This window comes from Bidens hawaiensis, unplaced genomic scaffold (assembly GCF_021521415.1).
Source record: "Bidens hawaiensis isolate Kalapana, Puna unplaced genomic scaffold, B.hawaiensis_p1.1 tig00000780_1, whole genome shotgun sequence".
Taxonomy (NCBI): domain Eukaryota; kingdom Viridiplantae; phylum Streptophyta; class Magnoliopsida; order Asterales; family Asteraceae; genus Bidens; species Bidens hawaiensis.
In genome coordinates, this window is record NW_027491045.1 from 5,494,972 (window position 1) to 5,566,566 (window position 71,595).

Below are 71,595 nucleotides of genomic sequence, written 5' to 3' on the forward strand. Positions count from 1 at the left end.
TGTTTTTTTTATTAAAACAAGGTTTTTTTTCTTTTTCGGATATTCGGATATCCAAAGTTTCGGATTCGGATTCAGATAGTGATTTTCACTATCCGAAAGGTTCGGATATCCGGTTTCGGATATCCGAAAGTCCGGATATCCGGTTTTGAACAGCCCTAATAGGAACCCACGTCTTTTAACACTTTGAATTCAAAACCACACTCTCATCTCACAAGCGCGAAAACATAGGTTCACTAATACTGAGGAAAACATAAATATAAGATCTGCAAGAGAAGATTGTACATTGAGCTTGTAAATATATATCATAGAGAAATAAATAATAAAATAAAAAATTGACAATATATATTTCATGTGAAAAGTCACTTTATTGTGAGAAATACGAGAAATCTTTTCAACCAATCATAACTTTTCTTTTAGTTTTCTAATTAATTTAATAAGGAGGGCATATTAGTCAAATGTTATAGTTTAAATTTGAAAACTTACATTAACTAATGCAAGTTATAAATCAGTTCTTTTTTTGTTATAATTGTTTTTAATTGAACATTTCATTCAAAATTCTTCTTAATCATAATAATTTGGATTTAATTCCAAAAGCTATTCATTTAACATCAAGATCATATTTGTTTATAATTTCTATCACACGTACTTTCACACTACCAAGACGTGTAACACGTTACCTACACAGCTTATAGTGTGACCTACATAAAATATTTGTATACTCATACACGCCAATTATAGAACATATCATTACACAACCAACATATACCTACACAAATTTTAACAACCTACATAATTTATATGTTTTTGGAGAACCATATTAACATATACCTACATAAACTTTTAACAACCTACACAACCAATATGTATTTCGATAATTATATTTAGATATACCTACACAAACTTTTAATAGGCTACACAGCCAAAAATTTTGTCTTCTTAGTTTGGTTGTTGAAACCAAATATATTTATTAACTTTTTTTTTGTAATAACTAAGTAGGATTATAAAATATGTGTATGACTGCTAATTGTGTAGGAAAAAATGTTTCTTTGTATTCTTATAAACTATAATAATGGTTGGTTGCGTACGAGTTTTAAGTTTATGAGTAAATGGTTTACAGTTTTGTGTATATGACATTTCCTTTTGTGTAGGTGAATAAAATCATTTAAGATATACAAATTACATGTTTGTATTAAGTCGGACGTTTCTTTGATATATCATTAACATTGGCAATACGTGTCTTAAATCCTACACACATGTTTATGAGTTTACCCACACACATATTTATCAATTAAGTCTATGAATTTATCCAGTTTGTGTAGGATAATATCCATATACTAGTTTTTAGCCCGCGTGTCACGCGGGTTATTTAGTTTTTGTTTTATTCATTTTGCAATTATATTTTTCTAAATAATTGTAACTAATTATTTTAATTTAATTTAATAAAAGAAAGTTTGTTATATTCATCCAAAATTTATATACTTGGACCTATTTGATCCATTTATATTTGTTTATGTTCGTTCATTATGTTCGTTAATGTTTATTTTTCTAATGAAACATTCGAATGAATCGTCTACTTAATGTTTTATATTTGTTTGTTTGTGTTCATTTATTTTCATTTTTGTTTATTTGTGTCCGTATACATTTGTTTATATATGTTCATTTACCTTTGTTCAATTATGTTTGTTTATGTTCACAAACTGTTCATTTATATTTTAAATTAACGAACATGTACATGTTCATGTTTTAAACAAACTATCATGCTTACATTTGTTTATATATATATATATATATATATATATATATATATATATATATATTCATTTATGTCTGTGTACCTTTGTTTAATTATGTTCGTTTATATTTGTTTATGTTCGTGTAGATTTTATATGAACGGAAGCAAACATGGTCATGTTTTAAACGATCCAACTGTTCTTTTTCCAGTTTGAACGAACACGAACATTTTCATGTTTTAAACGGACTAACTGTTTCTTTTACCTATTTGACGGATAATGAACACGCTTTTAACATCCTTGTCTAGAATATAATTTACAAACAAACTTCTCTATTTTCACATGAATACATAAAGATTATGCAGACTAAGGTGCTGTTTGTTTTTTCAGATGTAAAATGTCTGCAGTCTGCGGACCACGTCTGCAGGCATCTGAAGCAGAAGAGGTGGACCAAACATCTGCAGTCTGCAATAAGAAAACTGTTTGTTTTTTAACGTCTGCAAACTGCTAAAGTAAACTAAAATTTTTAATAAGCTAAAATTTTAATAAAAAAGTCTTTCAAAGCACAAATCAAACCTAAACATAAACAATTTTACAAGACACAAATCAAACCTAAAAAAGTCTTTCAAAAAGTTTCGTTTTTGCAATTAGAACCTTGAGGTTTCTCGATCGTTGCCAATATCATCCAAATCATTAACTTCGGGTTATTTACGTCTTTTCATTTATTATTATTATTATTAAACCCATTTGTTTGTATTCATCTTCTACAACAAAACAAAGATTTGGCAAGGAACTTGAACCACCACCATCATCACACATTCACACCATGGAACCATCACCGCAATTGGCACACCACCACCATCACACCATGGAACCACCACCACCATTACACCATGGAATCACCATCGTGACTGTCACACAACCAATTCCGGCCACCATCGACCCATATCTACTTACATCACTACCGTCGCCGAGCAAGATCTGGCTGGAAACACAATTGTGACCGACGTTCTTGTAACAATTTACTCTATTTCTCTCTCTTCTTGTTTCTGGCCGCCGCCCCTCTATAAAACGAGATCAAGACTGGACATTGGAGATGATGGTTCAGGTCACCGAACATTAGACTTGTAACGTTGGAGATGATGGCCGGCGATGGAGGGTGGAGGAGGCCGGTGGAGGAGTGGAGGGTGGAGGGTGGAGCTAGGGTTTGAGAGGAGAAGGAAGGTGGTGTCTGATGAAAAAATAAGAAAAAGAGGAAGAATGAGGTGGGAAGTGGTTTGAACAATGATTCTAGGAGAAGAGGACGCGCAGACGTTTTTTAATGAAATGTCTTCGGAAAAACAAACACACTGCAGAGCCCAACGTCTGCATGTCCTCTTCTCAGTGCAGACAAAAAAGGTGGAGAAGTGCTTTTGAGGAAAAACAAACAGCACCTAAATCATATAAACTCTCTTTTTACACTTCCGTTCCATGTGATACCTTTATGAAAATACATGATTATATGATCTTTTTATGCATCATTTATAATAATTCATATATACCAAAAAATCATTGATGTTTTCTATACATTTGATGCATTCTTTTACGGTTTTGGTCACTGGAGCAGGTGTTGAAATGTTTGGTGCTAGTGTGCTGGTATGATATGACCGCATCCTGTTGTTGGTTGTGTTAGATGAAGATGAAGATGAACATGAACAACTGTGACATTTTTATCTATTATAGTTGAGTTAATGTTGCCTAAACGAAATAAAAAAAATAAGTACATCATTTACATAGTGAATAAAAATACCCTTTTAAAAACCATGAAACCTAACGTTAAATGCATTAGATGTATTATCAACAAAAATCAAGTTTTAATCCGACCCAGACAAAGACAATCCGTATTCTCTACATCTTTAACGAAATTAGAAAAAAAGTTAACGCCCAGAAAATTTGAAAAAGTTAACGCCCAGAAAATTTGAAACTTTATTTAGCAAACTAAACCGTATAGATGATATATAGTAGACAATTATATATAGTACTAGCTTTTAGCCCGCATATTACGCAGCTTTTATAAGGTTTTTGTTTTTAATAGTTTTGTTATTTTAGTTTCTCTAATGATATTTTTTTACTTTTCACCCGAGTTTTGTTTAGATTTAATACCCATGCATTAGTTTGTTACGATCATTATATTTTTTAACGTTTGGCTCATCAATTGAGATGGATATGTTTAAATTTAGAGATGATAAGACATTAAAAAATATAAACCTACCCATCTCTAACCTATTAAACATGATAAGACATGATAAGACATTGTTTGAAAGTTTGAATATCATAGTGAAAATGATGAACCAATCGTTTATATTAAAGAATGGTTTTATATTGAGGATATTGACAGGGCGCGGGTTGAGAGGGAAAATGGTTAGTCCAAGGCTTTTACTCGATATGAGGTAGTGTTTTTAGGGGCTTGGATAGTTTGAAGATAGCGAATACATGTAAGCTAAGAGTCCAATTAGAGTTAATGAAAATATACCATTTATTCGAGTAAAAAAATTATAACTGAAATTACATACTACATACAATAATAATATGTTTAATAAATATATTTCTTATAACTGAATAAAATTTGAACTTTCACTACGTCTTATTATAATTATAAGGAAGACACAATAAGTTTTCATAAAATCAACCCTCAAAACACACTATTCAAATAGAAACTTTAACTCATGAGTATAATACTTTTCAAAGGCTTGAGTCAAAATATGTTTATGAAACTCCCTAAAAACATCAAAATGATCATTAAAAATTATAAAATCAACAAAAGAGCATAGAAATTCACATCATAAGTGTTTCCATGATAACTTAGATAAGGCATAAAAATTCTAAAATTACAAATATTTCCAAGATTATATTTTCACTTTAATTAGGTATATATTATGGATAATTAATGATCAAATGCACATCTCTCACCAATAAAAACAAACATAATATAAAAACATGTAAAACATAAAAAAAAAAATATTCCCAAGACCAACAACAGTGCCATAATGGTTGTCCATAAAGCAAAAATAAATAATAAAATTGAAAATATGACAAAACAAATAGCCTAAATAAAGTTTGTTTCCTTACCTTTCCTACCTTAGAAATGAACTCTTAAACGTTCAGTTGCCTTCCATGGCATCTACACGACCAAGTTGCACGGATATATTAATAATTAGTATTAATAATAAATATTAAAGTAAAGCAAAACATTAAAAAGTATAACAACCTACAAAGAAGCCTATCTTGTGATTTGTCGTCGTCATCGTCGTCGTCATCATCATCATCATCAGTTAATCCCACCAATAGCAAAGCTATGGTAGGGTTTGATATCTTGTGATTTGTGCAAACTGATTATTTATTTTGCTAATTTTCTGCATATTTTAGAAATGTTTGGTTTGTTTGCTCTAGACATGTTTTCCATCGTTTTGTTTTTTGTTAGGCAATTTAACTTTGACTAAAAAAAAGCTAACAATGGTAAAAAACCATTACACAAGTTTATCAATGAGTAAAAAAATAAAGGCATGCAATGAAGTCAAAAACAAACAGTAACAACACATTACAGTTAAAATGTCTCAGAGAAGTTGATATTTGGTAGGGGTATTCGAGCTCGTAAAACTGTCCAAATGGCTCATTGGGTTGGTTCTGCGGAAGGTTTTTTTATTTTGTTTAGGTTAGTCGATGTTTTAAACTTCTATCTGTATCAAACGGTTTGGTTTATGGTTTAGACTCGAACCCGACAGGAAAATAACCGACCAGACCATAACATTAAGTAATTACTTAGATTTACACAATTAATCCAAAACATTGTTAAGTCAACTCTATAGCAATGGTTTAAAACTGTCCAAATGGCTCATTGGTTTGGTTATGTGAACGACTTTTTAAATTTGTTTAGGTTGATCAATGTATTAAAATTCTAACCATACGTTTGGTTTATGGTTTAGATAACATTAAACTCAATTAATTTAAAACATTATTAAGTCAACTCTATAACAGTATGCATATCAATAGAAAATGAAATATAATATAATGCATTTACAACTATACAGAACTTGATGCCATTGAAAAATAATGGCATTTCAGTTTATGTAAAAGAATTAATAATGAACTACACAATAGAAAACTTCTACCAGTGGCAACTCATTTTATACATTTTGCACAACTTTTAAATTTTATATGCATTTTCTATAAAAGCCCAATAAGCCGAAAGCGTGAACCCAAACTGTTAGTAACGGTTCAATTTGGTTCGGTTTTAATTTTTAATGGTTCGGATTCGGTTTTCAATAACAAAGAACCGTTACTAACGATTAAACCTAAAAACCGGACCATGAACACCCCTAATATATATACGCTAATTATTATAAACAATGGAGCCTGAGAAGCAATTAAATTGCCGGAAAAGAAAATAAAACTTACCGTAACATTACTTATAAGTAGAAATTGAGGGCGGTAGCAAAAATAGTTATATTCGCGGCCTGTTACCTAGGAGGAACATGCACCATGTTTCTCTGCAAAATTAAGTGAGGACAGTGACGCATTAAAAATATCTAACTATCTATATGATTGTCAACCATAAAATCCTACGTGTCGCTAGTGTTTTATGGAAACCCGAAAGTAGTGGGTTGGCTTTGGTTATCAACAATTCCATAACCGACATAACCAACCCGGACCATGTTTTAGTAAATTCACGGTTAACCGAACCGACCCGATATGTATAACCGAATGATGCAAATGTCAAATGGCAAACTCAAATTATTCAAGCCCACACGTATAATACTGATTTATTTTCTGGTTAAAAATGTAGAGCACAAACTTGTAGACCCAATTACATTTTTTTGGGCTATTTTAGTTAAGTCGAGACATTTCAAGACCAAATCTAGTTAGCATTTAACGACCCATAGCTGACCGAACCAATATGTAAAACCGATTAACCATAACCGACCGAAATTTCGGTTATGGTTACAAGATGCATAAAGTAGTTAGGTTAGGTACCTTAGAAAACACCCATGCTCTGCTGCAAGCCCGGATTTTTCACAAAAAGCAAATGGCTTCTCATGAATGGAGCATTATGAAGGAATATCTTCCATAAGCCCCAATATATTCAGGTGTAGTGTGTTCCTAGCCATGTAGGCTTGCCATGCATTTTACTCCTGTGCAACATTCATGTTTAACTGTTGCATGCTCTTAGCCATCTGTTTCTACATAAATTGCACGCTCGCTCTGATTTAATATCATTATGTTTAATTATACAGGTGTATTGGTATTCATATAAGGATAATTTACTTGTATCTTTGAATGTAAGAAAGCGTTGAGATTTTCCAACTCGACATTCTGTTATAACCAATAAATCAAGAAACAAAGATGAAATATATAGAAAACACATAATTCATGAAAGGATAACAGTGAATACAAATATAGGATTATGTGCTTTCTCACATGATCAATGCAAGTTGTTTTCAAATCTTGCATAAAGCTATGGGCCGATACCCGACATCATGTGTACTCACATACCTATAATGTTTATCATGTCTTATTCAGTCATTTGCTTCTTGGGCTCGCTTTATCCCCAATACACAATCCATTGTATCTGCAACTGAGTCACTATCCAACAGGTTGACCCGAATCGCCCCACTCAAAGACGTCGAGCGCCTGACAAACTCAAATACAACCAACATGCTTTTTCTTTGACACCGAGCGCTCCAAGCCTAAAACCTTATCAAGCTTGATATTCCCCTTCGCGACTAATAATATACTCGTACGGTATAAGATTCATCCCATCCCTAACCATGCTTACCGAACAAAACTTTGCAACAACATAATAACCGACCCGCTCGTAAACTTATTAGCAGTCAAAACTATCACTTTTACATCTCTTGCAAATTTATCCTTCAATAAGGCAAGAACCTAACGCAACTAAACTAATAATAATCACTAACATGAGATTGTAGTGTAATAATAATAATAATAATAATAAAAAAGAGTATGGAGCAAATTCCAAACTCGAGAGATCCAATTGGGGCAAAATAATAATAATAATAATAATAATAATAATCAACAAAATCCCAGGTGGGTCAAGTGGATTAGCATTGATTTCAAGATATTTCAAAAACTAATGCGCAGCTTGTTGCCCGTTTGCCTGCCACTTTATTGTAATCGTTTTATAGTAAATTATATAAAACTTCGATTGTGATGGGAAAAAAAAAATTAGCTTACTTGAATCGTCATCCATGCCGACACTATGTCCAAATCAAAGGCACGACCGGCGACGCTTAGAGTGTTTCCTTCTTCACTGCAGTACGAATCAGTCAAGGCGCTGGTGATGATGAAACGTCTAGTAAAAATATGGATTTCTATTTAGTGAACACGAAATAGAAATAGAATTCAAAACTGTTGAGGCTTTTGATTGATCGTTGTGCAAGCCAGTGTTTGCTTCATATGGTTTGGGTGAGGCTTCAGTATAAAAAATACGGTTTACAAATCTATGGAACGGGTAGAGAGGGGGTTGAATCGTCAGAGTGATCGGCTGAGAGAGAGATGAATAAAGATAGGTTAAGGGGAGTTGTTATGACCCGTTGTCGGGCTAAATTAATGAGAGCTCTCTGTTTACAAATAAATTATATAAATTTTATGGTATAATTATATGGATAGTTAGATATATTAGAAAAACATAACAATCTAATAAAGGAAAATAAATTAAAATGAACTAAAAGATAATTTTTTTTAATCTTAGATCAATAAGATCGCGTACCATATACCTCACTCGTAGTGCCAGCTGTTGATTTGTCGATAACTCCTTGATCCGTTTAAAATAAAGATCATTAATCCATTTCGATTTAGACCTTCATCAAGTAGTTTTCCAATCGTGATGAAATACTGCAAATCACCTTGACATTTTCCTTCTCAGATTAAACCTTATTGTCGATTCCCAAAAGTTCCTATATAAATTAACATAATTTTAGTTGGTTACATTATTATTATTATTATTATTATTAACCAAACAATCATAAATCAAACTTGAACTATGTGATGAACGGTTTTTTAAGGAACCATTTTCTGTTTAAATAGTTCACCGATTAACCGAATGTTTCCGAGAGTGCGTAGTTTAGTTTTCTTTCTTTATCTCTACGTTCAAATTCTTGTTCAGGGGTAGCCATATGTCTTATTTCTGCTCTTAGGTAGGCGACACCTTCAAACGCCTATTGACGGTTATTTAATAATACATGCTTGAAAGTAATCTTCTTTCCATCGGGTTCATCAGACGGGAACGGATGAAGCTTTGTGTTGAGATCGGAACAAAGTTGTGCATCCATCGGGCAAAATGTAGGCTCAAGAACCACTTTGTCAAATATTAAGTAAATAACACCCTGAATTTCGAATAAACATATTATTGGTTAACTTTCACTAAAAATAACATTTTGATGACCAAAGATTAATATAGTATAACCTTGAGAATATCAGCCAAGGTGATCCTAGAGTCAATAAGTTGACCCTTGAGCAGGTCAGACTCTTCTAGAGTCTACTTCTACTTGTTCAAAATACTGAAAATCAAAAAGACACATTGGTGCTTACAATAATTCAATAATAGCTATTATGTAACTATTTTAATAAATTACTATTTTACCCTTTTACGGTCTTCAAAACACCGATATTTATCAGAAAGAGTGCCTCTTCAAACGAACCATGGCACCTTGGCTTTGATCGGTGCAGGAGTAGGGCCACCCGTCTGTCCAAAATATGAAAATAATTCATACATTAATTTGAACATAAAATAGGTTTTGTTAGCATTGTAAAATAAAGATAAGTTGTTAAAAAAATTACCCCTTGCTTAGGATAGGCTTGTGGCCTACCAAACTGTGAATTTGCTTCCGGTTTAGTTTGCTAAATAAAGTTTCAAATTTCCTGGGCGTTAACTTTTTTTTCCAATTCGCCTTTCATGTTTAACCCTAAACATAAGAGAATTAGATCACATTAATACAATTTTAACCTTTTGTTTAAACCCTAGGTGAGTAATTCACTTGTTCATCATAATTAGAAGATAAGCAAACAAACTTACAAACAAATCACATAGCAAAAACTTCAAAAACTATGAAATTAAACTTAAGAAATACACAATATATCACAATTTTATTCTTAAAAATTGCTTAATATTAAAAAAAGAAAGACATAAGATAAAATTAATTGATTCAATGTGTTGATATCAGAGGGGTTACATACCAATATAATATACAAAATACAGAAACTCAATAAACAGATACCTAGCTTTGAAACTTTGAAAGTTGCAGTAAATTTTTTCTGAGTTTCGTTCAACCTACAACCTACATATTCTTTCAATTGTTTCGTTCATTAATTGGTTCGAGTAATAAGAATTGGATGTTCTTGCAATCGGCGGTCAGATTTTGAGCATCGATCTAGATTTCGGGTAAACTTGTGTAGACGGTTCATCAATCGGCTTTTCATACCAGCAATATGTTTAGTCTATATTGATTAGGAATAACAGTGGTGAAATCGACGGTGATTTAACGGTTGAAGGTTCGGGTTTGAAGTCGATGAATTGTGAACGGTGAAAAGAAACCCTAGGTCTGATGCTCCTGCCGCCGCGAATCTTTGTTGTAGAGAGAAATTTGATGGATAATTAACTCAATAGAAGATTCTTAGTGATCGATTTATGAAGCAGGATGGTAGAAAGTGGAGTTTAAGTTTGGATGCATGTGATATAACCCGTTTAGAGAAATTTGGATTCAAAAACCCATTGATACCCACGAAATAGAATGAATGAGAAGCATCCATTTAAAAATCAAGCAATTTGGTGGCTTTAGAGAGTGGAGGAGTAATATGAGGACGACACATAGGATTTTATGGTAGTCAATTATATAGATAGTTAGATAATAGAACCCCTAGACATATTTCCTTATCTGTGTAGGGTTTTATTAAACTATGTAGGCAAAATAAACTAAAATACTTATGAATAGATAGTAATAAGAAAAGGGTTTTAAAAACACAAAAGAAAACAATATTATATATTCTACAAACAAAAAACATAATATAGTAATTATTAAAGTCAATTATAAAGAATAGCTAAAATTTGGGGCTCGTTTCCTAAATTAATTATTATACGAAAATACAACAATGCCCTCTAATAAAGTCAACTAAAACAATGAGTTAAAATTTACAATATTGTCATCTTTATTAAAGACCATAGATCAAACATGATCAATGGTTTAAATTCATTTCTCGAATTTCTCGCAATAAAGTAACTTCTCTCATGAACCATCTCCTGTGTGTGTATATATATATATATATATAGGATTGAGATCATGTGATAATCATTTTAAAATTGAGAACTTTGAAAACCATTTTGATCCATAAAAAAACGTTTTTAAAAAAATTGTGAAAAAAGGTAAAAAAACCAAAAAAAATTTATATTTCGTCCTAGTTCATAAAAAAATCAGCTTAGAAAAATTATACATATATATATAATACTTATTTTTTAATTTTATTAATGTTATTCTTTATGCTCATATGTACAATTAAGACAAACGATAATGTACATATGTGTACATTATATATGTAAATCAAGAGTAAATAAAAATTTACATATATCTGCAATAAGGTTTTTTTTTATGAAATCGGGATGAAAAAGAATTTTTTTTTTGATTTTTTCACACTTTTAAATATTTTTAAGAGATTTTTTTGTGGTTTAAAAGGGTTTTAAAGTTCTCAATTTTAAAATATTATCTTATGATACTCATCCTATATGTGTGTGTGTGTGCACGCGCACGTGTAATTAAATTACACTATTTATTTCTCATAATTAGCACGTTAATTTAATTTATACGTTAACTTTCTCATATATATATATATATATATATTAAACAATCAAATATCAACCTTGCCCACTAAGCACCAATCAAAAACTAGAAAATTGAATAGTAGTTTTGAAATGCTAAATTAGACATTTACGAACATCATTTACCATAGGAAATTGTGATGCCGTAACAAATCAAATCGATACTGACCAATTTTCCATGAATTTCCACCACAACGCACTTGTTTGAAGCAACTAGTTAACTATTATAAAAATAAGCAATGTATTTACATGAATCGTGGGGCTCAAATCTTAAGTTTGTACATTTAAGATGAACATAATATATACACTTCTCGCACATATAAACCCAAAGATTCTCACTATCAGAAAAAGAGTTCTCGCATACCCTGCATGTAGGATCAAATTTTGCCTTTTGATACTCTCTTGGAAATAAGTACGCAAGGATGAGTTGATGAGTATGAAAGAAATGACCACTTGTGACACTTTGAATTAGCAACCTTTTTGGCTTAAAAACACAATCAATGTGCATAAGGGAACTAAAACATGTGAAACATTCATAAAAGATCCCTTTATGTTCTTCCATACAAGCATCACATTAGTTTGTCTCTGCCTACAAGTGGGATTTAAAGGGTGTTGGTGGCTAGGGTGATAAATAATAAGGTATTGTACCTCACCCATAGCACAACCTACACATATATTAACATGTGAAACATTCATAAAAGACCCCTTTATGTTCTTCCCCACAAGCATCACATTCGACTAAAGTTTGTCTCTGCCTACAAGTGGGATTTAAAGGGTATTGGTGGCTAGGGTGATAAATAATAAGGTATTGTACCTCACCCATAGCACAACCTACACATATATTAAACATACATCTAGAAAAATGATATCGAAGTTGTTTATATTGAAAAGTACTTCTACAAATATGACAAGGTCCCCGTGACTTGTCTAGAAAGAGGGTAAGACTATGTGCAGTATGTGACGCATGTTGCAAGTTTATTGGAATCTCTCCACATAATTTGTGAAGTGAGCAGTCACATCGATCACATGTATAGTAATACCTATGATAATAGGTGATTTCTTGATGACAACGATCACATGAACTTTGAAAGGCTTGTTTGATTATCAAATCTTCGTCGTCATCGTATATTGCTTCGTCATAAGGATATTTTGGATTCAAATCTATAAGAGACAATGAATGTTCATGTTGTAATATCTTATAATTATAGTGATATGTATCTTTTGGATATGATTTAGGACATAACAATGTAAGGAGAAAGAGGAAATGAATTCAAAATGAACGGAAATTATTAGCAAATAGAAAAGATGAATGATAAGCTAAAATTAATTAAGGTATAAACCATCATTTAAAAGAGAAAAATTATAATTTTATATGCATGGGATCCTTTTCTTTTATGGTCCGAAAAGTAAAGGTATAACCACATTTTGAGTTATACTAAATGACATGCTTATCATATTTAAATGACTAGATAATTACTTTTGTATATACAAAATAGAAAGCTTGGTTCTGGTATTTAAAAGGGTAAAATATATATATTTAGCATGACTAAATTTACAGGAAAATAGCCAAATAAAAACAACTTCATGTAGATTTTAACTAATAGAAAAACTAGTAATTTGTTGATTTCACAATAAATACTTGTAATTTATTGAAAACATACTTGTATTAAAAAAAAAACATTTTTTTGGGTATCATACGTAATATATACGAGTGTCGGTATCATGACAAACCGAATGAATTCTGACTAAACAACATCGAAACAAGCATCTTATTTTCATTAGACCTAAAAATCTTGACCCACCATCTCAGAAAACGGGCTGATATTTTTTTAAAAAAAGTTTGGGTTAATACGAGTGCTTGTTTCTCATAGAACATGCCATAATGGGTTATTGTTATTTTTCAAACAGGTCAAAATAATTTGGTTTTATTTTTCAAACAGTCAGAATGAGTTGATATAGAACACGCCGCCAGGCACCAGACAAGCAATCCAACATTGGTACACGTGTAACGCTTCACTGGAGGGACGCTGGTACGTGCGTAACACAAAATCGTCCACATAAAACCAAAGCAAAGCTAGTAAAAAAAACGTTTTTTTAAACTATCCGACCCCACCCTTTTCGGCCCAACCCCGTCTCGACCTGAACCAACATAACCCTTTTTTGAAACGTTGGACCTGACCCCGTTTCAACCAGTGACCCGAACCCGCCCACCCGATTGTTTGCCAATCCTAGTTTTACTGATATTTGATTGATGTCGGTATTGTAACAAACCTAACTAATTACGACCAAGTTTTCTCCGTGTCCCGACAAATTTAGAAATTACACATACAATGAGTATACTTTATATAATTAGAACCATACATACATACATACATACATCCATACAACTTATTTGAATAGAATCATATATAAAAACACTAGTTGAGGGGTTAAATGGTGTTACATGACAAAACAACAGGACATACATAGGAACCCACGTCCTTTAACACTTAGAATTCAAAACCACACTCTCATCTCACAAGCGCGAAAACATAGGTTCACTTTCAAATTTCAACATTATTATTATAATAATAAATAACAATAACAATAACAATAACAATAACAATAACAATAACAATAACAATAACAATAACAATAACAATAACAATAATAATAATATTATCATCTCTCTCTACTTCAGTTTCTCTAACACCCAGATGTGTTCTTCACTTCTTCCATTCTACAAGCATATTATTATTATTATAAGGTACATTTCATCTAATACTGATTATTGCTTCTTAGTTTCATCTGGGTTCTTGTTTTTCTTTCAAATCTAGGGTTTTACTGCATGTTATTTAATGGGTTTAGTTAAAGTTACCATTTTTATAGCGCTATTATTTGCAAGCTGTTAAATTATTTCTGTTTTAAGGGAAAAAGATTACAAAAAGTGTTTTTGTTGGTTTCTTGATTTGGGTTTGTAAGTTGTAGTGTTGTAGAACTGGCTAGACGCTAGTCGGGCGGTGGGGTACTGACTAGTGATTAATCTGGATTAATCAGATTGATATTTTATATATAATTTTTTAGATATATATAGGGGTGGGATCCTGTACAGATGAAATTAACATTAACATTATTTATTATTACTCTATATTTTGGATCTAGAGTAATTACACTACAAAAATTGAAGCAGGGTAATAATGATTACTCTAGTTATTTGTATAGGTTAAATCTATATGTATTCAATCCTAACACTACATATATATACACAAATATAGTATGTAAATTATGCACAAATTTTCAATTTTGACTAAAATTTGACTAATTTTAACCTATTTGACCGATTTCTAGTTAACGTTTCGATTAGCTGAAATTTAATCTATAACCCACCAATTAGCGATTCATCAGTTACAACCGTGATAAGTTGCAAGTGAATCTTGTTTACAATCGAAAGTTTTAGCTCCTGTAATGATTAGGAGGTTGGGTATTGACTAAGGATTAATCGGGTTGGTATATTAATTATGTATACATTTTTGAAGTATGAGCACATTACTAGGTTAGAAATCTATGTATTACACAGGTTAAATGAATGTTTTATAAAAACTATTTATTTTAAAATTTAAATAACGTTTCATGTATTTAACAAAGACGTTTTATAAAAAGATAAAGAATAATACTTATGGTGTATTCATATTATGTACCATTATTTAAAAATAGGAGAAAGAAGTGAAAAATAAGATCTAAACTTCACCATAAGTCAACACGTGACGTCCGATATTTAATAGGAGAGAGAGAGACACAGGAAAACCAACTTTTATTATCGCCTACATAGCTGACACGTGTCCCCTTTTTTTATTTGTTATATATAAAATGTATACAAAAAAATGTATAAATTTACAGTTTTTATCCATTTTGACCGAAATTTGACCAATTTTCGAATTGGTACCTTAATCGGCGCCTAAGTGCGATTTTTACAACTATGATAAGTTGCAGGTGAATCTTGTTTATTATGGAAAATTTAATATCTTGTAATGATTTGTTTTATTACATATTTGCAGCTTGATGGAATATAAGAACAACTAGTGTTATAACAAGGTAAACTCAAGATGAAGTTACATGCTCCTTTGAAATCCAAAGGAGTTACCACTAGAGCTAACAATCAACACGCAATATTCGAGCTAAAACAACGCGTCGTCCTCGCGTTAAACAAGGTTTCCGATAGAGACACATACGAAATAGGCGTTGATGAGCTCGGAAGAATAATAGAAACCTTAACACCAGATGGGATTTCACCGTTTTTATCGTGCATATTAGACACTGACTCGGAGCAAAAGATAGCGGTTCGTAAGGAGTGTATAAAACTCATGGGTACACTCGCAACTTTCCATCATGATCTTGTTATGCCGCATATTAGCAAAATGGTTGCTAGCATTGTTAAACGGCTTAAAGATTCGGATTCTGTTGTGAGAAACGCTTGCGTTGAAACGATGGGTGTGTTGGCTGCTAAATGTAGCGTTGGTAGTGAGTCCGAGGGTAGTTTTGTAGTATTAGTGAGGCCGCTTTTTGAAGCACTTGGTGAGCAGAATAAACATGTGCAGTTTGGTTCGGCTTTGTGTTTGTCTCGGGTGATAGATCATACGCGGGACCCACCGTTGCCTATATTACAACGTATGTTGATACTGACAACGAAGATGCTGAAGAATCCGCATTTTATGGCAAAGCCGGCTATAATCGAGTTGAATAGAAGTATTATTCAGGTTAGTTTTGTAATTTAACTCGTTTGAAAGTCGTATTTAATCTAACCGTTTAGGCTTGTAAACGAACACAAACATTTAAATGAACCGACGTTCACGAACATAAATGAACGAACAAGACATGCATTCATGTCTGTTCGTTTATTAAATAAATAAAACTAGATTATGCAATATTAATAATATAATATTTTAGTTTATGCAAATACTAATAATATGTTATCTTACATTAGGGAGGGGGGGCTTCAACACAAAACATGTTAACTGCTGCAATGACAAGCATTCAAGAAGCTTTAAAGAATAGTGACTGGAGAACACGAAAAGCTGCTTCGGAAGCATTAGCAGAAATCACATCAAGCAACGGATCATATTCGCATGATGTGAAGTCATCGTGCATTCGTGCACTTGAAATGTGTCGGTTTGATAAGGTTAGTATTATTATGCAATACATTGTGAAAATCATACGTTCTCGGCTTTTTGAATGCATTTTGTTTAATATAGGTAAAACCAGTTAGAGATTCGGTTCTTCAAGCGTTACAACTCTGGAAAGTTCTTCTAAAAACCGATGCATCTGAAATTTCAGAAACTGGATCTTCTATCAAAGGTCTTGTAATAAATGATTAAGCATATATTAAATTCATTTTTATAACATTTTGCTATAATTTCAGGTGATTACAGTGACATTCCAAGTAATACCGAATCGACATCAGTTAGAAAAAGAGTTCCTTTATCGGTTAGAAAAAGTGGTCATAATTATGCTGAAAGTCCTCAAAATAAAGCAAATGACTGGCATGTAGAAGTCAGTGTTCCAAAAAAATGTAACCTTTCTTTAGGTTACACTCATGATGAAGAATCCGAGGGTAGTTCCGTCACAAAAACATTTGAACGGACCAGATCGGATATCGCATCGACTCAAGATATTGTGTATGAGTATGTGCCATTGGATGACAAACAGGAATGCTCTTCTGCAACCGGTGTAAGTTTGGATGCGCGTGTGAAGGGCAAAATGGTAAAATCACATGGAGTGAATTTGCATCAAGTGGATGAAGAAGTTAGTACTGGAGAGCAAAGGTATTTTTCAAAGAATCCAGATCGTAGAAGCCTTGATTCGACGGTTACGGACTCGAGTTGCCAGATTATTCATGGGCAAAGTGGTTGTTGTCTGCAGACTGCAAAAGATATGGTTTGTATTAAAGAGAAGCTTCTTGAAATAGAAACCAAACAGTCAAATCTGTTGGATTTGTTGCAGGTAACTTTGACATGTTTACTTATAAATAAGTTGATTTCGGTTGCATTTATCTTCAAAGTCTGTTTTTAATGCATATAACCTCCTAAATTGTTTTATAAAAAGATTTAAGAAAAAGTTATATGCCAAATTAACCAATTATAGTTCTGAAAATAAGTACATAGACATGATATTCTTCCAAGCTAGCAAGTTGTGCCAAAATAGAGATAAAAATATTAAAACAATGAAATAATAATCAAGTTTCGATAAAGTCACTCAGTTTTCTAACTGTAAAAAATTAAAAAATCACTCAAATTATATTTTTGTTCCATTGTTGTGTAATTTTTCATAATTCTTTAATTTGAATGACTTAAATGGAATATATATTAAAGTTTGTTATTATTTAAATGTCTTCTTAAATAAGATAATCACTAAATTGTAACCAAGTTTCATATATTTTCCACTTAGCTCACTTAATTTTTTTTTTTAAACTAGCATTTATGAAAAATTTCACAATGATGTAACAATATTAAAACTTGAGTAGTTTTTGTAGAAAAACAATTGAGTGACTTTATTGGAACACTGCTGAACAAACCCTGCAAAAATACGACATTTACTAATTTAGTCTTTATTCGACTTTATAATGTTTATTAATGTAATTTATGCAAGCTTATGAGTTCTAAATGCTTGATCACTAAACGAATTTTAGGTGTTTGCTACAAAAACAATGGATAGCTTATCAATGATCCAACAAAAAGTATCAACATTAGAAGATGTGGTGGACCAAATATCCGAAAACATCAACCATGGCGCAAAACATTACGAATCCGCCACCCGATTTTTAAAAAAAGGTTCAACAACCGCATCTCCAAGGCTCTCAACATGCACACCAAGATCATCAGTCGAAATACACACTAGAAAGTCACCACTGCAGCCCATTAAAAAAACGGAATCTTGGGAAGATTCCACGTTTCCTAGGACCAAATCCAGCGTGGTGGACCCGATGGTAAGAATAAACAAGAATCAAGTAAAGGGTCTGCAAAAAAGCGGGCCCGCTTCGTTTGCGAGTTTTAGGCAAGTGGAGAATAGTGTTTGCAGGGTTATAAAGGGATATTTGTCACAAGGGGATTTGGACTCTGCATATGTTGAGGCGATGAATTCGGGTGATGAAACGGTTTTGGTTGATCTTCTTGATAAAACAGGGCCTGTTTTGGAGTGTTTGTCGAATAGGACTGCAAATGATGTTCTTACCACTTTGGCTGGATTTTTGTCTGAACAACAGTTTATGGGTTCGATAATACCTTGGCTGCAGCAGGTACTTTGGTTATGTTTACTGTTTACGGGTCAAACTATAAAATTAACGGCTTAAATGGGTCAAATGGGCTGGAATCACTTAAAGGTTATGTTTGATGACACAATATTTTAAATTGTTTTTTTTTAATTTTTATTTTTTTTTGTAAAGATTCAAAATATCAATATGTTAATATTGTTTTTCTTATCGTAATTGACTAGTTATTAGTAGTTTTTCTTAGAAAGAAAAAGGTTCTATCCTAACAATATTTCTACATTTTGGGCCTTTTGAATACTGCCTTGATCATATGGGCTGGTTTGGGTTCAAACCGAACCTTCGGTTTTCGGGTTTTTGAAAACTGTCAGTTTTTTGTTTTAACAACGGGATCAGTTTCAGTTTTTTCTTGTTATTGTAATTTGGGTTCGAAAATTTTGGGCCCATAAAAAATTATAATTCATAAATTTAATAACAAAAGTCTGCATTTTCGGGTTCGGTTATAAAGTCAGTTCGTTTTACTCTTCGGTTCGGTTTCAAATAGAAACCGAACAGGAATTTTGGTTTTGAAATACATAAAATTAAACGTCAGTTTTGGGTTGGTTTCGATTATGTCTTATTTCGGTTAAAGGACATATAACATGTTTTCAGTTTCATAGGATTGAGTGTAGCATTTGTATTTCTTACGTTAATTTTTGGTTTAATAAACCAAGACTTATGATAAATGATGTTTTTACAGGCGGTTGACTTGAGCAGCAGCCATGGACCGAACACCCTTGTACTAACCGCAAAAGCAAGGCGACAGTTTTTAGGTGCGATTCAGGAAGCCGTACAGATGGAGTTCCCAAATGTCACAGAGAGAAGATCTATAACACAGTTGGTATCAAGACTGCACCAAGCTTGGGGTAATTATTACTAATTATATTAGCATTTAATTTTTTTTAAATGACATAATATCTTGCAATTTTTTATACATTTTTCACATTGTGTTTTTCGATGCAGGAAAATGATCGTTCGATGGATGTGGTCAACGAAAGTCAAAGTTTGAGTTGTTTTTTTTTTATCTTCTAGTTAGTTTTTATTGTAAGTTTAAAGCCTAAATTGCTGCATGGCATGTAATGTTTTGGTTTGGTTTGCGTGAACCACTTGAAGTGAACACTAGGCAATGTTTGACTTTTTAACTGACCGGGCCAATATGTTGACCAAGAATCAGTCAAATTTAAAAAAAAAACAGTTCCACTATGTTGGTTATTTAATCTGCTTGGTGTTTTTATTTGGATGATATGAGAATTATAAATGTACTTGCAAGTTGTGGTAAAGCTAAAATACAAGGGGATAAAAAAATTGAGAAGCGTGAAAAGGATTTGTGATCGCACAAAAAAAACTTCTTAAAAATAAATTAAAAAAAAAAAGTCATAACTCAAAATATAAAAAAAACCAAAAAAATTAAAAAATTAAAATGTTTCCGCCATCATTTCATTCCTGTTCAAAAATAAAAATAAAAAAAATACGAAAAATTACAAAAAAAATGACGAAAAGACACAATGACGAGATCAAAGACACAATGATGAATATGAACAAAATACACAATTATAACTAAAAAAAGACACAATAGATCGCAAAATATAACACAATGTCGAACAAAATATAGCGCAATGTTGAGTAATATAGCACCATATAAAGAAAAAGACACAATGTCAAGAGAAAAAAATACAATCAATGACGAAAATAAACACAAAACACGATAATAACAAAAATAGACGACTTTTTCACTTATCATGGTGTTTTTATATGAGAACAAGAAAGACGGTGGAAATATCGTTGTGTTTTTACTTTTTTCGTTTTTTTGAATTTTGTTATATGATTTATTTTTTTTAATATTTTTTTTGTGTGTGGCTATAAATTCTTCTCATCATTCTCATTTTTGTTCCAGTTGTATATGTTTTATCTCAAAAAACATAACCCTTAAGGCTTAAAACTCAAAAATTATATAGAATTCAAAATCCAAGACTGATATTATAAGCGTAAATAATTAATAAAAGTCAATATGAAAATTTTCATATTTCTAACAAATAACCCAAAACAAGCTATCAATTAGATCTTGTACAACAAACTCTCAAACAAAACATGTTTCAATCATGCTTCATTTTCCTTCTTTTTAACATCCGCGGCTTCAAAAAGTGTTACGCTCCCGGACCCACTTTGAAAAAGCACCTCTTCATGAAGAATGTCACGGGACTGAACCGATTCAAGCGTCTCAACCACTTGAGTCATAACCGGTCTACCTTTAGGATTTTGACTGAGACATTGGTAAGCCAAGTTGGCAACTTTTATGGCGGTTTTATTTGAATATTGACCTTCCATTCTCGGGTCAAGTATTCTAAGAAGTTTCTTGTTGTGGACCAGAAGCGGTCGGGCCCACTCGACCAGGTTGTGCTCACGGCTAGGTCGGCTCTTGTCCATGGCTCGTCGACCTATTAACATCTCGAGAAGTACCACACCGAACCCGTATATGTCACTTCTGGCTGTCAAGTGTCCTGCCAATGCAATTAAATTCAAAAGTATTTATTACATAGTTGACTTCAAAAAGTCAAGCTTCATACAAATATCATTCTCTAAAATTCCAAATATGCGGTTTTAGTCCAATAGTTTCAAATTTGCGATTTTTGTCCCTGTGGTTTCATTTACTTGCAATTAAACCCGAATTTATTAACTCCGTTAAGTATGGTCGTTAAAATCATCAGCGTTCCCCTCACGTGAGGGGAATTTTTTGTCCTTTTCCCCCCAAATAAACCCCAGCCGTAATTCGTAAGCCCCGTGTATTTGGGGAAAGAAAGGGCAAAACTGCCCCTCACGTGAAGGGTACGCTGATGGGTTTAACGACCAGACTTAACAAAGTTAATGAATTCGGGTTTAATTGTAGGTGAAATGAAACCACAGGGACTAAAATCACAAATTTGAAACTATTGGACTAAAACCGCAGATTTGGACAAACCATAAGGACGAAAACCGCAGTTTACTCTAAAATTATTATCTTGAGAGTAAACATGATTTAATAATATAATAATCTGGAGTTGAATGGTTTGAGGATACATTTAATTTATTAACCTAAAATAAGATAATATATTATACATATTATATACGCGTATAATACCCTTTTAGGATGTATACATATTATACTAGACGGGTGCCCGCACGATGCAGCGGGTGTTTGAACCTGTTAATCACGTACAAATATAAGTGTTTATGGTTCGGTTAAAACCTTGAAACCTTTTAAATTAGTCATTGGTTTGACTTCTTTTTTCTTTTTCTTTTTTTACTTTCGGTTTGTTGGTCGGTTTCAAAATTTTCAAAACATAGTGAACGGTTGGTTCGCAGTTTATATCGACAACCGACCATATGAAACCAGAAAAGACTGTAAATATTGGATGCAATTTAATCTTTTTTATTCTTAATTATTAGATATGTTTTGTAACATATATTATATATAGTTAAAATTTTATTTGAACATAATCTTTTTATTACAAATAACTTGGCTATACAACTTTAAATTAACCTAATTGCAATATGATTCCTTTTTTAATATTTGTTGTTTCACGATCTAGATTTTCCATTAATATTTACCATTTATGTGGCTAAAATTATCATTTTTTATTTATAATCATCTCAAGTATCATATTATGTTGGTTTTTAGTTAAAATTAATGGTACATTTAAATTATTAATTATTTTAAACTAAATTTATTATTAAAGTTTAAACTGTGAAACCAAACTGGAACCAGGCCGTTAGTAACGATTCAGTTTCAACTTTCAATGGTGAAGTTTGGTTTTGGACGACAAAAAATCAGTATTAACGGTTGGACTCATAAGTTTAACTTAAAAACCATCAAAACTGACACTGAACACCTTACGTAACTTGTTAATTTATTTAAAATGAAAAAAAATTACAACAATATCATATCCAAATTAAAGAGAATAAAATGCTCGTTTTTATGGTGCAATTTGGTGCAATTTGTTTATAAAAATATTAACGTATGAAAAGGCTATAGTTGTTTAAAAATCATGGGTGGGAAGTTAGTTTACAAGTTAAATTAAAAACATAATATGGTTAAAGATGAAGGACCAAACTTGTAAGTTGAATGACTTGTGTTTAAAAGACATGTTTACCCTTACTAACACATGTACTTCATGCTTTAAGTGTTGTAAATTACTTAAAAATGGGTGTCTTAATTTGCCCTTGTTTGGTGAATAATATATAGTATAGATATAGATACGCTTATGAAAAATATATGATACATATAAACACGACTCACCAGTCATGACATATTCAGGTGCTGCATAACCATATGTACCCATAACTCGTGTTGACACATGGGTTTGATCTCCCATAGGACCATCCTTCGCAAGCCCAAAATCAGAAAGCTTTGCATTAAAGTCCTGCAAAGTTATTTTCATATTAAAAGAAAAATTATTTGACATTTTTCAAATTAAGTAACAGAAGTTAGTGACTAACCGCATCCAACAAAATATTTGATGTCTTAAAATCCCGATAAATAATCGGCCTTTCGGCATCATGGAGAAAAGCAAGCCCTTTTGCAGCATCCAAAGCAATCTTCATTCTTCTTGACCAAGTCAATGTAGCGCATACTCCTTTTCACATATTAATACAATTTTCAATATTTTTGTACATGTGAAATTAGAAAGCAAGCAGATTTAATACATTAAAACATGTTTCTTAAAAGTTTTTACAATATATTTTTTAAAATAATAAAAAATTGTATAAAATTTTCTATACATTAAAGTTTTTACTATGAGTAGTACTAAGATATTAAAAAGCTTTAAAATAGTTTAGCTACTCACTGCGAAATAGGTGTTTCTCTAAGCTTCCGGAAGCCATATATTCATACACCAGAAGGCGGTGATCTTCTTCACAACAGTATCCAATAAGCTTCACAAGATTCGGGTGTTGCAGTTGACCTAAATAGTTGACTTCAGCCTGTAAATTAGATAACAATTTCAGACAGCCAAATTGTTCCATTTACATTTTAGTTATAAATCTTATTATTGTAGTGAATTAGTTAACTACTTAACCTTTTAAAAAAAGTTTACATATCATAAGTCATAATAAAAAAAATAAAAAATAAATAAATAAATAAAAAATAAATAAATATACAAATCCTAGAACTACCACAATTTTATTTTTTTTCAGTTTATTATAAAATATATAGATTAGCGCTTTCTATACTTTATTTCAATTAAGTCTATATTCTATAACGTAGTTATTTTGACTGACTGGTCAACTTGTATGTAGTGGTGAAGCTTGGACAAGTTCGTCGAGGGGGGCGGACTCAAAATGTATTACAAAAAAAACATAAACAGGGGGGGGGGGGTCAAATTTTCAGTCGAAAACGGTTAAATTTACACTATTACGCAAAAAAACAGGAGGGGGGGGGGGGGCGGGCCCTAACTAACAAACAAAAATGGATGGAAATACATACCAGCCATTCCCTGTCACCTTGTATTCCTTCGGGATCAAGCTCCTTAACCGCAACTTCGGTTTTAGCATAACCGGATCTCACATTCTCATCTATAACTCCTTTATAAACAACTCCAAATCCACCCTCACCTAATACTTGATCCGGTCTAAATAATTTGGTGGCCATTCGCATCTCGTCATACGTGAAAATATCAAGATTGCTATATCCGGGATTCTGTCTAAGATCCTTAACGTCTTTAGTGATCACCACTAAACTACTAGGACTTCTTGTGTTAGGTGAATCCAAAATACTCTGTTTTGGTGGAATCTTTAATGAATCTTTAGTTGAAGATTGTTGGATATTACCTGCAGTTTCAAATAAACACAAATATGATTCTAACTTCCAGATATATAATCTGCATCTAAGGCAAGTAGATAATAACCAAAATGCAATATAACGGAAGTTTGAAATACCAACCGAAACATACTTTAGCCCCCCCACCCCTTTTTTTGTTTAGTAGTGTAAATTTACCCATTTCCGTCCAAAAATTTTTATACGCAGTGTAAATTTATCGTTTTCGGACGAAAATTTAAGCCCCCCCCCCGGGGTGTCTTAGTCCAAGCTTTGCCACTGGTCGTATGGTCATACATGCCATATGACATGGGGAATATAGCCATATGGTTCGTATGAGCGGCATATATACATCCCTTATAATGTTTTGGACTGACAAAGAAATAACTGATGTGACCACTAACATAATCATACCAAAGTACAACCACTTTTTGCCCTATCATACGCCACATATAATGTCACAGGCTCTAGCGTGCAGAGTTGATTCGACATCCTATGACACGTATGACATCATCATACAACCCGTGTAATGTGACAGGCTCTAGTGTGCAAAGTTGATCTGACATCATACGACCCGCATATATGATGTGACATACGTTAGTGTACACTATTGGAGGCGGTGCTCGTATAGCACTATAACAGGACCCAAGGACCCATAGCTATATATATCTCATGAAGTTAATATCAATGTATCATAAACTTGAAGGAACCCTCTACAAATTAAAATATCAATATATAATCTTTATGCAGAAATTAAAGTAGTGAATAACTTAATAATAACCAAAAAATAAAAAAATTATTTAACCAAAAAAGATGGTTTTTTTGTAATTAAAATGACTGAATCTATCAATCTTTAACCCATCGTAGAGCTAATCTACTAAACAATCCACAAAAAAAATAATAATAATAAAAAATTGTATAAAGTACCTGGCTTTGTCTGCAAAGAATGCTGTTCATCATACTCTGAGCTAAAACAAGTACCCATTAATCAAATCAAACCCACCACAAGATTCAAATCAAACACAACCCCAGATTCAAATTCCAATCATCAACACATTACCATCTGGGTTTTGTAAAATCTCAACAAAATGATCATAAATTATCCGATCTGGGTTTCACTGCAATAAGCTCAAACATACCTTTTTTTCAAGATTTTTGATAAAAGATTGGATTTTTATTAATGGGTTTTGTTAATTGAAGGTTAAGATTTGTGGGTTTGTGAGAAAGATGAAAAAGTAAGCCAATTTGACAAAATAATCGGTATATGGTGTAGACGGTGTTATTATATTATCACCTGTTACAAGATCAAGAATGTGGCTTTTATTACTAGGGAATAATATTATTGTGTACAGGACATGTGTAATAGTATATCAGTTTTATTAATTGTATCAACGACTTTTTTATTTTAAAGTTTTGTTATTTAGTTATTACAGTTCTTGTTTGACTTGTGATATGTATGTGTCAAGTTTTGTCACAACTCACATGGTTGTGTCACGTTTGTGATAAAATAATAAATTTAAGTTAAATGTTAGTCACCTTTTAGTACGTGGTTGTGTGACTTGTGTCGCGTTTTTTTTAAAATTTTCTTTTTGTGGAAGTAAGACACGCTTATGATAAGAGGGAAACGTAGGGAAAGCTAAAGAACACGAGTTAGTCATGGTTCTTGTCACATAGTTTATATATATTTTGTAAATTATAAAGGTTTTTTTTTTTGTTTTTCTTTTAAGAAATTTAATACCAGATTATGTTACAGTTCTTACATAAACGTGTGATTTAAAAGTACAATTGATAGTAGAACAACACGATTATATGTAGTTAAGTCACATATAAACTTTTAAATAATATTTTGGGTTGAATTTTATTTATCTTGACAAAACCAAGTAAAAGTATTTAATTAAAAATTGATTTTAAGACTTTGGAGGTTTTATACTCTTGTTGTATTGATTTAACTTTCCACTAAAGTGTTTTTGTGTGGTTCATGTAACAACCCCACATTGGATTATGATAAGATGCTTTGTAGAGGACTTATAGACTATGTTTTGCTTGTTATGGTTTATTTGCACTATAACAATATGTTCAATGTTGTAAATAAACTTGTATTATCTTAAATATATTATCATACACTTAAACTTTAAATTGTTGATCGAGTCGGGGGTCTCACTGGAAGCAACCTCTCTATCCCTATGGGGTAGAGGTAAGGCTGTCTATATCTTACCCTCCTCAGACTATACCATAGCTTTGCTATTACTGGGATATACTGAGTACGATAATGATGATGAAACTTTAAATTGTTGATTTGTAAACATGGGACATAGATAACAAGACCCTGAACTAAATCATCCCACCACAATTGAATCATTTTATAAGTACGTCAAAGTGGCATTTAAACGTACATTCATAACACCACCGGTTGTAAAAGTACACTACTCTCACAAAGTTTGGGTATCTACATGTTCTCTCTTCAACCAACATGAACATACGTCTCTAAAAGTGTTAGTGAGTTGAGCTGAAACGACAAAATAGAACTTCTCTTAGACAAAAATTAAACTTTTGAACCAAAGTGACAATTTATGTCAAACCAAAGGAATTAAGACATAACTTTAACTCATTAAATAGTGATTATTTTTATGGCTTGCACAATTTGGTTTGATTGATTATGGGCGAAAACTGAACCAAAAATCAAAACTTTTGGTTTTTGAATTTTTGAAAACTGTTCTGTTTTGGTTTTTAGTTTGAGTTATGTTCAGTTTTGCATTTGAGCTCAAAAAGTTTTAGGCTAAAAAAAAAATAAAATTTAACCCAAAATAATGAATATGAGACTAAATCATCTTGTTAATTAGTAACTATAATTAAATAATACACATATGAGCTAAAATATTCAAGTTATATATTTATTAAATTTTATAAATTACTTAAAACAAAAAAATTTAAAATACGAAAGTAAATAAATTCTGCTCCGTTCGGTTTTTTCAGTTTTTATTAAATGCAAAACCAAAACCAAACCACAAGTTCGGTTTTACATAAAAGCATAAAACCAAAACTTGATTCCAATTCGGTTATTTCAGTTTCGGATCGGTTTTTCCCGTTTCATGCCCAGAAACAAGTCGGCGACCGAGGATGCATTTTGCAAGTTGGTCTAAACTACAAGGTTCTTTCTATAACTCTCCCAAATTATTAATATTAACCCAAATCAAATCAAGCACACATCTTTCTTCATTAGGGTTTATCAAATTCAACACAAATGGCTGATGAAACCAACAAAGCAGTAATTGAATCCTTCAATACTCAACACACTCATTCTTTTCAACGTTTAATTACTAATCGCCGTTTATTATTATTATTATTTTGTGTTTTTAGGCGTTCGTTGAGATTCAAGGCCGCATGATTGAAACAACTGCTAAATTGAAACAAGTAAGCTTTCAATTCATCGGTTTTAAACCCAGAAATGAAATTAATTTAATTTAATACACCGGTAGTTAGTTACAGTTAGTTTGTTAAGTAGTTAATTGATTTGATTAGTTAGTTAGTTAGTTAGTTAGTTAGTTAATCGGTTCGGTTTATTCGGTTTTCAGTTTGGTTCGGTTAATGTTGGCTAGTAACTAAATATAAAATTTGGACTTAAATAAATATGAGATGGATGCAAAGATACATGAAATGTAGAGGTATAAAAGCTAGAAATTTGTGAATCGTTCGGCTTGGTTAATGTCGGTTGACAAAGGGTACGGATAATAACAGATAACCAGTTTTTGGTTAATTCGGTTATTGGTTAATTTCGGTTACAATTCGGTTATTGCTCACCTCTGGTATCAAGTATTAATCACTATAAATATATAGTTAGGTTAGGTTCAATGAGGGGTGTAAACTAGCCAAGCTCAAGCTCAAGCTTGGATCATTTTGACTTACGAGAGCTTGTTACGAGTTTTTATCTGAAGATGGAACCCGGGTCGTGAGTTTATTTTCAAGCTGGGGATCCGCTCGTTTATTATTTATTGATTAATTTATGTTAGTTTGTGATTATTTTTATATATTTTGAGAAAAACTTTATTTTGTAAGCTCGGATCATTTTAACTTACGAGAGCTCGTTGCGAGCTCTTTTTTCGAAAGATGGAACCCGGGTCATGAGTTGTTTTTTCAGGCTGGGGCTCGGCTCGTTTATTATTTATTAATTAATTTATGTTTGTGATTATTTTTATATATTTTGAGAAAAATCTTATTTTGTAAGCTTGGCTCAAGCTCGGCTGTGCAGTATGAAATCAATACTTAGAAGTTCAAAAGAGGGAAAATTTAAAAGTGCATGAGACTCGACGAGTCTAAATGAGCTTATCATACAAGGCTCAAGCTCGGGCTCGATAACTAAACGGGCTTTATTTGAGGGTCGGGCTCGTAAAGGCTCGGCTCGGCTCGTTTCGAGCTTTTTATTGATCCGATCTTGAGTAGCTCACGAGCAGCTCGGATTGTTAGCACCCCTAGGTTCATTGTATCGAATTGTAAATTATAATCCCAATTTTCTCATTTCATATTTTCTATTTGTTCTTAGATTTAGGTTACGTTAGATTTATAATACTTCGATCTCAGAGGTTTACCGGAAGATGATTTGCAGGGTTAGGGCCATTATAAAAAAAATGTGTTCTTTATTAATTTACTTATTATAGCATATGACTTCAGACAATAAGATTTAATCCGAAGAGTACAACTTGTTAAATTGCAAGTTTTTGAAGATTGAGATGATGAATGATGATAGGGTTAATGATTGACGATCGGATGAATAAGATTTAATTCTTTTCTTCCAGGTTCAAAACCAGATGCGGAGCAAGGAAAGTGAAAAGAAACGTGCTTATTTAACTTTGGAGGAACTGCGACAGTTATCTGATGACACAAACACATACAAATCTATAGGTATATAGCTTTAAAGCTATAACATCCAATAATTTACTCCTTTAATTGTTATGAATATTCATTCAAGTATTCTTTTTTGTTTTGCAGGAAGAACGTGAGTACCACATTATATATTCACACTTACTGCTATAGTGTTCTTATGTCAGCAATAACCGATGTTTCAGTAGACTTTTCTGTTGACTTTTTTTTTCACTATCGTATATATTATCTTATGTATCTTCATTATGATCAGATTCGTCTATGAGCCGAAACCATTTCTAATGAGTGAACAAGAAAAGAAACTCAGTGACAGTGAAACCGCACTCGCCTCTTTACAGGTTTGCTTTCTTATTTGTTAAAGATTTCATTTTTTTTGGGAAAAAAGTATAATATTATAAAGAACCGACTATATGTGATTTGGGTGGTTGTATATATATTTTATTATTTAATTAAAAATTGATGTTAGTTTTATTGAAATCTTAACAGACTTCAAAGGAGTACCTCGAGAAACAGTTGGCAGAAGTGGAGACTAACTTGAGGGAGCTATTGCAACAAGATCCAGGTCTTGCTCGTCAAATAATGTCAATGGCTGTCGTGTAAGCATGTTAATGGTTATTATATAATCATGAAGTCTTTATGTTGCATTGCTTGTGATTGTGCTAGAACCAAATTCATCAAACATTTGAGTTTGAACCACTTTTTGTAATCTGAAATCTGCAGTTAAATTTTGTTTTGCAAACAAGTTTTATGAGTTTGATCATGAGTGATTGATGGTTTCACATATTTGGTTATTACACTCGTACTCGTACTAGCATTTGATGAACTCTTTAGACGGGTTATAACCTATTTGCATTCTTATGCTACAGTAGGTGAAAATTCTTCGCGTTTATCTAAGATGGGTCGATTTTGTTTATGTTTCTGTTAATTGGGTCAAACTGAAATTTAGTTAAAATGACACTGAAGTCTATTTTGTAATGCATACTGTTATCAATTGTTTTGATACATTTGTAATAATATTGTTTTTTGAATCGTAATTAACTCGTTATATATTATAGCAATTGGAGAAAATGTTATGGGTTAATAAGATTTTTTGTTTCGACTTATTTTTGTTTTTAAATCAGCAGCAGAGAGTTGCTCGACCCATCACCCACCGGCATATGCTTGTAAGACAGAGAGCCAATATGGCTGGTAGGACATACTGAGCCAATACGAATGGTAGGACATACTGAGCCAATGCGGCTGGTAGGACATACTGAGCCAATGCGGCTGATAGGACATATAGGCCTGACCCGTCCATCTTCCCACCTTCACTATCTGGTCTGGTGTTGCGATTCTTTTTGTTGAGTCACAACATCCATTATCTTTTGGTACCGTTTTCATGACCCATTCTGCAAAGAATGCTCATTGAGTTGATTTGGTAATAAATTTGTATATGGGTTCATTTGTGCAATCTGAAATAAGTCAACGGTTTATTTGGGTCATTTTAAATAAGTCAACGGGTCAATTGCATTCCGAAGCTCATTCACTTGGTCATCTAATAAGTAAGTAAGATGATTTGCCTAAGTAAGATGATTTGCCGATATTGTCAAGTGCGGCATTCAACATTATTTTTAAACTTTATAAAAATTTTAAGAACTTAATCTTTGTGTTCATAGTCTTCGATTTTCATACTTATTTTATCGATGTCTACTATGCGTATTGTTATCTATTCAGAGCATAATTCTTTACCAGCTCATGAAGTAGTATTTTTGGTTAATTCTCATAAAGTAGTGATGATTAAAACCAACTTTCATACAATTCCACTTTGTCTCAAATTGGGTCAAAAATCATTAAGAAAAGATATATTAACCATTATTTTTCTGTTAAGGCTATATATGTTCATGACATTCCAACATGTTTTGAACACCACATGTGATGCTTCTACACTTATGAATGTCATAATCACACTATTAAATTCCATTAACTAGGTTTTAAGTTGAGTGCAATTGGTCCCCCAACTCTAAATTTAATAAGAATTAGAATAGACATACCGATCACAAATGCATATTTATTATAATATAAATTAAAATATTACAATTATATTATACCAAATTTGGGATGTTATATATGCACGTATAATTATAATCGAACCATAAAATTAAGTTATAAAAAGTTAACATCGAAGCATCAGTTTCTTAATTGGTTCAATCTCTTTGATCATAGTATGATTATTCATTTACAATTATGATTTCGAGTTTGATCTGCAAATACACTCCCTTTTCTTTATTACATATTTCCCCTTTTTCGACGTCACAACCTCCCTCCCTCTGGAAATTACTGTAACATGTCTTTATCGGACCTACTTTCCTACGAGCCAACTTACGATACATGTTAGGATCGGATAATCTACTAATTCAGTAAACTAAAATTATACCCTAATTGATTTGTGAGATTGCTACTTAATATTTAGTGAGCACACAAGAGCATAGTTTCCGCCTTTCCGAAATCAAATGTTTCAATCGATAATCACAATAATCGTAATGCTAAGTTACAAATTAAATAAGTAATATTGATTAAAAAAAATGAAAATAGAAAGTTAAGCTTTAATGAATGAAAAGACAATGTCACTTGATGACGAATAAGCAACGAAAGTGGTCTATTATACAAAAGACCCCGCTAATTTTATTTTGTAAAAAGTTATAGCAAAATTAATGTCCTAGATGACATGAAACATGTTACAAAAAGAATAAACGTGACTCCATACACACTTATCTTCTATTCCAATTTAACCAGTTTTAAACAACTTCTACGTGTTTAGAGTACATAAACACCTAACCAACGACGTAACTTTCGTCACCATTAATACAACCAACCCTAAAGACTATAATTTATTCCAACAATAACAGGAACTACAAATGCTATGTAACTATACAAGTATTGGCTACATAATGTATCATAAAGTCATCAAAAGTACATGCCCAACATAGACAATACACCAAGTATACCCAATACATGTTATAACATGTCAAAAACATGTAATGACAAGCATTCTAATTATACTCATAATTAATTATGGGAGTTTGCTATGGACCATGGTTGATAGATACTATTTGCCATATTTGGATATATGTACGAATGTATGTCTTGGGGTGGTCCAAAATTTTAATGTGGACAAGCTACTTAAACGGTAACTTTATAACGCACCTATCATTCATACGTGACAAACCAATTTGTAATTTGTCGCACGTGGAACGTAGGATGTCAAAATCTGTTTGTCGAAGTTAGGAGTATCGTTTATATTATATATGATTTAGATTTAGTTATAACACTAATAATAATATAACATGAACATATACTATAAACTATCCCAAAATAAATGTTATGTTAAGCCATAAAAAAATTAATTTTAAATTCGAATATGATTTATGAGTTTTGAGTTATTATTAATATCAAACTATTGGTAAGAATATAATAAAACAGATCCTAGATTTGTTAATATTGAAACTAAACGTATCTTTTTTCTTTTTCCTATCATATCATATCAGATGGGAAATTTAGTTTTTCTTTTGAACTACTTAAGTTATATTAAAAACGACGGTCTAGCAAAACACTCACCGGAAAAGTTACATATTCAAAAAAAGATATCAACTGCAATCCGTATTAGATATACTAATATCTTATCTCTGAAAATCATGGTTTAGGCTTTATTACTTAAATTTTTTCTAAGATGACTCATAGATCATCTTGCCTACATTTCATGAGAAATTCCTAATTCTTACACAAATGAGACCGCCTGAAAAGTGATTAATTTTGACACTCATCATTTCATACAAAATTTACAAAATACAAGAAATGTTAAAAGATGACACGTTACAAATTTAGCTTTTAAGTTCAATTTTAACAAAACAAGTTCAATTATATTTATGTGTAATATCTCCTCTATTAATAAATGTTAAACGGTGTATCAACTATAATTATATTATTGAACACAAATTGAAATATTATATATAAAATTACAAATGTATATTATGTATTAAACTGAAATAAAGTAATGACATATATGAAATAATTTCCAATTACTTAATAAAACTATTTCATTGTTTTAACTAAACAAACTGTATTAAGTTTTTCATTGATTGTCTAATGAAATCCTTCAGTCTATAAATAAACCACTCTTGGCTTGCATTTCAAAGCACATACTTAACAGTAGAATGGATATCTTCAATATTGCTTCTCTTCTCTTTCTTTTTGTTATTGTTGTGTCTTTCTCTGTTCACCTTTTCCTCTACCATACCAAACTAAGTGAACATCATAAATCACTTCCACCGGGTAGAACGGGGTGGCCTGTCATCGGAGAAAGCTTCGAGTTTCTTGTAACCGGATGGAAAGGCCACCCCGAAAAGTTCATATTCGACCGCATGTCAAAGTTTTCCTCAACCACATTTAGGACATCTCTCATGCTAGAGGATGTTGCAGTGTTAAGTGGTGCTCAAGGTAACAAGTTTTTATTTTCTAATGAGAATACACTTGTACAAGTATGGTGGCCGGCTTCGGTAGACAAGATCTTTCCTTCAACCAATAAAACCTACAAGACCGAAACGAGTAAAATGAGAAAGATGCTTCCGAATTTCATCAAACCCGAAGCTTTGCAACGATATGTCCCGATTATGGATGTTGTGACACAACAACATTTTGCTAATGAATGGGATGGGAAGGAAGAAGTTGTGAAATGAACTCACTAGGAATTTTGCATTTTCGCTTGCGTGCAAGATCTTTGTTAGCATTGATGATCTCGAACTGGCCAGATACTTATCTGTCCTGTTCGAGAACATTGTTGCTGGGATCATTTCGATCCCCATTGATCTTCCTGGGACGCCGTTTAGAAGAGGTATCAATGCTGCTAATTTTCTAAGGAAGGAATTAGTAGCTATTGTGAAGAAAAGAAAGATTGATTTGGATGAAGGGAAAGCAACTCCAACACAAGACATACTGTCACATATGATTCTATTTAGAGACGAAAATGGCAAGTTCTTGGAAGAACATGATATTGCGGACAAGATACTAGCGTTGCTAATTGGTGGTCATGATACCGCGAGCTCAACTGCTGCTTTTATTGTCAAGTATCTTGCCGAGTTGCCTGAGATATACAAAGGAGTTTATGAAGGTATATAAGCTTATGTTCCAACTTTTAGAATGTTTGCTCAAAACACATACACACAAATAAACATTAACGAATCAATCCGTCAAGGCCAAGAACGAATTGATATAACTCACTAAAACGAAAACACACATGAAACGAATATTGAATAACTCTAAATATTATAGAGGAAATAAAACTCAAAAACCCTATTATACATAACTCGTGTCTTTCTTGACAAACTCTAACTCGGTTGTTATTGAATGTCTAACTACAACTCAATAGACTAACCTAACTTGGTACCCAAAAGATTGTCACCTTTAATTACAATGCAATTAAGAAACAATATGTAATTATGAAACATAATCAACTATGACTTACCTATCAATATTGGTTACTCAAATTCACCTGACTTGTGACGTGGAGTCCGAAATTGTCAACAAGAGTGATACATTAATATAAGCACTTGAATTCATCTAGTAGATGTTTCAGATTCAAATACAACTTTTACTAGTTTTCTGTCTTTTAACACTCGCTCTCACATTAGCACACATATATATTATGCATGTAATGAATCATATTTGTCTATGATATTTGACAAATTAAGCACATATATATTGTAGAACAAATGGAAATTACAAACTCTAAAGCACCAGGAGAGCTATTGAAGTGGGAGGATCTATCAAAGATGAAATACTCATGGAAAGTTGCATGTGAAGTTCTCAGATTAGTTCCACCAGTTCAAGTGCTTTTAGGGAAGCCATTTCTAATTTCATGTACAATGGCTACTCTATCCCCAAGGGCTGGAAGGTAAATTACTCACCCATAGTTAAAACCAAGAATATTACATTTTATGTGTAAAATTCAAAAACCATGTTAAGCTACAACGTGTCAGGCTGGTGAATTGATATAAACGTATTTGAGTAAAAAGATTAATCATGGACCGCGACTTGTGAGATGAAATATTACCCAAAATGGTTGGTCTTAAATAAGTTACTCTAAAAATAAGATGCATCTAAACTCAACATGGATTCACTTTAAATTCCTAATACTTTTTTTATTTCCCTAATATAGTTATATTGGAGTGCAAACTCAACCCACAAAAACCATGAGTTCTTCCCAGAACCCGAAAAGTTTGACCCGTCAAGATTTGAAGGAAACGGACCCGCACCTTATACGTTTGTGCCATTCGGAGGAGGACCACATTTGTGTAAAGGAAAAGAGTATGCTCGACTAGAAATACTCGTGTTCATGCATCATCTTGTAAGAAGGTTCAAATGGGAGAAAGTTATTCCTGACGAGCATATCGTTTTCAACCCAATGCCTAGCCCGGCCAAGGGTCTCCCTATTCGTATTTACCCGCATAAAGCTTGAAGTTGGTCGTATCGAGTTAAACATTAAACATTGTGGTTGTGCTTCAAATATGTAATAACATACACTTTGTTTAGCACTTTGTTTCATAGTTGAGATCATATGGGTTTCCTATAGTTTTTTTTGTACTTGTGTTTTAATAATATTGCATTTGATCTTGATCTTATCTTAATCACCAAATGAAGGATGCGTGTGAGTCTGTTTGGGTCGGTTTTGGACTCTGACCGAACTATATACCCGACTACTTCAGTTCTAGTCACATTGAGGTTTAGTTATGATTTGACACTCTTCCATTATATGTGCCAAGGTATAGAATCCATTTAACTTCTAATGGAATAAAAAACATAAGTTTTGTTTAAGGTAAAACATGGAATATATAAGGATATACGTCACAAATTATAGAATTTAAATTAAATCAAATTGGAATCTATTATATATATGCTATGAATGAAGAGGAGGAAGATAGACCATGAATCTTGTTTAAGAGGATGAAGATGTTTCTTAAACACGTGCATTTTACCAATTGAATAAACGTCGTTTTAAATATGTTTTTTTGTATCATAAGCTACATGAGTGCCACTACTATTTTAGACGTTTATTAACTTATATTTTGTGTTAAGTACCGATACCATATCGGACCTAACACAACAGGTGCCATCACTATTTTGGACTTTTAAAGATTTTATATTATCAATTCTCACCCCATATCATGCATTTATCATATGGTAGTCTACTTTGGATTGTTTATATTGTTTTTATTAACCGCGAGAGACCACTGAAAGTATTCAAGAAAAAAAAGAAGTCATGATTTGTGAATTGTGATGATGGATGGGTCAAAGTTCAAACAACTTTTAAGGATCAGTATTTTGTCTCTCTCTGAGGACCTTGTTCAAGATAGGAGTTCGTGGAGGCGTAAAATTAAGGTTAAAGACTTTTAGAGGAAGTGTACATTTGTGTATTTAGCTTTGTATAGGGACTTAGTTTTTCCATTAGTTTAGGCTACTGTGTGTGTAACTGTTTACCTCACGCTTTTATTACCTAATTACCTTTTATTTGGTTTCTATGGCTTCATATCTTTTATATGTCTAGTTTTGTATGTTTTGTTTGGCGATGAGCCGAGAGTCTCTCTAGAAGCAGTTTCTCTGGAAGCAGACTCTTTATCCTCAAGGATATATAGAGGTAATTTATGTCTACGAGATGACCCAATAGTAAAACGCCACTGCCAGCTGGGCCAACCCAACCGTACAGAGCCTTAAGCGAAGGCCCACTTGTGTAAAACTCGGACGCCCTCGTAATCGAATTGGAGATCACAAAGATCCTAGTCTTGTTTCATTGAGCCACACATGCCCCCAGTGTGTTGTCTGTGAGGATTGGACCTGAATCTTCATCGAAAAACTCAGTCTTCCTACCGCTACACCACATTGAAGAGGACAAAACCTGGAGGTATCACTTCTTCTCACAACTACTTATAACTTTCTAAAGTAATCTATTAACTTAGGTCTGAAACAACTCTCAAACAACTAATTATCCTTTCTGGCAAATTTCATAATTACTAAAGAAGCAATTAACCATCAACATTTTCCAAAGTACTACCCGTGGTTCGATACCCGACTTACCCTATCTAATAAGCTATTAGGGATTAAGTATTACGCGTACTTTTTACTGACACTTCGACATTAGTCATCCATAGGGTGCACAACGACATTAATTACTTCAATTCGGTTCTTGATTCCTTGGGAATATATTACTTCTCTCTTTTTCAGTTACCCGTTGGTGTTAGAAAAAGAATAGATTCTTTGCATGCGAGGTTTTTTTTTTGGCGGGGATGAGGTGAATCGAAAGATGCATGGGATAAAGTGGGAGACGGAGATCGTTAACAACCCGTTTTTTTAGCGATTAACTAACCTAATTCTAAAATGATGGTAATGATCCATTTAAATGTCTTGTCCATTGTATTCCCTCGTCCATCCCATTACCTTCTACCAAACAAACCCTAATTACTTTTCAATTAAAATATAAGTAAAAAAAAATGTTTCATTGTCAAAAAAGAAAATTGATAAATTCTTCATCTGTCAGTCTTTCGTTTGAATTAAATCTTATTATTTACTTATGATTCTTCATCTGTGGTTCTTTGGTTTGAATTTTATCTTATGGTTTATATATGTATATATAGTATTTATTTTCATTGTACAACTCACAATACAATCCTAAAGAGTTTGGCAATACTCTAGAAATGGATATCTTTTATGCATCTCTTGTTTCTCTTTTTCTAATTATGGTTTCTTTCTCCATTCATATTTTCCTCAACAAGTTCAAACCAACTCAAGGTGGGCAATCACTCCCACCCGGTAGAACCGGGTGGCCCTTGATCGGAGAAAGCTACAAGTTTCTTGCCACTGGATGGAAAGGTCACCCGGAAACATTCATATTCGACCGCATGTCAAAGTTTTCGCCTATAGTGTTTCGTACATCTTTAATGCTAGAGTATGCTGCAGTGTTATGTGGTGCTCAAGGTAACAAGTTTTTATTCTCAAATGAGAATAAACTGGTACAAGTATGGTGGCCGGCTTCGGTTGACAAGATCTTTCCTTCATCTAACAAAAGTACTAAGATAGAAGCCATTAACTTTCGAAAGATGTTTCTGAATTTCTTCAAACCCGAAGCCCTACACCGTTATGTCCCAGTTATGGACTTCATGACACAACAACACTTTGGGACCGGGTGGGATGGGAAGGCTGAAATCGTGACGTATGAGCTCACCAAGAACTTTACTTTCTTGCTTGCATGCAAGATCTTTTTAAGTATTGATGAACCTGAACGAGTCAGATGTTTATATGACTCGTTTGAGAACATCGCTTTGGGGATCCTTGCGATCCCCATCGATCTCCCTGGGACACCTTTTCGAAGAGGGATCAATGCTGCTAAGTTTATAAGAAAAGAACTTGTAACTATTGTGAAGCAAAGGAAAGTTGATTTGGCTAAAGGGAAAGCAACACCAACCCAAGATATATTATCTCAAATGGTTTTATATAGTGATGAAGATGGCAAGTTTACGGAAGAATATGATATTGCTGACAGGATCTTAGCGCTGCTTATTGGTGGTCATGATACCACGAGCTCGGCTTGCACTTCTATCGTTAAATATCTTGCCGAATTACCAGAGATCTATAATGGAGTCTACAAAGGTATATGTAGAAGGTTTTACATTTTAATAAAGGGTATAAATGTGTAGAATTGATCCTCAAAGACATAAATATTAATATAGATCAATGTTTTATGAACACATTGTTTGAAGTAATTTCGGACTCCAAGTCACAAGTCGGTGAACTTAAGGGACCAATATTGACAAGTCGGTCATAATTGGTTATATTTCCTAATTACAATATGTTTCCTAATTGTATTATAATTATAATTGGTAATATCTTGGCTAGCAAGTTTGGTTAGTCTATATAAACCAAGTCACGGTTAGACATTCTAGATGGTGGTGTGAGGTGTAACCGAGTTAGGGTTCATCTAGAGACACACACACGAGATGTAACCGGGTTATAGGGTTCATCTAGATGTAACCGAGTTAGGGTTTATCAAAAGTCAAACCGAGTTAGGGTATGAGATATTGTAACAAGAGTTTAGAGTTATATTTTCTAATTAATATAAACGAGAGTTATTCGTTTTAGTTGGTGTTTGATTATCGATCCGGGACTTGACACATGCATGATAAACACATGCAGAACAAATGGAAATTGCAAGGTCTAAAGCATCTGGAGAACTCTTAAACTGGGAGGATTTGTCAAAAATGAAGTACTCATGGAGTGTTGCATGTGAAGTTCTTAGATTAGAGCCACCATTGCAAGGTACTTTTTGGGAAGCCATTACTGATTTCATGTACAATGGCTATTCTATCCCCAAAGGCTGGAAGGTAATTTACTTGTGCATAAGAAAAATAATTAAGATATGGGGTTAACTATACACACTGATTGACATCTAATCCCATGTCGTTTAAAACAGTCGTCCAGATAGAGGTCAGCCGAACCGTTTTGACCAATTTATTTTAAAATTTGACCGTCTACGTTCATAACAGTTGTCTGGATATTGGCCAAACGACGTTTTCGAAGATTGACTCTTTTTCTTTTGTCAAAACCCCCGTCTGAGTAATTTGTAGATGATCGTTTGATGGTGTGAAATCAGATATGTGGTTGCATGACCTTTATACGTCTTGATATTCAAAAATAAGATACCTTTAAAGTTTAAACTTAACAAAGTCTGAACCATTGTTCCCAACAAGCATTTCATTTTCCATGTTTAGTTATATTGGAGCGTACACTCGACACATAAAAACCCTGAGTTCTTCCGGAGCCCCAGATATTCGACCCGTCAAGATTTGAAGGCAAAGGACCGGCACCATACACGTTTGTGCCATTTGGAGGAGGACCACGGATGTGTCCAGGAAAAGAGTATGCACGGCTAGAAATACTTGTGTTCATGCATCATCTTGTAACAAAGTTCAAACGGGAGAAAGTTATTCCTGATGAGCAGGTAATCGTTAACCCAATGCCTCGCCCGGCCAAGGGACTTCCTATTCGACTTTACCCACATATGTGTTGAAGATGTTATCATAAGAAACAAATTATGATTTGTGCTTGATGTACAATAACTTGAAGATAGAAGATATTATTAGATATAAAATGAGATCTTGGTCTTCAAACATGCCATTGTGTTATTTAGTTTGTGTTTGTTTAACTAGTATATGTCCATTTGATTCGGTAATAATGTTTTCCTTATAAATTAATCACATAGACACAATCATTTGATGCCGGCCTCTTAACACAATATAGAAGTATTGTATGATAAAATAGACGTGACGCGTTAATTCATTAGCGTGCTGCTTTGTTTCTTTCGTTTATGCTTTTGTTATTGGGACTTTAGTACATTCTAAACTTTAGTTCTTGCTTAGCATTTAGCTAACCTATTATGTATTATGTTGTCGTACATCTTATGTGAAGGTTCATCTCACATGCTTAAATGATTCAATAAGAGTGTAATATTGGACCTTTACGAACGTTTTTCTAATAAAGTCTTAATTATTGAGGTTGTCGGAACCTAAAACCAACGTCAGAGTCGGTGGCGGTAGTGACAACTCTGTGATGGTGATGGGTAGCAGATTAAGGCAAATCCAACGAGCACCCAACCACTTTGACACCGAACCAGGCCTCCGACGATGAGGACGAACAACTATTCACTGGTACGATCGGTTGAGAATAAGACAAATCTCTAACACGCAGAAGGTTTCCTGCACAGTGGTGATGGTGGATGTTAGCGATGATGGTGTTCACGTTGAGTTTTTTTAGGCAAAGAAGTTCTCCCAGCAACTGGAGACTAACGGAGTTAAGCTTCCGTTAATTACAACTCGTTAATAATAAGTTTGTTAAAAGATAAAAACGTCAACAGCCACCCGTCATTTTAGACTATTATTTACAGACACTCCATAATCAGGACTATCTAAAATCCATTTTTTTAAAAATATACTTTTTAGTGATGTAAGAATGCAAGAAAGAAAAAATAATATAATAATAATAATAATAATAATAATAATAAAAGGAAAAGAAGTAGTAGTTTCATATACACACAAGTACGTGTACATGTGTCACATATATATATATAAACTCTATCTATATAACCTAAAACCCTTTCGATTATTAATCTCTTTGATCCCAAACAATCATTCAATCTCTACTCATAATAACGATATGATTTATTCCAATTCAAACCCAATTATTCAATTCTAATTCATCCGATCTTCAATTATTAAAATCACCGATTGGTCAAAATTATGGAAGATAAAGGTCAACCGGTTCAAGATCGAGTCTCACCTGCTTCAATTTCACCTTTACCGTTACATGCTGGTACGTGTTAATCTCCTGATTGAATTTATTTGGGTCAATTTGGGTGAAATGGGTATTGATTCAATTGGTTCCAAGATTTTTTTTTTTGGGTGTTAATTGGGTTATTGATTGTTGTTGTGACATGGGTTTTACGCGATCTCTAGGTTTAATTTGGGAAATTGAAAGAGTTTGTGGATTTTAATGTTGTCAATTTTGTCGGTGGTGATTTGGGTGAAATGGGTATTGATTGAATTGGTTTTAATTGGTCGTTGCAAGATTGTTTTTTTGGGTTAATTGGGTTATTGATTGTTGTTTTGATATGCGTTTTACGCGATCGCGAGGTTTGATTTTGGAATTTTGAAGAATTTGTGAGTTTTAATGTTGTCGGTGGTGATTTGGGGGAAATGGGTATTGATTGAATTGTTTTTCAAGATTGTTTTTTGGGTTAACTGGGTTATTGATTGCTGTTTTGATATGGGTTTTACGCGATGGACAAGTTTAATTTGTTAATTTTAAAGAAATTGGGAGTTCTAATGTTGTCGGTGGTGATTTGGGTGAAATGGGTATTTTGATTGAATTGGTTTAATTGTTGGTTTAAAGATTGTTTTTTTGGGTTAATTGGGTTATTGATTGTTGTTGTGATACGGGTTTTACGCGATCACGTGGTTTGATTTGTAAATTAAAGAATTTGTGAGTTTTAATGTTGTGAATTTTGTCGGTGGTGATTTGGGTGAAATGGGTGTTGATTCAATTGGTTTAACTGTTTGTTGGAAAATTGATTGTTGTTTTGATATGGGTTTACGCGATCGCGAGGTTTGATTTGGGAAATTTGTAGAATTTGGGAATCTAGAGTTTCTTTGAATTAGGGCTTTTTTTATGAATTGATGCTGATAGAGTTGGGTTAAAGGTATCGGGATCGTAAGAGTTATTTGATATGTATTGTTGTTGTTTTGCACTGATTGAGTGATAGTTTATGGTTTTCGTTTTAAATTACGGAACTTGATGACTCTGACTTTGATTTAAGTAGCTATTTGGTTGATGTGAATGTTCAATGTACTACAGTAACATGAAAGAATATTCAGGTCTATGCTCAAGATGGTAACGCTTCATTTAGGGTTGTTCATAAGCTGTTAGAAACGGGCTGAACGGTTAAAAAAAAAACCAAGTTGAGCTAGTTTAACCGGTTTTGGTTCACGGTTCTGTTTTGGTGGTTTGCAGTTTAATTGTTAAGTTTTGCGATCATGAATTTTATAGGATTTAGGACTTTTTATTTGACGAATTGATGCTGATATAGTTAGGTTCAATCTGGATCGGAAGAGATAGTTGTTTTGGATCTTGTTTCGAGTTTAGTTTTGACCTAGAAATTAAGCTTCTTGTATTGGTGTTGTTTTACATTTGATCGAGTGATTTCATTGTTTTGCCTGCAAATTACTGGAAATTTGATGGCTTTGAACTAAGTAGCTATTTGGTTGATGTGATTGTTCAATGCGCTACAGTAACAAGAAAGGATATTTAGGTTATGTTCGAGATGGTAACACTTCATGTAGGAGTGTTTATAAACCGTTAGAAACCGACCTAACCGATCAAATCGAAGCAATTTGGGCTAGTTTGACCAGTTTGAGATCAAACAGTTTGGTTCACGGTTCTGTTGTGGTGGTTTGCAAGTTTAGTGGTTCGGTTCTATTTTTGCAGTTTGCGGATTTAACGGTTTTACCGACACCTTGGTCAATTATTATTTATATATTTTTTTTATTACTTTTGATTTATGTAGTTATTTATATGTGTAAAATTGTGTGCTTTATTAATCAGTAGAGGATCACTAACTCAATAATTACCACACTTGTAGCAGGTGACGGGCTCGTGTCTGATAACTACATGGATAAGGTACTTTTCACTCGATTAATTCCATATCTCGACTTTTATCAATTTCTCTTTTTCATATTTTATTCGTATTATCAGCCGCTTTCTCCAAAAAACGAAAGGATTGTTCCTCCAAATCCGTCTCCGGGTGCATCCATCATAGGAAACATTCCCAACCAATCAGAAGCGTTAAACGCAAGCGGACCTCAGAACCCTGTAAATCAATCCAATATCTTTACTCCTCAAGAACAAACCTACTTTTATGGAGGTTAGTGTCTTTCATCTTCTTTATTTAACAACGAAATTTATAAAATATTTAATTTATCATCAATTTATGTTTTTACTTCAGCGTCAGGTTATGATGATGGTTCGGCTACATGGGGAGACTATTCAAACTATGTCCATGCTAATAACTTGCAAGTCGTACCTTCGGTGAGAATGCATACTAATTTTTATATATTATAAAAAAGGGATTACTCTATAGAATAGTAACCAGGTTTTGAAACTGTTCCAATCAGGTCACTAAAGTTTATTTTTTGTTCTAATCCTAGATATTTTACCTGGATAGCAGGTTTTGTAGGTTTTTTTATTACTAAATAGTTTGATATTGCAAAATAAAATAAAAAGCTGGAGAAAAGAAAACTGAAATATTGCAAAAAAAAATATGAACTTTTTTTGCAATTTTTCAGATTTTATTTTTTTACTTTCTTTTGTAATTTTTTGCAATTATTTTTTTTTTCATTTTTACTAATTTTGTAAATTTTTTCTGAATACCTTATAAATTGAGAAAAATAATTTTTAAATTGCAAAAAAAAAAAAAAACTGGAGAAAAGAAAACTGAAATATTGCAAAAAAGAAAATCTGATTTTTTTTTGCAATTTTTCACATTTTATAAATATAAATAAATATTAATATAATATTTGTTTTTCAGGGTATGTACAATGACAATGCATCATTATTATTTCACCCCGCATACGGGTTCGATGCACAGGTGGCGTACGGTCAATATTCACCGGTTGCTAGTCCGTTATCTCCAATAATGATCGATGGTCAACTGTTTTCACCTCATCAAGTTCCGATGTCTCCAAATTACTTTTCACAGCTCGTTTCTCCTCAAGTTACATCCGGTCTTCCGAACGATCTTGCCACGTCAGCAACCAGTGGCCAGGAGGCTTTCTCTGAAAACGTCTTTATGGGTCCCGGATCCGGTTACTATATGCAGTATGGTGGAGGTAACAACCTTGGGTATTACAAATATCCTGGCGACCTCGGGTCTTCTGACTCAGCACCTAATCGATCCATGTCATCAGATACGGGTGGTTATGCATCTTCGCTGACGTCAGCAGCCTTGTACCCTGCACCCGTTGGTGCACTTGGCTCATATGAGCACATATTCAGTCAGGTTTGATTATATATATATATATAGGATTAGGATCATGTGAACCATTTTGGACCGAAAAAAATTCTTTTAAGAAAAATAAAAAAATATATATAAAACAAAAAAAAGTAAAAAAAAAACAAAAAAAAAATATTTTTCATTCTGGTTTCATAAAAAAACAAAAAATATTTTAAAAAATTGGTTTAGCAAAATTATACATATATGTATAATACGTATTTTTTAATTTTATACAAATTATTCTTTGTACACATGTACAATTAAGATAAATGAAAATGTACATATGTGTACATTATGTAAATCGAGATTAAATAAAAATATACATATGTGTATAACTAAGGCTCTTTTTTTTTCTTTTATGAAACCGGGATGAAAAGTAAAAGTTTTTGGTTTTTTTACTTTTTAAAAATTTTCGCTTTTTTTTGTTTTATAAATTTTTTAAAGGGTTTTGTTTTGTGACTCAAAATGGTTCTCAAAGTTCTCAGCTTTCAAAGGGTTCTCTTAGGATCTTCACCCTATATATATATATATAGTTATTCACTTTTTACTTATTCACTATACATATATAATGTGTACTAATCTGTTGTTCTCGATATATAGATTCCGCAACAACAGACATATGGCTACGGGTCGGTATCCGGATCCTCCACAAGACGTTACCCGCAAAGCGGATCTTACACACAAAGCGGATCTTACCGAGGGTATACCAGTAATTCTCTTTTCCAAGGGGAAGCTAGTCGGTTAAACCGTTTTATGCCCGAAAAAGTCGGGAGAAACCGTGAACGCGATCCCGTAAGCATGATTAGCGAACCACATGACCGTAACAGAGGACCAAGAGCATCAAAACCAAAAGGAACCGATAATAATATTAATATTAATAGTTCGTCCGAGGGTGTAACCGAGGTTGCTTCTAGGCTTGGTATCGAGCCGTACAACCAACCCGATTTCGTGACAACTTATGATAATGCTAAGTTTTTCGTGATAAAGTCGTTTGGTGAAGACAATGTTCATAAAAGTATTAAATACGGTGTGTGGGCCAGTACCCCACTTGGAAACCGAAAGTTAGACGCTGCTTATCAAGAAGCGAAGGAGTCCGGTGCCACCTGTCCTGTCTTCCTCTTCTTTTCAGTAAGACTCGTTGACTCTTAAAACAAAAAATACAGTTTACTGTTAAGCTATTATCTTATCTCAATGGATAAAAACTGTTTGTAGGTGAATGCTAGTGGGCAGTTTTGTGGGGTGGCGGAAATGGTGGGACCCGTTGATTTTGTGAACGATGCGGATTATTGGCAGCAGGACAGGTGGAGTGGCCAGTTTAATGTCAAGTGGCATATTATTAAGGATGTCCCAAATAGTCGGTTCCGACATATACTTCTTGAAAATAATGACAATAAGCCCGTCACGCATAGCAGAGATTCACAGGAGGTATTTATTTACACTTTCCATTTCTAGCGTGTTTAACTTACGAGAGCTTGAGCTATATTCTAAAACTCTCGGACTCGGCTCGTTTTTTTGTTTATTAATTAGTTTATTTGCAATTATATTTATTTTTTATATATAACATATATATGTTATTTAGTTATATTTATTATAAATATATATATATGATAATAAGGATCGGGATCGTTTCAAAACTTTTAAGTAAACTGCAGTTTTGGTCCCTGTAGTTTGTCTAAATCTGCGGTTTTAGTCCAATAGTTTCAAATTTGTGATTTTCGTCCCTGTGGTTTTATTTCACTTGCAATTAAACCCGACCCCACTAACCCGTTAAGTCTGGTCGTTAAACCCATCATCGTGCCCCCACACGTTAGGGGAAGTTTTGTCCTTTTTTTCCAATACACCCCAACCGCAGATTTAGACAAACCACAAGGACGAAAACCGCAGTTTACTCTTTGGTTGTTAGGAGTTTTTAAATTATTATAAATATATATATATATATATATATATTTCACATAATAAATAGAAGTTATATAAATAATAGGTTTGCGAGCCAACTCTCAATAATTAAAAATCGGGCTCATCTTTGAACAAGCTTATTTCTTAGGCTTGTGCTCGTTTAAGCTTGTCTCAAACGGGTCAAACAACAGTCTATCGTTGAGTTATAATATTAACGACGAGACGCGATCTTTCTTGTATAGGTGAAACTCGAAGCCGGTAATGCAATGTTGAAAATATTCAAAGAATATGATGCGGACACATCAATCATAGACGATTTCAGTTATTACGACGAGCGAGAGAAAGATCTGCAGGAAAAGCGCGCCAAAGAGCGGGAATTCACAAAAGCCAACGATACATCAATAACCGAACTTGCTGAAAAAGTTGCGGAGTCCCTGCATGTGGAAGAACATAGGGAGATACAGTAAATATCCTGACAGGAAAAAAGGAAACTGTTTGTTTTAGTAAAAAAAATATGATATAAAAGTTTCAGCATTCTGAGGAGGCTGTATGTAGACTGGAGTTGACTGTTTGACTTTTCGGCAAGCTTTCCGGTTCTTCACCCCTTGGCTGAGAGAGGCGGTGGCGGTGGCGGCTTTGCTTGAAGGTGTTTTTTTTATTGTAGTTTTTTTTTTACTGCAGGGTGGTGTTATTGAGTTGCTCCCCAAAACAAGTGTACAATTCTCAGGTGAAAAGAATGAATGAAAATATGATAGCCAGACAGACACCTTTTTTTATTTTTTTGGCGGTTTGACCTTTTAGCCCTTGTTGGTTCTGTTATTTTCTTGGATGGTCAAACTTGATATTTTTGGGTGTGTTCAAACCCGAGTTAAAAGTTTATAACCGAATAATAAGAGTTTGTAGTCAAATAAGTTACCTTATTTGGTAATAAACTTATATTGTAACGTAGACCCGTAACGTTGATTATGCTATTTTTTTAGGTTTTGTTTGTTGTGCTGTGTTGTAATTTGGCTTTATTTGTTGCAAATGGTTATACTTGACCCGGGTATGTTGTAAGCCGAGTTATAACCGAGTTATAAGTTTATAGTCAAGGGCTTATCGGTATAACTCTTAAACGGGTCCCTTATACATTGATTCTCCTGTTTCTCGGTTTTGTTTGTTAGTTTTGTGGATTTATTTGGTGTAAATGGTCGAACTTGACTTTTCGGGTTTGTTCCGGTTTATTATATATTTATAGCATCAAATAGTGACTTGCGGGGGGGGGGGGGGGGGGGGGGGGGGGGGTTAGGGCCGCCAGCTAACGTGCCAAAACGGGTACGATCAAAACGGCATTTTAAAAGGTATCAGTTAGGTTCAGGTAAAAACAAGTTTTAACAAAAAATGGTGTTCTTTAATCTTCACCAAGTAATGCATTTTTTAAAAGAACTGAACTTACATGATTCTACATGATTTTGATAATTAATTTGTTCAATAACACTCCTAACTAGAGGTGCACAAATCGGGTTCAAATGGAAAACCCGAACCGGTTCCAAACCGGTTTTTTCACACCGGGTTGTAAAATGGCACCGGTTCCAATCAAGAACCGGTTCGGTTCCCGACCCGAACCGATGCCCAGATATGCGAACTTTTAAGAACCGGGTAGGGTATGAACCGGAACCGGTTTTTACGTAAAAACCGGTTCCACCGGTTTTTTTTGAAATTTAAATATTAGAGCCGTTAGGAACCGGTTCCAACGGCTATATAGCCGTTTTTGACCGTTGGAACCGGTTTTTTTAATTATAAATAGGTTATTTTCTTACCATAAATAGCAAGGTTTGTTTGTTTACTTGTTAAACCACTTCCAAAACTATAAAACACACTCCAAACCACAATTAACCTTAAACCGACAACAAATGGCAACCAATGATGACGTTGTTATGGTGATCGAAACAACAAGATGCCCCGATGTTTGGGTTCATTACGATTTGTGTCTCATGACCGACTTACATGAGTTGGCACGTTGCAAATATTGCTCGAAGTTTCTTAAAGCATGGTCCAACTCGACATTACGAAAACATACGAATAAGTATTGTCGAGAGAAACCGGTTCCAACGGCTATATTACCGTTGGAACCGGTTCCAACGGCTAATTGGTGTCTAAAAAACCGGTTCCAACGGCTATATTACCGTTTGGAACCGGTTCCAACGGCTAGTTTGACTTTTGTTTGACCCTTCAAAAAAAACCCGTCGGAACCGGTTTTTCCGGGTACGAACCGAACCGGTTCCAATTAAGAACCGGGTAGGAACCGGGTTGGAATTGGTACTGACATACAAATAGGAGAACCGGGTACGATTTTCGGGTACAAAAATACCCAAACCGGGTATTGTTCCAACCGGGTTGGAACTGGAACCGGTTCCGGTTCGGTTCCACCAGTTAGGTTCCGGAACCGGTTTTTTTTGTGCACCTCTACTCCTAACTTTCACTTTCATTATCATTACTAAGGGTGATTTCACACTAACAAGAGAGTAACGTCTAATGAACATTACTAAAGGCGATTTCACACTAACAAGAGAGTAACGTCTAATGAACGATCTCCTGATTTTTTTATCAGGATCAGAATGTTGTAAATTGTTTTAAAACGATACAAACATGTGTATATAAATACCTCTCTCATTCTCGTCAATGGTTCGCCTTCTTTTGAATTTCAATTTCAAAGAGGTGTGAGACAAGGTGATCCAATCTCTCCTTTTCTCTTTATTATCGGTATGGAAGCTTTCTCCTGCATGTTTAAAAAGGCAAATGAGTACCAAATAATGGTCCTACTATTTCGCACCTTCTGTACGCTGATGACGCGATTTTAGTGGGTGAATGGTCGAAAGAAAATGTGCTTAACATGGCCCGTTTGTTGAGATGTTTTCATTTAGCTTCGGGGCTGCAAATAAATTACTCCAAATCTAATTTGATGGGGGTAAAGGTTACTTTAGAAGAGGTTTCATCTTTAGCTAACCTGATGGGATATAATCCGGGCGTTTTACCCTGCTCGTATTTGGGCCTTCTTATAGGGGCTAATATGAATCGGATTTGCAATTGGAATTCGGTGCTGGAAACCTTTGATAAGAGACTTTCTCTTTGGAAGGCATCCACGCTATCGGTTGGAGGTAGATTAACTTTGATCAAGTCGGTTATGGAAACTCTCCCCACATATTTTTTCTCCCTCTTCAAAGCGCTAAGTAACATTGTTGATCAATTAGAGACGAAAAGGAGAAACTTTTTTTGGGGGGGTAATGAGGATAAAAAGAAAATATGTTGGGTGCGTTGGAGCCGTGTTACGACTCACAAAGAGGCGGGTGGTTTGGGTCTCACCCCTCTTAGGGATGCTAACATAGCCCTCCTTACTAAGTGGTGGTGGAGATTCAAGAATGAACCAAATGCTCTTTGGCGAAAGGTGATTTTAGCATTACATTCTTCTAACAGGTCGTGGCCTATTCTCCCTCACTCAAAAAATCAGCCGGGTACGTGGAATTCCATAGCCAAATTGGAAAACCAACTTGCCTACTCCAATCTTAATCTAGGGGGTCTTATCAAAGGGCAAATGGGTGGGAGATAAAACTAGGTTTTGAATTGATCCTTGGATAACTCAACATCCATTAAGAGTTGTTTTTCCTAATCTTTTTTTGAATGAAAAAGTTAAGGCGTGTTTGGTGATCTCGTGTTATGAGACGACCATCAACAACACGGTTTGGAAATGGCGGTGGAAAAGAAAGAATTTGAACCAATGTGAATCGAGTGAACTCTCGAGTTGTTTAAATTTGTTGCAACAAATCTCTTTAAGCAACGGCCCGGACCATTGGATTTGGCATAGCGAACCTTCCGGAATTTTCTCGGTTTCCTCCATGAAAAAGATATTGTCCACTAACTCAAATTTGGGCGTTGAGTTTATTTTTAAGTGGAATAACTGGGTGCCTAAAAAAGTAAACATTCATGCTTGGAAGGCGGAAATGGATAGGCTTTCGACTCTCGTGGCTTTATCCAAAAGAAACATTGAGGTGGGTTCGGTGACTTGCAAATTATGTGGAGATTTATGAAGAAACGAATGATCATCTCCTCATTTGTTACTTCGCTACATTAGTTTGGCAATTTGTTAGCAACTGGTGTCGCATCCCTCCCATCTATGCTTTTTCGATGCGCGACTTACTCCACTATTATGAAACTAGCAATTTGGGGACTCAAAAAAACAAGGTTTTATACGGGATCATTCTCACAGCTTGTTGGTGCATTTGGAAGACTAGAAACGAAGTCATCTTCTCAAACACGACGGCTTGCTTCGCAAAAACGGTGGAAGATATTAAATCGTTGGGATTTCTTTGGATAAAAAATCGTTCGTCTTTCAAAAACTTGACGTGGAAAGATTGGTGTAATTTTTTGTTGTAATCTTGTTTTCTTTTGTTCGGTTTCTAGCTTCTTGCTAGTTGTTTAATGAAATTTGCAGTTCAAAAAAAATATAAATAGCAAAAAAACATCATCATTATATATAAATAAATACACCACAAATTTCCTCCATTACTACTAATTCAAAACCACAATAAAAAAGTATTCAACAAAATAACCCAAAATAAAATCCATAGAACAAGTAGTTCATATCATAATTTTCTTCCTTTGTTCACCCTATCTGAAGAAAGATATTACCCTGATAATAATAATACATACATATATAGATGACACATAATATCACCTCTTAACATTTTTTTTTCCCTTTTCTTATATTCATCCTTCACAAACCATCAATCAGTAGTCATGGGTTGACTCATGCAGCACCTGAACCGAGCCTTCCGAACCGTGTTCATAATCTCAGTCTCGGCATGTTCCAACATTCTAACAACTTCTGCAAACGGCGGTCTGACATCCGGATTTGAGTCCCAGCAACGGACCATGATTTCAGACAGTACCGGAAGGCAGTCGTATGGGATGTTGGGGCGGACACCTTTGTTGACCACTGCAAATGCCGCCTGTACAGCTGTCATGTTTTGGAACGGAAGCATCCCGGTTATTAGTTCCCATAGAACTATCCCGAAACTGTAAACATCTACTTTTTGTGTGTATGGCCTGTGCTGGATCATTTCCCTGCAATTATAGTATTAGACGGTTTTCTATAATGGAAGCATAAAGATGCGTTCATACGTACATGAGCGTGTTATTGTGTGTGTGTGTGTGTGTGTATGTGTGTGTGTAGGATCAGGATCATGTGAGAACTACTTTGAAATTTGAAATTGAGAACTTTGAGAACCATTTTAGACCACAAAACACCAAAAATTAAAAAAAAATCATAAAACATAAAAAAACGCAAAAATGAAAAAAGTAAAAAAATCAAAATTCTTATTTATCATCCCGGTTTCATAAAAAAAAACGTCTCGGTTTAGCTAAATTATACACATATGTATAATATGTACATATATGTACATACATGTTTTTTATACACATGTACAATTTAAGGTAAATGATAATGTACATATGTGTAAATTGCGCAACTAGAGATTAAATGAAATTATACACGTGTATAATACAAACTTTTTTTTTGTATGAAACCGGAATGAAATATAAGAATTTTGGTTTTTTTACTTTTCTAAAATTTTTGTTTTATTTTGTTTTATAATTTTTTAAAATATTTTTTAGAGGTTTTTTTTGTGGCTCAAAATGGTTCTCAAAGTTCTATCTTATATACTAAGGAAAATTATTAAACTTACTTGTTCATATGTTTTTTCAATGCACTTTTAAACGTGTACCTACACATGTGTAGGTTGTGTAGGAAGTAGTATACATGCACATTTTATACAAAGGTTCTATAAATAAACGAATCTTGTTTACATATGTATATATAGGGTAAGGATCCTAAGAGAACCCTTGGAAAATTGTGAACTTTGAAAACCATTTTGAGCCACAAAAAACGATATATGTATTATGTATTATGTATTATGTATGTATGTATATGTGTGTTAACTTACGGAGCCATCCAACGGTAGGTCCCGGTCTCGGGCGTCATCCCTTCTGTCTGCACTTCAATTCTAGCAACACCAAAGTCAGCAACTTTAATCGACTTATCAGCTGAAATCAAAAGATTATCCGACTTCAAATCTCTATGAATCAAACCAAGTGCATGCACATACTCCATCCCTCGAGCAACATCCAACGCCTGCTTAACCGCCAATTTCAAAGGCACCGATCTATTCTGTCTTTTAGTCAAAAACTGCCTAACCGACCCCCCCTTCGCATACTCCGTCACAATACACCAAACCATCGGTTTCCGACACGCACCAATAAACCTCACAATATTCGGATGCCTTAATCTCGCAAGCATCATAACTTCCTGCTGAAACTGTTGCTCCATAAGCTGAGCCCGGTCCAAATCATTTTCGGGCTTTTCCAAAAGCTTAATAGCGACATCTTCACCGTTATAAGTACCTCTATACAACTTCCCAAACGCGCCTTGTGCGAACGCGGGCCCCATGTTAAGTTTCCTCAAATCAATCGTCCAGTCATCAAAATCCTCAAGCCCTTGCGTCGGGAACCGCGGGTCTAACAACGCTTGCGCCAACGCATCGTCGCTTAACCCGTGCGAGACTCGACCTTTGTTGTTACTTTGCGCAGCGGTGTAGTTTTTATTAGGTTTTAGCCCCTGGTGGTTTAATATCCGCGTGTGAGACTCGTTCGAACCCACACTACTGTTGCCAACCGACATTGCTACGGACCCGCCTCCGTTGCTCATTTGTAAACTGTTGAAACTGTCGATTGACATGTTTGACCCTTCACCGAGCTTGCGGTAGAACCCTTGTGACAAGTCAAAATTATCATGCCCGTTGTTTATCCCCATCATGCCTGTAAACTTTGGAGCCTCTTAACATATTTTCTTACTTGTTTACCCCTTCAACATGCGAAAAAAAGTCGAACTTTGACCCGTTTAACCAAAAATCCTGCTAAAAACACATTAATGTTGAACATGAAGAGGAGATTAATAATGACTATGAATAATTATTATCTTCGTAGGGTCAGATTCTTTTGAGAACCAAGCCCTACACAAATAACATGTAAAAACATGTTTTTAAAGAAAAATAATAATTTGGAAGAGCTTCTATACACTTTAAGAATATACACTTTTAGGAGTCTTTCGTCAAAAAAAAAAGGCAAAATATTTTAAGAAAAAAACGACAGAAATGCATGTTGCATATGTAACAACCTATGTAAATACACATGTAACATATGTAACAACCTATGTAAATACGCATGTAACATATGTAACATGCGAAAACAGTAATTTTTGTCGATTTTTTTTTCATTCTCTCTGCCTTTTTTTTTGTTTTTTTTTACGAAAATACTCCAAAAGTGTATAAAAGCTTTTCCAAAGATTAAAAAAAACATTCGTCAAAAAAACAAAGACGAGATATTTTAAAAAAAAAAAAAATCGACAAAAATGCATCTTACATATGTAACAACCTATGTAAATACACATGTAACATGCGAAAACGTTAATTTTTGCCAATATTTTTTTCATTCTCTCTGCATTTTTGTTTTTGAAGTATAGAAGCTTTTCCATAGATTAAAAAAATGATTTTTTTTACTTATTTTTTTGACAAAAATACTCCTGAAACTGAGTTCTTAAATATCCTAACCCTATCTTCATATTCACTAAATCTTACATGAATCTCTTAATATCTAAAACAAATTAATATCATTATCAACTCAATTTCAAAATCCATACAACAAATCAAAACCCTAATTACAAACCCAAATCATCAATTAACCCATTAACCACAAAACCCCCAAATCCAAACCCTAATCTTTCAACACCTAAAGCCCACAACCCAAATCAATAAATTCAACAAGTTTACAGTCAAAGATTCAAAATACGATCAATTCGTCACAAACCCACAAAATAAAAGTGATCAATTGATGTTAATTTGACGAATTAGGGTTTCAAAGAGGCAAACTTACAGATTGTGAAATTAGGGTTTTTTTGAAATTGGTGATTGAAGGAGTTGAAGCTTGTGATTGTGATAATGGTGGTGGTGTTTGATTGTGAGAGATTGAAGATGGTGAAATGAAAGTCTAGAGAGAAAGAAAAAGCTAAATAACAACTGGTCTTGGTTCTCTGGTTTATATTATTATTATTATTATTATTATTATTATTATTATTATTATTATTGATAACAAACAGGGGTAGGAGTCAGCATCACATCATTCATTGTTATTATTATGTCACTAATTTGGATATTTTTTATAACTAAGATTTAAGTTGCATGTTTGGATATTTTTATAAAGATCTAATTGGTGTAATTATGTTCGTACGGAGGGCGGAAATTGAAAGGATACCGTTTCTATTCTCTTTGGCTAAATGGAATGTTACGTTGGTGTCGCTCGTCTGTCCAATTTGTGAGGAAGAAATTGAAGCGGAACAACATTTGGTGGTGATGTTATCGTTTGCGCAATCGATTTGGAGTGTTATAACCAGTTCGAAAAGCGAAGGTTTGTTACGCGGTTTGTCTTACCACAATTTGGTGTGTTTGGAAAGTAAGAAACTCATTGCTTTTTGAAAGGAAGTCGGTGCAACTAAATAGTACCATTGTTGAGATTAAGGAGATGAGCTTCTTAGGGGTTCGAAATAGATCAAAGGGGTCGGGTCTAACGTGGAAGATGTGGTGTAGTTTTAATTTAAATGCGTTGTAATGGTGTTAAGATTTGTTTTGATCCAGGTGTTTTTGTTGCTAGCATCTTGTCTGTAACGGTTATTTATATTATGATATTCTGTTGATCGATAAAAAAAATTGCATGTTTAGTTAAGTATCTAACTTAGAAATGTATTTAGTGTGTTAATAATAAGTTTATGTTAAAAAATTTAATAATTTTATATTCTATATATAAAGTATTTATCAGCGGATCTAGTTTGATTTCCATTTTAACTAGTATTTCTATCTTTTAAACGTTTCCGTTTTATAACACACGAAGATGATTTTCTATTTTTAGGTCTTGTAGTTATCGTCTCAAAGCATCAAAACTTAATGATGGAAATGGCTTTAAATTTCGTCACGATTACCATGGTTGAGCCGTGTATAGACCCAAAAACACATACAATTTCTCTCTTGAAATTATTCATTTCAATAAGCCAAAAACTGACTTTTCTTTTCTGTTACGTGCTATAAACAAACACCAACCAAATGAGTTGGAAAAAAAGGATACTGATTAAATGTGTAAACATTTTTCTTTAGAAAAAGAAAAGAAACTTTTTTCCAGTTTAACTTTTTATATCACTTTCCTGTTTATTCAAACACAATTTATTGACTTGGTTTTGATTCAAAAGCTTCTTCTTTTGATAACCTTTCTTCCATGTATTGTTTGACTCAAATTTGTATAAAAGCTTTACTTTTGAAATACTTTAGTGTTTTATAAAAAGACATTGAATAGTTTTACTTTTTTAGAAAGAAACACACTTAGAACTTCAACCCTTTCATACACATATTGTTTGAGGTTTAGTCATTATTGAATTACGTTCGTGTTTGCCCTTTTAACTTGGATCGTCAAAAATGATTTGATAGAGCAGTAGAGTTGATTCATGGTCGTGATATGACACCAACCGCATACTTGTTTTGTTTCAAATCCAATATTTGAGTAATTAACGGACATTTGATGCACAACTTGATCATGACATCGATAGTAGACTTTAAGTTTGCACTTGTACACGCTTATTTTACGTATTAGGAGCATAATCATAGATTTATAATTAACTAGCCTAGGTAACGTAAACTGATAAAAGTCAATATCAAGTGATCATGATTACCATCGAATTCCCATGACTGAAATAGAACTAAACGTTTAGAGAGGTGACAATTGATTAGATCCACCACAACCTAATATATTACTTGTCTGTGTATTACTTGTTTGTAATTTAAAAGAAAAAACGGGCCATTTATTGACTCGTTAAAAAATTGATTTCATAAGTGTTGAATTGGTTTAAAATAATACGTGACGTGACAACTAATAATTTATTAAACTATTGAAAAGAAAAAAAAGTAACGGAGATGCTTTTACCAATTGAGTATATATTAAAATAAATAAAGGTGGGAAAAAAATATATAAAAATGTATACGTGACTCCTAAGTCCTAATTAAAAAAAAAGGTGTGAAAGTCTTTCAAAATTCATACAACCGAAAACAATTCACGGGAGACCAATAAAAAGATTTAAAGAATATCATGTTTTCTTTTTGTTTACAATAAAATAAACTCCATAATAGGAAAACAATGAAGGCCCCCGTCAATTTTATAGAGTAACTTTACGGGTCATATGATAAAAATATAGTCTAACTTTTATTTAGATAAATCGCTTAATCACATTCATATAACCAAATTAACTTGAGTATGACTATATTCAAAACAAAAATCAAATAAAGTGAATCAATGAAAGCGTTTATAACCGTTTAACCGGTTTTGAAATATCGGTTAGTAACGGTAACCTATTATTGGTCAAATGGTCAAAACCGGTTACCACCGATAACCGATTACGGTCTCTAACCAAGCTTTAAATGAAAAATCCCTAAACTATGTAACCGATTCAGTTTGGTTATTAACCGGCTAACCAATAATAACCCTATTGAAATTACCTTATTAACAATAACCATTAGAGGCGGGGATAAAACCCTGTTCCGATATAACCCGCGCCTACAAACTAGGCTTCAGTTTCTCAGAGAAACCGTACTCTTACCCGACCAAACCCGAAACCGTTCCTACCCAACCCAGTTTTTGACTTTGTTGCTCAAAACTGGAACAGGTTCTTGAAAAAACTTGGTTTTCTCATAACCTTTATTCTTATAGCTGGTTTATTTCTATGTCAAAATCTCTAACTGATTCCTAACAAGTAACAACCAATTAGTTACCGGTTTTTCCTATACTGGTTTTAACCGACATTTCGGTTTAATTAACCGGTTACGATTAGCACTAATTAACTAAGTAACTAACTAGATCCACGAAATAAGCTTATTGGGCCTCGTATAGTCTTCGAGTCGTCTTCCTGAGTCTCCGTCTCGTAACCGACGACTGACCCTCACTCACTTCATATTCATATTCATATTCATATTTAGGGCATAATAATAATAATAATAATAATAATAATAACAAGCTTCAATTCAATTCAATTCCGTAGCTAATAGTTTCAATCTAGGGCTCCAATTTCTTCATGATCCGTTTCCTGCCGTTAATTCACCTGCTGCTACTGCTGTTACTGGTAACTTAAACACTCAATTCTATCTATATACATATTAATTATTACGTAAATTATTCAATTCGAACTCAAATTATGATGATCGATGATCTCGAGGAGGTTTAAGTATTGTGTTTCATTTGTGCATTTTGAAATTGAGCATTAGAAATACTGAATTTCAACTCTATACAACGTATATGCAGTATAACATGTGATATTAGTATAATTACATATATGTAGTGGTGTTGTATACTGCATATATGTAGTGGTATTGTATTACTCGCTACATTTATTATTATTATTTAATTTGAAGTGAAATTCATGTGTTATGATGATCGATGCTCTCGAGGAGGTTTTGAATATCGTGTTTCATTTGTGCATTTTGAAATTGAGTATTAGAATTACTGAATTTCAACTATATACAACATATATGCAGTATAACATGTGTGCTATTAAGTATAATTACATATATGTACTAGTATTATATACTGTATGTATATATGTAGTGGTGTTGTTTTACTCGCTACGTTTATTATTGAATTCGATGTGAAATTCATTTGTTATGATTGATGCTCTCGAGGAGGTTTTGAATATCGTGTTTCATTTGTGCATTTTGAAATTGAATATTAGAAATACTGAATTTCAACCTGGCACTTGATTTGGATTCTTCTCGTATTAATCGCGAGGGAACTAGAGAACTATATATACAACATGTGATATTAGTATTAGTGTATTACATATATGTAGTAGTATATAGTGCATATATGCAGTATATACTTATTTTGCGGGGGTTTTAAACTTGTTTTATACTGGTTCCGGGCCATTTTCTGATGTTTCAAATCGGTTTGCTCAGAATTTGCAAAATTTTGCTGAAATTTTCAGGATTTGGATTCATTTTATTAATGTTTGATGTATTAAGTAATGTATTAACTGGTAGGGACAGGATCATGAGAGAGATCATTTTTCGTGAGAGAATTAGACAACTCTATACCTAACATGTTCGCAGCATATCCACTATGTATGTGATATTAATGTTACACATATATATATATATATATATATGCAGTAGTATATACTGCATGTATATAGTAGTAAAGGGTGAGCCTTGGGCCTAGGCGGGAGGCGCTTAAAAAGTGCGGGGAGCGATAAACAAGGCGCATAGCATAAACGTACCCTTTTTTGGGGGGTTTTAAACATGTTTTAGGCTTGTTTAGGGCTGTTTAGGCTGGTTCCGGGCCATTTCATGATGTTTCAGACCAGCTTTCTCGGAATTTGCAAAAGTTTGCTGAAAATTTTAGGATTTGGCCGGAATCTGACAAAAAACTGACCAGGCGCTTTCCTTGCGCCTTGCCTGAAGGCCTATGCATGCACCCGAAGGGCTTTTGATAACATAGGTATATACTGCTAACTGTATATGATATATGTAATATATACTGCACATATATGTATTGCATATATGTAGTAAGGAGTTCTCTAGTTCTCTCATAATCCTTCCCCTTAACTAGTACGTGTTATAAGCAGAAAATCATCTTGACAATCACTCATTTTGTTTTTATCGTCATAATGGCTGGTTGGCTGTAATACCTCATATGCCATTTTGGCATTTTTAAATCCATAGATTGAATATTGTTATGTAATTCGATGTAGTGATTGAGACAATATTGATAATATCGTTGTGTAACCTTTGTACTAGTTAATAGCAGGCGGGTCACATGGATCTCCTCCCGGGACCCGTAAAACTGAGAGATCATCGGTATTTTCATTGTTTAATCTCAAAGAGAAGAGCAAGTTCTGGAGTGAATCTGTCATACGAAGTGGTATGCATGCGTCTACTGATAGTTATGTTTTTCGATACCTTCTGAATATTTAATTTTATCTGAATCATACATCTAGATTTTGATGATTTGAAGACTGCAACAGTTGAAGAATCTAGTGTTCTTAATTACACCAAGGCAGGTACTCATTATCTTTCTTTCTTTACTATTGGGATTCCTTTTTTTATTGTAAAGATACCATGAATAATAATTAATCATCAATCTAAAGTGTCGTATCTTTTAAATTTGCATTGTATTACATTTCATTTTGTTATTATGCAAGAAAAAAACATGACGTTCTTCCTTTATTTCAGGGAATATTGCCAATTATCTACAGCTTTTAGAAGTTGAACATATGTATCTTCCAGTCCCAGTAAATTTCATCTTCATAGGCTTTGAAGGGAGTGGGAACCAAGGTATATTATAGTGTTCAAGTTTATCTTCAATTTCATATATAAAGTTGGGTGCTTATGATATATTTTTGTGATATGATTATTGACACAGCCTTTAAGCTACGTACTGAAGAACTTGAGCGATGGTTCACGAAAATTGATCATATATTTGAACATACTAGGATTCCACAAATGGAAGAAGTTCTTGCTCCATTCTACAAAAACAGGATAGATAGAAGTCATCATCAGCATCATTTTCCACTTGTCAGTCACCTCAATTACAAGTAATGTTTTTATTCATTTTTCTCTTGTTTTTTTGTTTACATGTGTAGGGTTGATTGCGTCTTTTGTTATTTACTAATTTGCCCTCTGGGAATGCACGTTCTTGTTTATTCATGCAGCTTCTCTGTTCATGCTATCCAAATGAGTGAGAAAGTCAATTCTCTTTTTGAGCATGCTATTGGTGTACTCTCTCGTAAGGATGATGTTAATCATACAAGGTAGGTGCCACATTCTACATATACTGGTTTATAAATCTATATTATGTGTTTTAAAACACTATATGTAAATAACAAATCAAATGAGTGCAAATTATCGGTGGTTACATATTAGACTTTTCAAGTTAGCCTTGAAAACTTTACATTACTCTTTAGTTCTAAATAGTTCTACCAACTTGGTTAATACATTGGTTAGGAGTTTTGGCTTGAAGTTCTTATCTGCACAACTGTATAACTGTGTATATTTGTTTGTATATTATATATAAAAGTTTTCTGCGCCTGCACTGAATTTGCATCCATATTTTATACTTGATAAACAATTAGCCATCCAACTTACAAGATAGGCAACAATTACAGATATCATCAGCTTATGCCAAAAATAGTGTCTAATTATCTATAATTGTACAATTATACCGAATACTTCATAGAGGCCAAAATACAACAATATCCTAAAATGTTAGCATTAAATTCCAGTATTCTATATATATAACACTGTGCCATGAAGACACTAAGATCAGAGGTTTATGTGTAATCTTATTTATATCCTCTACTCGTATGCATTTTAGCTTATCGAGTCCCAATTACCATGAATACGTTTAACATTAGGTTCATAGTTTTGTTGGAAGCTTTTCTTTTTTTCATGCAGCATTTGGATTCTTTTTGCTTTGCACTTGGTTTACTTTAGTTTTTATGTTCTTGTTTTATAGTTGAATTATGACTCAATGCTCTAAGTAGTGAACTCGAATTCTATAGATGTACTCTCAACATATTTAAGTTCTTTTCTATGGTCTTTAGATAAGTTGAAGTATTTTTGTTTTGCACAGTAATTTATAACATATGAAAACGTTGCACCATCAAATTCAAAATAAACTCTTTTTTCTCTTTGAAGGGAGGATGGTCTTTGGCAAGTGGATGTGGATATGATGGATATTCTCTTCACCAGTCTTGTGGAATATCTTGACCTAGAAAATGCGTATAGTATTTTCATATTGAATCCTAAGAAAGATGCAAAGAGAGGTAAATATGGCTACAGGTGCGTATTTGGTTAGTTAGTTTTCTTATTTGTTCTTCCTTTCTTTTTAGTAGCTTTATTTAAGAATGATGTTTTTAAAATATACCTTTGTGCAAACATGTTATTGATGCTTTAAAAAAATCTTACAGGAGAGGATTGTCAAATAGTGAAATAAATTTTCTTAAGGAGGTGCTTTCAATTACCCTTGTACCTTAAATTGTTTTAAGATATGTTTGATAAGTTCTAATTTCTAGCTAAAGAACTAGCAAGTGACCCTGATATTTTTGCATGCAGAATAAGGGTTTACAAGACAAAATTCTTCAGTCAGGAAGTATACCAGAAAATGCTCTTGGTGTGTAGCAATTTATATTATTTGTTTTGAAAATATAAATGTAGACCAATATTGCCTAAATTTATGTATAATTGTGTATATGGCAGCTATGGACAAAATCAAGAGGCCCTTGTATGAGAAGCATCCAATGGCAAAATTTTCCTGGACAGTTACAGAAGAAACCGACACGGTCAGTTTTCACATTTGTCACTAACAAAGGCTGAAATTTAAACCTGATGTAAGTACAACAGTCAACCCTGTGTTTGTACCTTTAAACCTGTCTGCAAATGTTTGAAAACCTCAAAAGCAGTTATGCGAGCAAGCACTGTTTTGTAAAGTTTTTGTAATCCATTCACACTTTATTAAAGGCTAAAGTGGTTAGCAAACTCTTTTTTCATTGTTGTATACCTTCTAAAAGAAAAGAATAACATAAAAGTAGGCTTGCAAATGGACTGAACGAACACAAAAGGGACATGTTTGTGTTCGTTCTTTAACTTTAAGCAAGCAAACGATTGAAAATGAATAATTAAACAAACGTTTTCGTTCATTGAGAAAGTTAGCTTGTACGTGTTCATTTTTGTTTGTTTGTTAATAGTATAAATGGACCGTTCACAAACATAAACGAAGGGTTCACGAACATAAACAAATGCACAACTGAACATAGATGGACAAACATAACTGAGCGAATACGAATTAAAATTACATGTGAGCATCAATCTGTCAGGCCTAAAAAATAATTAAACTAGACTAAACTGTAGCGCGTCTAAAAAGTTTAAAAGAATCATATAAACAAACTTAAACGCACGCAAACGGATAAACATAAATGAACGTAAACGAATGGACATAAATAAGCGTAAATGAACAAACATAAACAAACGTTCACAAACAAACGAACGAGATGTGTTCATGTTCGTTCGTTTATTAACCAAACGAACCTAAACTCACTATCTGCTGAACAGTTCACTGAACGTTTGGTTCGTTTACATTCCTAAATAAAAGCAAAGTTTTGTAATTGAGTTTTATTTTATTTTTTACAATTCAGATAGAATGGTATCATAGTTGCCTAAATGCTTTGAACAATGTCGAGAGTCTATACCAAAAGAAAGACGTGGCCGATATCATTCAATCAAAAGTTATCCAGGTTTGTCATTTATATCGTAAATACACAATCTTTATACGGGGCACGTTATCTGAAAATCATTAATTACTGCAAGCTAATTTTGTACTATGTGTGTTTTGTTTAAAGTTGTTAAACGGGAAAAACGAGGACATGAAGCTTCGCTTAAAAGAGAATTTGAAATCTGGTGATTTGAACGGGCTTCATGCAGACTGTCTTACAGATACATGGATCGGAAGAGACAGATGGGCTTTTATCGATCTAAGTGCGGGTCCTTTCTCCTGGGGACCCGCTGTTGGTGGCGAAGGTGTGCGTACAGAACTCACATTACCTAATGTGGAAAAAACCATTGGCGCAATTGCAGGTACCAAATTACGACCTTACTGTAGCTACGCTTTGTCATTTTATCATTTTGCTGACATGTCAACGACCTTTGATCTATAGAAGTGCTGAGTAATATATTTATCTTACATGGTCCAAGATCATGAGTTCATAACATTTGTACTTCATTTGCTGATATCATTTTGTTCAAAAACGGATGAACACCTTCATGACGTTTTATTTATCATTTTTGCGATTTTCTTGTGGATTTCAGAAATTTCAGAAGAAGAGGCTGAAGATCACTTGCAAGATGCGATTCAGGAGAAGTTTGCTTCATTTGGGGATGTATGCATCTAACCCTCAATCTTATGTTATTTATGATATACTTAGGTCTGTACAGGAACCAAACATTTAATGACCATTGATGAGTCGTTTGGCGGGAAGCTTGTTTATGTTTGTTTATTTAATAAGCAAACTAACATGAATACATGTCCTGTTCATTCATTTAAAATCGCTTATGTTTGTTAGTTTATGTTTGTTCTTTTATGTTCATTAATGTACTCATTTAATCTTTTAAGGCCCATTACTATCTAGTCTAGTTGAATATCTTTCTAGGTCCAACACATTGATGTTCACATTTTCTTTTAATTGGTTTTAGCTCAGTTATGTTCGTTCTTCTATGTATAGTTATATTCGTTCATTCACGTTCGTGAACCGTTCATTATCCTGTTAACGAACGCACAAACACACTCATTTTCTTAACATACCAACATGAACAAGAAACACATCGTTCATTTAAAGTTAAACGAACGAACATGTGCATGAACATGTTTTGTTCGGTTCATTTACAGGCCTAGATACACTTGATTTTGGATACATTAGTTTATGTTCAACATCTACTTAATTTTGTATGTTTATACAAACTAGTTACATGGATAAGAATAAATATGTTTTGAATATAGAAGTGCATAGATTCGTGGCTGAATGTTATTTTAGTTGAATAAAGTTTCTTTTAAGATTATTATCAGCCTAACAGAAACTTCTCTTGAATTTTCTAGAAAGATCATCAAGCCATAGATATCCTTTTAGCAGAGATAGACATATACGAGTTATTTTCTTTCAAACATTGTTGGGGAAGAAGGGTAAAGCTCTCTCTTTGTGAAGGTATTCTACATAACGTGACCTATTTTTACACTTTACGTATGCTCATAGTTATTCTTTTGTTAGTATCTTATTCCATATACTCATTGAAAGTTTTAATGTAGAGCTTGATGAGAGAATGCATGACTTAAAAACGGAACTTCAGTCATTTGAAAACGACGATTCTGAAGAAAGCCATAAACAAAAGGCGATAGATGCTTTAAAACGAATGGAAAGCTGGAATTTGTTCAGTGATATTTCTTATGAGGTATGCTTGGTTACACATAATATTTGTGTCCTAAGTTTTTTATTTAATAGAATATCATATATGTATCCTATGTTTTTTATTTTCAGGATAGCCACAATTACATGGTTGCACGTGACACTTTTCTTGCACATATGGGCGCAACATTATGGGGTTCCATGAGACACATAATATCACCTTCTCTTGCTGACGGGGCGTTCCATCATTATGAGAAAATATCCTTCCAGTTATTTTTCATTACACAGGAGGTGAGTTTATTTTCATAGAACGAAAACATGATACTGCATACAAATTAATCTATAATTTTGTTTTTGAAATGCAGAAAGTCAGGAATATCAAGTCTTTGCCTGTGGATATAAATGCTATCACAGAAGGACTTTCTTCTTTACTGTTACCTTCTCAGAAACCGATGTTCAGTCAACACATGTATGCTCATATTCATCGTATATGTGTTATATATGTATATGCATATACGTGTATGTGATATATGTATGATTTGTAGGTTACCACTTTCAGAAGATCCTGCATTGGCAATGGCGTTTTCTGTAGCTAGAAGAGCCTCTGCTGTACCTATGTTGCTTGTTAATGGAACATTCAGGAGAAACGTTCGTTCGTATCTTGATTCTTCTATTTTACAACATCAGTTGCAGAGGCTAAGTGATCATGGTTCTCTTAAAGGTTCTCATTCTGTTAATATTTATTAGACGTCTTTAACTTCTGTCACAGAAACTTCTAAACTCCATTTGTAAATTTACAATAATTAAGCAATCCTTTTTTTCTTTTTTATTTATTGTAGGGTCACATGCCCATGGTAGGTCTACATTAGAAGTTCCAATTTTCTGGTTCATACACGGGGAGCCATTATTAGTGGACAAACATTATCAGGCAAAGGCACTCTCAGATATGGTTATTGTTGTCCAATCCAAGTTGTCATCATGGGAAAGCCATCTACAATGCAATGGCCAATCTCTGTTGTGGAACTTGAGGTCGATTTCTCGCAACCATCTTATAAGTTTTTACGGACATTAATTTAATTACCAATCCTATATTTTGAGTATTTGCAATATTTTCAGGAGGCCAATACAAGCTGCAGTGGCTGCCGTTTCCGAACATATTGCTGGCTTGCTTCCACTTCATCTTGTTTATAGCCAAGCTCATGAATCTGCAATCGAGGTATTATCCGATATGTTGACCTCTAAAATCAGTTTTAAAATTTTGCAATAATTTATGTTTGTTACATTTCAGGACTGGGTATGGTCGGTTGGATGCAACCCGTTTTCAGTCACTTCTCAAGGGTGGCATATTTCACAGTTTCAGTTGGATTCAATTGCACGCAGCTATATGCTTACAACTCTTGAGGAGACTATACAGCGAGTCAACTCAGCAATCAACCGATTAAAGATGGAACGCACATGTATCCTTTTCTGCTGATAATTTCACTAATTGAATATATAAACGATTAAATAACTGAAACCAAAAGCTTTTGAGGTTTTATGCTTCTTAACAAAATGCTAGCTGAACAAAGTTTTAAGGCCTTTCGGATGCACGAACGACATTTGGTGGATAAATATAACTATGTTGTTAACCGTTGGAAAAGAGTAAGTCTTTATATCTTATAAAGTTCTATCTATATATTATATAAGTTATAACATTGCTCTTTTAATTTGTGATAATTAAACAATATGCATTTATATATTATTCTTCAGATTTTAACAATTGCGGGAGAACTACGTTTTGTGGATGCGTTAAGACTTTTAACCAGTCTGGAAGATGCTTCCAAAGGGTTAGTCATTTCACATTAATATTATTTATTTGAACATAATGTTGATATATTATATGTTGTAGTTTTGTGGAGTACGTGAACACTACAGTAACCGGCATGCACCAAATTCACTGCACCAAGCAGAGGAAAGTGAAAGTCGAGTTTGACTTGACCACGATTCCTGCATTCTTGGTTGTCCTATTTGTTCTATGGTTCGTGTTAAAGCCGAGACGGCCCAAGGCTAAGATTAACTGAGTTTACATTTTAGGTAATCCTCCTTTATTTAGTTTCGACTATACTTGTTACTTTAGTAAATTTTTGATACTTTATTTAATTGTTTAGATGATATAAAAAGGCCTTTGTTCACAAGTAACTTATATTTATGTTTTTTTTTTAACAATAATAACCGGCTATTGAATGTTGTTTTCAAAATAGTTTGTGACATGTATGTTTACATGAAATTATGAAATTTCTCCAGTATCGATTTACTTTAAGAAATGGATTGATTTGGGTAACATTTGTTTGCGTAATGAGTTCATTTGAGTTATCTCAAGTTACGCAATGGGTAAAAGATAAGTGATTCGTATGAACCATGCTAATTAAGATAAGTGATTCGATCTTGAATTTTTGGTCCAGATTATCTTAAAAATCAGTACGGTACTGAAAATGCTCGGTTCGGTACCAGTAACGGTATAGTCCTGACCCCTGACCCTGATTTTCTTAAAAACCTGGTACAGTGCAAAAAGATATTGAATGTGTTGGTTTAATCACAACATTGAAAGACTCTATTCTCTTAAATTTTAAAAGTGCTCTAAAACTGTTCTCAAATCACTACATGACGGCGAAATAACACAACGAAAAACGATACCACTTGGCTATGAAGAACTCACGAAGACTCATGCGACGACGATGAAACAACAAATAACGAAGGTGACGATTAAACCAAAATATGTTATTTTCTTTGTTGTCTTGTAGTGTTTTTCTAAACTAGAACTTGCTTTTGGGAACAAAAAAAATAATAAAAAGGGTAAATATGAAACTATAATATTAGTTACCTAAAATGTAATAATAACTATAAACAGTATTTTACGTATTATGTTAAAAGTCCATCATGTATCTAGCTAGAAAGCCCAAGGCTCAGTTTGGGTTATAATTAGGGTTTGTTACTTGTATATATAGGTGTACTATTTAGTTGTTTATCATCAATAAAAATAAACACCATTTCTTTACATGGTATCAGAACTACGGCTCTCGATCCAAACCCTAGCCGCCATTTAGTCTGAACCGAACCAGCCGGCCCTAGATCTGAAACAAACCCGTCTACCTTCTGTCCAGGTCTCGTAATCTTTTTTTCGAGACACCGTTGACCGTCACCACCCCTGCCATAATCATCAGTAACCCCCGATTTGAAAACCCTAAAAATTCACCGCCGATCCGCCGCCGCACACGCCTTTACGCGCCTCCCGATCTCCGCCGTTGCCGCCGCGTGACAGTGCGTGACCCCACCTCCGGCCACCGGATTTCTTCCAGGTTCTTTTTTATTACTTCTCCGACCTTCCTGTGTTGTTAGTTTTTCGATCCGGCAACTTTCTGTTTTCCATTTTGGTTCGGGTGCTTGTATCCGTTTGGTTAGGTAACTATCAGATCCAATGAGAGATAAAAAGACTTCAGAAAATCATATTGCTCCAGGTATTATTAATTATTCAGCTGTTCTTCGCATTCCGGTCAAACTTGATTCGAGTAATTGGGGTTCATGGAGCCTCTTTGTTCGGAAGGGTCTTACAAGTGTAGGCAAAGAAGACCATCTCACTACACGACCCGCTGATCCAATCTCCCGAGAATGGCTCATTGATGATAGCGGAATACATATGGCATTGTGGAATGCAATGGAGCCACAAATACTCACCATTACCCAGAATTTCCCCACCGTAAAAGATATGTGGGAACACCTTTCCTCATCATTTTCTGATAAGGAATCTCTATCTCAAGCATACTCGGTGGTCCAGTCCTACATCAGGGCTGAACAAGGAGACTCTTCTTTTACTAATTACTTTACCCGGTTTTCAACAATCCGAGATGAACTTCGCTCCATGTTTCCACCCACTACCGATTTGAAGGTCCAGGAGGAGCGAAATGCTAAGATGGATGTCATCACATTCTTTGCCGGTATATCACCTAAGTACTCAAGTGCTCGCTCTTTATTGTTCAGTAACCCTGCTGCCACCTCTTATGTTGCATCAATGTACCATCTACTACGTGAGATGTATGGTCCTAATGAAACTCACACTTCTACTGATACATCCGCTATGTATACGTCCACTGGTAAGAGTATTGGCCGAAGCTCTCATCAAACTCACAAAAGGGGAATCGGACGAGTTATTGGTCTTATCTGTCACACGAAATGGGATTGTCCTAATCGTCCTCATGGAAGTCAGCCACCTCCTAGACCAAGGCTCGCATGGCTACTAGCGGCGAGGCTTCTGATCCAAAAGCAACCCCAGCCTACACGTTTAGCGAAGAAGATTATTGCCGACTCCAGCATCTGGCTTCTCAGACAACTCCCCCTGCTCCAAGCACCAATGCTACCAATTCAGGTACGTTTCCTAGTCTCTCCTCATCTTGGGTTATCGATTCTGGAGCGACTCATCACATGATTGGGAACTCGGGTATCCTTTCCAACCTCCATAAAGTTTCCCACCAACCAGTACGCCTCGCTGACGGTTCCTCATGTCCTGTCCTTGGCGTTGGATCCATCAATAATTCCACAAACCTAAACCTTTCATCTGTTTTGTTTGTCCCTAAATTTCCCGACAGCCTCTATTCGGTTAGCCAACTTACAAAACAAAATAATTGTTCGGCTAAATTTTACCCTACTCACTGTATTTTTCAGGAACTAGGGACGAACCGTCTGATTGGCACAGGTTTTGAATCAGGAGGTCTCTACCGCTTATATTTTCCGTCACAACCTACAACAAATATATGTGATTCAAGAATCAAGGAGGAGCACTGTAGGTTGGGACACCCCTCTATAGCGGTTTTGAAGCAAATGAGACCAGATTTATCTTTTTCGTCTTTTAATTTTCATTGTGAGTCGTGTCAACTTGGTAAACATACCAGGCGTCCCTATCCCCCTAGAGTGTCTAATCGAGTCTGTTTTCCTTTTGAACTTTTGCATTATGATGTATGGGGCCCTTGCCCTACGAAGTCTACTTTGGGTTTTGAGTACTTTATTACCTTTATTGATGATTATTCTCGTGCCACTTGGGTTTATTTGTTAAAATCTCATAGTGAGGTGTTTTCCACCTTTTGTGAATTTAATGTTTATGTCAATAATCAATTTAATACATCAATTAAGACTTTACGATCCGATAATGCAAAAGAGTATTTTTCCACAAACTTCTCTTCGTACTTAAAATCCCACGGAATTATTCACGAATCCTCGTGTGCATATACGTCGCAACAAAATGGTGTTTCTTAACGCAAAAATCGACACCTACTGGATGTTGCTCGCACACTCATGTTCCAGTCCCATGTTCCTCACAGATTCTGGGGGGACGCCGTTCTTACTGCCTCTTATCTGATTAACCGCATGCCCACACCTGTCCTTCATGGTAAAACACCATTCTCGATCCTGTTTCCTAATGGCACTCCTTTTCCACTCGCACCTAAAGTTTTTGGTTGTGTTGCCTATGTTCATGACCACCGTCCGAAAGTTACTAAACTCGATCCTAGAGCAATTCGTTGTGTCTTTGTTGGTTATTCTCGAGTTCACAAGGGGTATCGGTGCTACAGTCCTTCACTTCATCGATACTTTACCTGTGCCGACGTCATTTTTGATGAGTCATGTCCTTACTTTCTTACGCAGCCCACTCCCGTTGCTGAGCCATTCCCAGACCTTGATCTACCCGCGTCTACACTTATTCCCACTCTTCCTATACCGAGTATACCATCTGATCCTCCGGTCTCCACTGCTTCTGATTCTCCCACCATAGATCCATCGACCGGATCTCCACCTTTACTTTTTACATACAGTCGGCGAAGGCAGAACCAGACATTAGACTCTCCTGATTCTCAACCATCCTCTGCTTCGCTACCTTCTGGCCCGTCCGTCTCTTTACCTACTCCACCTGCCCCCACCACTCCCGAACCCACTACCACCACCACTTCTCAATATGACCCTCCCGGTGCCCCCTTTCCTGATATACCTATCGCCTTACGCAAAGAACCACGACACTGCACCCGTTACCCTATTCAGGACTATGTTGGCTACTCTCACTTATCTCCTGAGGCTCATGCCTACTCCACTACCATTGACTCCTACCCGATTCCCAAGAATGTCACAACAGCTCTCGCTCACCCAGGATGGCGACAGGCTATGGAAGAGGAACTTGGGGCCCTCAGATCTAATCATACATGGGATCTTGTGACGCTTCCTGTGGGGAAGCGTATTGTTGGTTGTCGTTGGGTGTTCACTGTTAAGCTACACCCGGATGGTTCGTTACATCGGTTGAGGCGAGGTTGGTCGCTAAGGGGTATTCTCAGGCATATGGCATTGACTATGAAGAAACTTTCTCCCCGGTTGCTAAAATGTCATCTGTTCGTATCTGTATTGCCTTAGCTGCCATTAATCATTGGCCTCCATCAGCTAGATATCAAGAACGCCTTTCTTAATGG

At 34.0% G+C, this 71,595-nt stretch overlaps 6 protein-coding genes and 2 pseudogenes across 11 annotated transcripts; 6 read left to right on the forward strand and 2 right to left on the reverse strand.

The window, feature by feature from the left end:
- Positions 1–15,638: 15,638 nt before the first annotated feature.
- On the forward strand, positions 15,639–19,990 carry LOC143539118 (TORTIFOLIA1-like protein 2). The gene is made up of 7 exons (XM_077032528.1): positions 15,639–16,328; positions 16,556–16,750; positions 16,824–16,926; positions 16,991–17,571; positions 18,257–18,862; positions 19,572–19,737; positions 19,835–19,990. The coding sequence occupies exons 1-7, from the start codon at positions 15,678–15,680 to the stop codon at positions 19,840–19,842; spliced, it is 2,310 nt and encodes a 769-aa protein (XP_076888643.1). The 5' UTR covers positions 15,639–15,677; the 3' UTR covers positions 19,843–19,990.
- Positions 19,991–20,842: 852 nt separating this feature from the next.
- On the reverse strand, positions 20,843–25,929 carry LOC143539129 (putative serine/threonine-protein kinase PBL17). The gene is made up of 6 exons (XM_077032536.1): positions 25,587–25,929; positions 24,330–24,673; positions 23,692–23,827; positions 23,345–23,481; positions 23,145–23,268; positions 20,843–21,369 (listed from the first exon to the last, which is right to left on the reverse strand). The coding sequence occupies exons 1-6, from the start codon at positions 25,642–25,644 to the stop codon at positions 20,969–20,971; spliced, it is 1,200 nt and encodes a 399-aa protein (XP_076888651.1). The 5' UTR covers positions 25,645–25,929; the 3' UTR covers positions 20,843–20,968.
- A 1,913-nt stretch (positions 25,930–27,842) lies between these two features.
- LOC143537438 (prefoldin subunit 1-like) lies at positions 27,843–30,440 on the forward strand. The gene is made up of 6 exons (XM_077031215.1): positions 27,843–27,924; positions 28,017–28,070; positions 29,450–29,555; positions 29,643–29,649; positions 29,788–29,872; positions 30,021–30,440. The coding sequence occupies exons 1-6, from the start codon at positions 27,901–27,903 to the stop codon at positions 30,132–30,134; spliced, it is 390 nt and encodes a 129-aa protein (XP_076887330.1). The 5' UTR covers positions 27,843–27,900; the 3' UTR covers positions 30,135–30,440.
- Positions 30,441–33,723: 3,283 nt separating this feature from the next.
- Positions 33,724–36,446, forward strand: LOC143537447 (beta-amyrin 28-monooxygenase-like; annotated as a pseudogene). Its single transcript, XR_013136055.1, has 3 exons — positions 33,724–34,677; positions 35,274–35,460; positions 35,725–36,446. The product of XR_013136055.1 is annotated as a beta-amyrin 28-monooxygenase-like (transcript).
- Positions 36,447–38,242: 1,796 nt separating this feature from the next.
- On the forward strand, positions 38,243–40,703 carry LOC143537457 (beta-amyrin 28-monooxygenase-like; annotated as a pseudogene). The gene is made up of 3 exons (XR_013136057.1): positions 38,243–39,206; positions 39,750–39,937; positions 40,325–40,703. The product of XR_013136057.1 is annotated as a beta-amyrin 28-monooxygenase-like (transcript).
- Positions 40,704–41,725: 1,022 nt separating this feature from the next.
- LOC143539140 (YTH domain-containing protein ECT2-like) lies at positions 41,726–48,026 on the forward strand. Of its 3 annotated transcripts, none has more exons than XM_077032544.1 (8): positions 41,726–41,921; positions 43,747–43,784; positions 43,860–44,028; positions 44,110–44,192; positions 44,692–45,162; positions 45,757–46,284; positions 46,369–46,581; positions 47,295–48,026. In XM_077032544.1, exons 1-8 carry the CDS (start codon positions 41,849–41,851, stop codon positions 47,517–47,519), a joined length of 1,800 nt encoding a protein of 599 aa, XP_076888659.1. In that variant the 5' UTR covers positions 41,726–41,848; the 3' UTR covers positions 47,520–48,026. The 3 variants fall into 3 exon arrangements, with proteins under 3 accessions (XP_076888659.1, XP_076888664.1, XP_076888671.1); XM_077032549.1 differs by having other exon boundaries at positions 43,750–43,784; XM_077032556.1 differs by lacking the exon at positions 41,726–41,921 and adding an exon at positions 42,366–42,594 and having other exon boundaries at positions 43,672–43,784; positions 47,295–48,025.
- Positions 48,027–51,556: 3,530 nt separating this feature from the next.
- Positions 51,557–55,148, reverse strand: LOC143539162 (serine/threonine-protein kinase STY13-like). The gene is made up of 3 exons (XM_077032564.1): positions 55,015–55,148; positions 53,031–53,996; positions 51,557–52,152 (listed from the first exon to the last, which is right to left on the reverse strand). Exons 2-3 carry the CDS (start codon positions 53,897–53,899, stop codon positions 51,813–51,815), a joined length of 1,209 nt encoding a protein of 402 aa, XP_076888679.1. The 5' UTR covers positions 53,900–53,996; positions 55,015–55,148; the 3' UTR covers positions 51,557–51,812.
- Positions 55,149–58,163: 3,015 nt separating this feature from the next.
- LOC143539174 (uncharacterized) lies at positions 58,164–67,313 on the forward strand. 2 transcript variants are annotated; one of them, XM_077032572.1, is made up of 24 exons: positions 58,164–58,294; positions 59,964–60,087; positions 60,164–60,226; positions 60,399–60,500; positions 60,589–60,760; positions 60,878–60,976; positions 61,863–62,006; positions 62,135–62,174; positions 62,280–62,337; positions 62,424–62,506; positions 63,359–63,457; positions 63,563–63,797; positions 64,029–64,099; positions 64,813–64,918; positions 65,020–65,162; positions 65,249–65,407; positions 65,482–65,585; positions 65,662–65,837; positions 65,956–66,145; positions 66,233–66,332; positions 66,405–66,573; positions 66,675–66,757; positions 66,866–66,942; positions 67,005–67,313. In XM_077032572.1, the coding sequence occupies exons 1-24, from the start codon at positions 58,247–58,249 to the stop codon at positions 67,174–67,176; spliced, it is 2,817 nt and encodes a 938-aa protein (XP_076888687.1). In that variant the 5' UTR covers positions 58,164–58,246; the 3' UTR covers positions 67,177–67,313. The 2 variants fall into 2 exon arrangements, with proteins under 2 accessions (XP_076888687.1, XP_076888691.1); XM_077032576.1 differs by lacking the exon at positions 58,164–58,294 and having other exon boundaries at positions 59,982–60,087; positions 60,164–60,222.
- Positions 67,314–71,595: the final 4,282 nt, after the last annotated feature.

Bases quoted from the DNA above. Each gene is read 5' to 3' on its own strand.
- LOC143539118 (XM_077032528.1), top strand. From the start codon at position 15,678: ATGAAGTTACATGCTCCTTTGAAATCCAAAGGAGTTACCACTAGAGCT. The intron at 16,927-16,990 runs GTCTTGTAATAA...CTATAATTTCAG, and splicing joins AACTGGATCTTCTATCAAAG to GTGATTACAGTGACATTCCA. The intron at 18,863-19,571 runs GTACTTTGGTTA...ATGTTTTTACAG, and splicing joins TAATACCTTGGCTGCAGCAG to GCGGTTGACTTGAGCAGCAG.
- LOC143539129 (XM_077032536.1), bottom strand. From the start codon at position 25,644: ATGGGTACTTGTTTTAGCTCAGAGTATGATGAACAGCATTCTTTGCAG. The intron at 23,269-23,344 runs GTTAGTCACTAA...ATAACTTTGCAG, and splicing joins CAAATATTTTGTTGGATGCG to GACTTTAATGCAAAGCTTTC. The intron at 21,370-23,144 runs GTGAGTCGTGTT...TTGCATTGGCAG, and splicing joins ACCTGAATATGTCATGACTG to GACACTTGACAGCCAGAAGT.
- LOC143537438 (XM_077031215.1), top strand. From the start codon at position 27,901: ATGGCTGATGAAACCAACAAAGCA. The intron at 27,925-28,016 runs GTAATTGAATCC...TTGTGTTTTTAG, and splicing joins CTGATGAAACCAACAAAGCA to GCGTTCGTTGAGATTCAAGG. The intron at 28,071-29,449 runs GTAAGCTTTCAA...CTTTTCTTCCAG, and splicing joins CAACTGCTAAATTGAAACAA to GTTCAAAACCAGATGCGGAG.
- LOC143539140 (XM_077032544.1), top strand. From the start codon at position 41,849: ATGGAAGATAAAGGTCAACCGGTTCAAGATCGAGTCTCACCTGCTTCA. The intron at 43,785-43,859 runs GTACTTTTCACT...TCGTATTATCAG, and splicing joins CTGATAACTACATGGATAAG to CCGCTTTCTCCAAAAAACGA. The intron at 44,029-44,109 runs GTTAGTGTCTTT...TTTTTACTTCAG, and splicing joins ACAAACCTACTTTTATGGAG to CGTCAGGTTATGATGATGGT.
- LOC143539162 (XM_077032564.1), bottom strand. From the start codon at position 53,899: ATGATGGGGATAAACAACGGGCATGATAATTTTGACTTGTCACAAGGG. The intron at 52,153-53,030 runs GTAAGTTAACAC...CTATAATTGCAG, and splicing joins ACCTACCGTTGGATGGCTCC to GGAAATGATCCAGCACAGGC.
- LOC143539174 (XM_077032572.1), top strand. From the start codon at position 58,247: ATGATCCGTTTCCTGCCGTTAATTCACCTGCTGCTACTGCTGTTACTG. The intron at 58,295-59,963 runs GTAACTTAAACA...CCTTTGTACTAG, and splicing joins TGCTGCTACTGCTGTTACTG to TTAATAGCAGGCGGGTCACA. The intron at 63,458-63,562 runs GTTTGTCATTTA...TTTTGTTTAAAG, and splicing joins TTCAATCAAAAGTTATCCAG to TTGTTAAACGGGAAAAACGA.